At 35.6% G+C, this 50788-nt stretch overlaps 4 protein-coding genes, 1 long non-coding RNA gene and 1 pseudogene across 6 annotated transcripts; 5 read left to right on the forward strand and 1 right to left on the reverse strand.

Moving 5' to 3' along the window:
* Positions 1-3112: 3112 nt before the first annotated feature.
* LOC133871921 (probable carboxylesterase 17) lies at positions 3113-4436 on the forward strand. The gene has a single exon (XM_062309386.1). The coding sequence runs from the start codon at positions 3322-3324 to the stop codon at positions 4267-4269; it is 948 nt and encodes a 315-aa protein (XP_062165370.1). The 5' UTR covers positions 3113-3321; the 3' UTR covers positions 4270-4436.
* Positions 4437-7277: 2841 nt separating this feature from the next.
* LOC133870741 (DEAD-box ATP-dependent RNA helicase 15) lies at positions 7278-14231 on the forward strand. Its single transcript, XM_062307948.1, has 12 exons — positions 7278-7448; positions 7578-7696; positions 8260-8360; positions 9009-9181; positions 9297-9528; positions 9648-9766; positions 10304-10360; positions 10478-10662; positions 11633-11777; positions 11859-11942; positions 12070-12133; positions 13807-14231. Exons 2-12 carry the CDS (start codon positions 7584-7586, stop codon positions 13815-13817), a joined length of 1284 nt encoding a protein of 427 aa, XP_062163932.1. The 5' UTR covers positions 7278-7448; positions 7578-7583; the 3' UTR covers positions 13818-14231.
* Positions 14232-17301: 3070 nt separating this feature from the next.
* On the forward strand, positions 17302-18238 carry LOC133870201 (uncharacterized). The gene has a single exon (XM_062307271.1). It carries the CDS (start codon positions 17302-17304, stop codon positions 18109-18111), a length of 810 nt encoding a protein of 269 aa, XP_062163255.1. The 3' UTR covers positions 18112-18238.
* A 2423-nt stretch (positions 18239-20661) lies between these two features.
* Positions 20662-24206, reverse strand: LOC133871412 (uncharacterized). Of its 2 annotated transcripts, none has more exons than XR_009900856.1 (2): positions 23644-24206; positions 20662-21389 (listed from the first exon to the last, which is right to left on the reverse strand). It is a non-coding gene; the product is annotated as an uncharacterized LOC133871412 (long non-coding RNA). The 2 variants fall into 2 exon arrangements; XR_009900855.1 differs by lacking the exon at positions 23644-24206 and adding an exon at positions 22802-23635.
* Positions 24207-28883: 4677 nt separating this feature from the next.
* LOC133871945 (gibberellin 2-beta-dioxygenase 6-like) lies at positions 28884-30749 on the forward strand. The gene is made up of 3 exons (XM_062309419.1): positions 28884-29344; positions 29902-30223; positions 30347-30749. Exons 1-3 carry the CDS (start codon positions 28899-28901, stop codon positions 30581-30583), a joined length of 1005 nt encoding a protein of 334 aa, XP_062165403.1. The 5' UTR covers positions 28884-28898; the 3' UTR covers positions 30584-30749.
* A 9445-nt stretch (positions 30750-40194) lies between these two features.
* LOC133870648 (gibberellin 2-beta-dioxygenase 6-like) lies at positions 40195-41819 on the forward strand (annotated as a pseudogene).
* Positions 41820-50788: the final 8969 nt, after the last annotated feature.

The following is a 50788-nucleotide window of genomic DNA, read 5'->3' on the forward strand; positions in this document are numbered from 1 at the left end:
CCACAAAAGAAAAGGGGGACAGGAACTCAATTTTTCCCGTCCTTAGACTGTTGGCCAAACAGAAATAGGGGATGGAAATTAACTTATCCTCCACGGTGGTAGTAGACCCGAGTTCCCCCACTTCATTTTCGGTGGGTTCCAGTGACAGCAATTCCTTCTTCTCCTTTGTGGCTTTCGGCTAGTCTATAGATTAGAGAAATAAAACAAACAAACAAAAAAACAAAACAAGAGAGAAGGAATTGGAGGAATAGACTTCCAGAATATCTCTTTTCTCCTTACTTCTCTTTTCTTTGTTTTAAGTACCTCTTTTAAGAAAAAGCTATGACCTGATGACACAAATGTGTGTGTATATATAAATGGCCTCTGCCCTCTAACATATGATATAGGCCTTTTATAGGCAAAAAGAAAAGGAAAACTACAAATATGAACAGTAGTAAATATTCTGCATATCTTTTTTGAACAGTAAAAGTAGCAATAATTTAATATTCCGCATGTCTTCTGAATAGTAAGGCAGCAATAATTCCGAGTCTTCGGCAACAATAATTCCGAGTCTTCTGAGTAGCATTTGTCTTTTGCGTCGGCTGATACAGTAAAGCTGATAATGATTCATAAGTCTTCTTACATTAAAGTCTTCATTTTGTCTTTTGCATCGGCTAGTAGCTGATAATTCATAAAGTCTGATTCATAAAAGTCTTCATATCTTCATAAATGCTTTCTTGTCATCATTAAGTCTGTCGTCTTGTCATAATCAATCTTCACAAAGTTTTCATGTCATAATACGCTTCTTCAAAAAGTCTTGTCATTATTAAGTCTATCATAATGCATCTTCATATAATACCCTTTAATACAATTCTTTCTGTTAATCATCACTATAATAATCATCATATAAATCATAATCATGATCAGTGAAAGTAAGTCGCCATTCATTTTCTAGATAATCACATATAAATGTATCATGCCCCCATTCATTACAGTATGTACAATATTCTAATCGTTCTATACCATCTGATTCTAATGCAATGCTCTTATCTATTATATCTATAAAACTCATGTCTGATTGATTCCCCCATCTCTCATTCAGGTAAATATATTTGTTTTGATGAAGAAGTTTTTCCCAAATTCCTAAATTAGAAATATCTTCTCCAAAAATAATAATTCTATCATTCTTAGCTAAGACTTTTCTAACTGGAGATAATTCTTGGACAGCATTTATCATAGCTTTTTTCTTAAAAATTCTCCATAAGTTCATAATTCCTAATGGATCATGCAATTTAAGAGGAATCCTTTACATTCTTAATTCAGCAACTTGATCACTACTAGAAGGGTTGATTAAGACGCAATGTTGGACTGGTTTGACTTCCATATAATTCTCTGGATCAAATACTGGAACTGTACTCCAAATTCGTAGGACAGTAGATTGATTAATACTCATGCCTGGATGCCGTTTCTGTAAATTCTGTCGTATATTTTTTACAATATTAAGGACTATGGGAGGAAAGTCACGTAATTCTTCATTATGCCTAACATGATAATACGATAAAAATCTTTCTTTAAAAAGTTGTGCTCCTAATTCAGGATTTCTATTTCATAATGTTCACAATCTCCATTCATACTTTGCTTGGATATACCATAATCTTTTTCAGGAATATAAATTAATCCAGGAAAGCTACAATGAGGTTCAAAAACCCTAAGAGACTTTTCACCATAGACTTTCTTATACTCTATATCTTCTCCATTGGCAATTATCATCATTCTTTGAATCCATCTATCAAAATATTCAGTATATGAAGGATCATGGAAAATAAGATTTTGGATCTCGCCAGGAAGGTCAAGAATCCTTTGTCGGGCTTTTTCCATTTCCTTGGGACTAATTCTTTGGATCTGGTAAATCTCAGTGGGAGATCTGGCCCGATTAATAATCTTCACAACTGGTGGATTATTATAAGAAGCAATGGATTGTAACAAAATCTCATTGCAGATTAAATGATTTTGCAATGGATTATTAAATGATTGAAATAGGATTTTGTTTCTGCAAAGATAAGAAAATGTGTACCTGTAGAAAAGAAATAAATACTTTAACAAGAGAAAAAGGAATAATATTAGAACTAATATATCAAATTGAAGATCCAGAAACAAAAATAAAATATTTATCACAAATTAATCAAAAAGAGAAAATTATTACTAATGGCATAAATTATAATTTTATTAATGTTTCTAATAGATTTAAAAAAGAAAAACGTACTATTACAATTCAAGATTTACAATTAGAAATAAATAATATAAAACAAGAAATAAAAGAATTAAAATTTAATTTTAATATTTCTAATGAACAATTAGTACAAGAAATTATAACACTAAAATCAAAAACACAACAAACAAATAAAATCTTGAAGAATGATAGCGAAATTAAAATCGAAGAAATTCAAGGTGATAATAAAGCTAATTCTGATGAAAATAATTTATTCATTAATCTTATAGATAGAATAATCTTTAAAAAATGATTTGTTAAAATAACACTAATAATTAATGCTGAATTCCAAATTACAACTGTAGCTTTGATAGATTCAGGTGTAGATATAAATTGTATCCAAGAATGAATTATACCCACAAAATATTATGAAAAGGCAATTGAAAAATTGCATCAGGCTAGTGGAGCAAGATTAAATATAGAGCATAAAATATCTAATGCTTATGTTTGTAATAATGTAATACGTTTTAAGACTAAATTTATTTTAGTAAAAAATATTACCTCTAAGATAATATTAGGAACTCCATTACTTGACCCTTTTATAAAAACAGAAGAAGGAATTAACACTGAAATTATGGGAAAAAAAATTTTATTCAAATTTATTCTATCTCTTATAACTAGAGATATTAACATGTTAAAAAACATTTCCATATTCCAAGAAATTAATATTATTTCCAGACAAATAAAAGATAGAGAAAATGTACCATCCTTAGAAAAAAAAAAAAAAAATTGAAAAAAAAAAAAAATAATTGGATGTATAGTGGATTTAAAGTCATTAACAAAAATAAAAATAAAAATAAAAATAAATACTATTTTAGATAGAATAGCACTTCCTAATCATACAAGCGCGCGGACAAGTCCCCCCCGGCGGCTCTCATCTATCATTTTTCAAACCTTATCTACCAGTGAGGAAGATCGAAGAACCCTTCTCTACCATGTCTTCCCCAGACTTTTTGCCATCACCACCCCTAACCTTGCATTATAAAAAAGCTTCTTTTTATTTTCCCAAAGAAGCACTGTATATGATTCCCCAATAACTCTTCGAAACTAGACATAGAGAAGAAACCTAAAAGATGTCCATAGTGGAAGAAGCACCAGGATACCTTCAAGTCTTTTCTGATGGATCGGTAAAGCGCTTTGTGCCTGCAGGAATTGCCCCTGCCTCACCAAAACCAAGTAATGGATACAAGTCCAAGGATGTGATCATTGACTCAACAAAGCCGGTAACCGGAAGGCTATTTCTTCCCTGCAGTGATCCAACTACTGGGTTTTCAAGTAAACTTCCTGTTGTGGTTTATTTCCATGGTGGTGGCTTTTGCTGTGGTTCCACTACGTGGACTGGCTACCATAATTTTCTGGGGGATTTCTCTGCCGCATCCCAATCCATTGTTCTCTCTGTCGACTACCGTTTGGCTCCGGAATATCGTCTCCCCATAGCATATGAAGATTGTTATAGCTCACTGGATTGGCTTGGTCACAGTGTAGGATCTGAACCTTGGCTTGAGCAAGCTGACCTTTCCCGTGTGTTTCTGTCGGGAGAGAGTGCTGGAGGAAACATTGTACACCACGTTGCTGTCAAAGCCATTCAGAACAACACTTGTCATGTAAGAATCAATGGTTTGTTGGTGATACATCCCTACTATGGGAGCGAGAAGAGGACCGAGAAAGAGATGGCTGAAGGAGCAGCAGCAGCAGAAACTGTTGCACTGAGCGACATGTTCTGGAGACTAACTATACCAGAAGGCTCAAACCGTGACTATTATGGTTGTAACTTTGAGAAGGCAGAACTTTCTGGAGTTGAATGGAGTCGATTTCCGGCTGTGGTGGTTTTTGTGGCTGGCTTGGATTTCTTGAAGGAAAGGGGAGTTATGTATGCAGAATTTCTGCAGAAGAAAGGGGTTGGAGCGGTGAGGCTGGTGGAGACTGAGGAGGAGTCACATGCATTTCATGTGTTTCATCCTGAATCTGAGGCAACACGCTTGCTCCAGCGACAAATGAGTGAGTTCATCAATAGCTCTTAACAACATCCTAGTTAAATTGAAATGAAAAGAATTGCTAGTCTTCTTGGAATTCAGGGATCATTTATACCCTTTGCTGTTTTGAGTGGTGTAGGGAGTCCTGTTTGTAAGTGTGTTTTCTTCCGTTTGGATGTTTGTTTCCAGTTTTAACCGCCCGGAGTGATGTTTCAGATTGTGTTTGATCATCAAAAAAAAAAAAAAAAAAAACTCAGTTATGATCATATGGACTTTCCAATAAATGAAAAGGCTTTCAAGCAATGCATGGAAATAAAAAATCCAAATCAATTTTTAATCTTTGGATCATCATTTTTTTTACAAATTTGCACTACTCCCAGTGCAGCCTTCAGAATCCTCCGTCTCCTCCCCTAAACAAATAGGCCAATTATGTAATACAGATGACTGAAACAACCCAAATCTACCTTTCAAAGCAATTAAAGTAGGCTAACTTTATTCATCCAAAAAAAAAGAGTAGGCTAACTTTCACAGGGATAGTTGAAAATAGAGAGGCACCCACAAAAGAAGAAGAGGGTTGGAGGGGAACCGTGGCAGGAGGCGGCTGTACTGCCGCATGAAGAAGAGCGAGCGATCGCCTCCGGCGACGGGCTGCGGTGGCGACGGCCATGACTGATTTGTGTGTGCGCGGCTGTGATGCTGAAACAACAGCCAAAAAAAGAAAAAAAACTGAAACAAAAGAGATGAATCGGGTAGGGTCTTTTGTTTCAAAAACCAGAATGGGCATGGCCCATTTTACAAACTTTTATTTTTTTAAAAAGGGAGCCCAAACGGAAATGGACCCATTGAAGCCAGTGGGCTGCCCCAAGCGGGTCAGCTCAAGCAAATGGGTCCGTCCGCAAACTGACCCAAATCGGTCAGCCGAACCCGGTAGGACCTGGTCTATTAAAAGGATTAGATTTTTTTTTTTTAATGCATACTGGTTTTCAGCATATATATTATTGGATTAAAGAGGCATATATTATGCCTAGGTTATTTTGAATAATTTGGAGTATGGTTGAGTTGAATTTATTTTTCTTTCCATACATAATTTTGGGTGAAAATTAAGTTAATAATTTAAGACTTGTGGCGCGAGAGATCATTTGAAAACTCAATAAAGTTTCAACACCTGTTTATAAATTTTTTTATTTAACTTACATGATCTCTTTCAATCTAGAAGTGCTCCTTGAAACCAGAAACTGTACTAACAATATATATATTATTGGATTAAAGAGGCATATATAATTTTGATTAAGTTGATTATGCTTAGATTATTTTAAATTACTTCTTTAAACAAAAAAAAAAATAACAAACATTGTCCAAAATACATTTACAAACAAAACCTAAACTTTTTTATTTGTTCAATTCTTTTCAAATGACACTCTATCCTCTCTCCAATTATTGGACAATATTTAGGAGGAATTTGTTTTCTTAAAATATATAGGAGTTATTTTTGGTAAACTTATAGCCCGTTTGGGATTGGAAAATAGATTTGAGCCCGTTTGGTAACTCACTCTTTTATCCTTTATTTTTTCTCTCAAAAAACTAATTTATTCACGTAGTCAAACAACTTTTCTTATTTCTGACAAAAAATTCAAAAATATTTTAATCTTTTTATCATATCAATCAATTCCTATTTTTCTCTAAAAAAAAGTCAAACTTCTTTATTCACATTACCAAACAATTTTCTTCACTTTTATTTAATAAAAAACAAATCAAAATTATATTCACTTTTATATCGCATTAATAACTTATTATTACTATTTAAAAAATCAAAAATAGATACACACAGAGCTTTTAAAGCCAGGAAAATCCTTTTTTTTTTTTTTTTTTTTTTTTTTTTTTTTTTTAAAAAATATATTATATTTAAGATTTTTTTAAAAGTGTGCTTTGGCTATTTTAAGAGTAACAAAGCCAAGAAATATATTTATTTTTTTAATTTTTTTATCAAACAAACCGGCACAACTTTTAAACTTCTTAACATAATTTCGAACATGCTCTTAAACATTTTAGTTTAAAATAACATAATTATTAATAGAAAAAATTACAATTTAACCCTTCAAAACTGTCAACCGTTTTGCAAGTAGTCTCACGAACTACCAGCGTTTAGACTTTGGCCCTTCAAACTACCAAAAAGTTTCAAAAATACTAATTTTGTTGAAATATGCCTATAATACCCATGCCACGTGTCATTTTTCAATTAAAGAATTAAAAAAAATTAAAAACTAATTTATTTATTTATTTTTTTTTAAAAAAAAGAAGAAAATCGACTATCATCTCCCTTGAGGAGGGGGGTGGCTTGCAGGCTACCTTAGGCCGAAATCCATTTCAGGGTGGCGCGAAAGCCACCCCCAAGACCTGCACGTGAGCCACCCAAGAGGTGGTGTCGGCCACTTTTGAGGGTGGCTGCTTTTTATTTTATTTTCTTTTCTTTTTAAAAGAAAATAAAATTATACATTTTTTTTTGGTTTTTAGTTTTTAATTGAAAAATAATATGTGGTAAGAGTATTATAGGCATATTTGGACAAAATTGACATTTTTGAAACGTTCAGGTAGATTGGAGGGTTAGAGTTTAAGTGTTGGTAGTTCATGGAAGATCGGATCGCGGTTGAGAAATAATGCCACCCCAAACATCCATTTTTTTTTAAAAAAAGAAAAAAAGAAATTAGTTTATTTATTTTTGATTTTTTTTTGAATTTTTGAATTTTTTGAATTTTTTTTTTGAATTAAAAAATGACCCGTGGTAAGAGTATTATGGGGATATTTCACCAAAAAATGCATTTTTCAAAGTTTTGATAGTTTCGGGGGCCAGAGTCTAAGCCTTGGTAGTTTAAGGAATTATCTAAAAAATGATTAGTAGTTTATGAGGTTAAATTGTATTTTTTCTATAAAAATATTCTTATTTTTTTTTTCCTATAATATATATATATATTATATAGGGCTGGAATTAAGGGCAAGCCAGAAGGGTATTCACGGCAATATACGTACATCTCGCTTATATAAGCGGAGTCTCAAAGTCCAAACCCTATCACACACACTTTAGGATCTGTATACTCTGTGTTTTTCGTCGAGGTCTCCGCTCTCTCAAAATCTCTTTCCCCAAATTTATTTTTCAGCTAACCATTTTCCTTTGCAGACTCTAACAAACCCTAAACCTAACCCTAATTTTCAACTTCTTCACAGTCTCACAGGTGATTTCAATCTTCTCCTCTCCAAACCCTAATATCTCACTTTTCCTTCGATTTCATCTTTAAAACCCTAATTTGTATTCATATCGATGTTTCGAAGCCCTAATTACTAATCTTTGTGTATGTGTGTAGATTCAAATGGGAGAAACCAGGGAAACCGATGGGTACGAGGAAGAGCTTGTAGACTACGATGACGAAGAAGCCCAAGCACCGGCCTCGGCGCTTAAAGTTAACGGCGAAGCCGCCAAGAAGTAAGTAGAGTAGTTCCTGCGACTTTGAGATTCGATGTCGAATTTCTGGTTTTGGTTTTGGTTTTGTTAACGAGATAGATTGGAAACGAGGGAAAGTTTGACCCATTCTTTGGTTGCTCGGATAGGACCGCAAAACTTTGAATAAATTCGTTAATGTTTGATTCTAGTATGACCTTATACTTCTGTTTCCATGTCGAGTTTCTGTTATCTGGTTGGTTGATGAGATAGTCTAGGAAATGATGGGAAATCGATCCATTGTTTGGTTGCTTGCGTAAGAAAAGAAAATAAAAAACTTAAGTTTGAATATTTCATTGTTTGGTCTAACCATCTGTTTGCTTACATATTGTTATAGAAAAGTTAAAAAAAATGAGTATTAATCAAACTGTTTTTTTTACGACCCTTGAATACTTAGCCGAACTGTTTGTTTTCGCATGATACCGTGCAACTATTCATTATTTTCCTTGCTTTTAGTTGGTAGTCGTACATACCACGAGAAGCTTCCATTGAAGTATTGTTCTGTGTGTGTTTCTAAATGTGTTTGTTTCATTCTTTATTTTGTGTAGGGGCTATGTAGGAATTCACAGTTCAGGGTTCAGAGACTTCCTTTTGAAGCCAGAGCTTCTTCGAGCTATTGTGGACTCAGGATTTGAGCATCCTTCCGAAGGCAAACTTTCTACTCATTTTCTCAACTATTTTTGTTCGTGAAGCTGTATGATTTGATAACCATTTGCTAAGTTTGAGCAGTTTTTGGATGCCCACGAAAAAAGTTTTAAATATTTTGTGAATGTCTGACATCATGTCTAAATATTCATAGTTTGTTTTAGATATTTCTGTGATCCTGCATTGCTATATGACCTATGCTTTTTTAGACACAGCAAGTCTCCTTATGGGATTTGGCTTGTTTTATGTATTTGTTCATGCCTATTTGCTCAGATGCTTAACAATTCCTCTAATAGCGTGTTTATTAAGTGTTTCAATTTTTTTGTAAGAGAAAAATATGCTGATTTAGTCCCTGCTATTTCATTAAATTCTTCCCTTTAAGATAGTTTTCTAGAGAAATCTGTTTTTTCTAGAGAAATCTGTTATGTTTGTATATATCTGTTCTGGCCTGTGTATAGCAATATTTTTGGTATTTTGGTTTATGCTCCTGTAAATCATTTTGATCTTATGTTTTTCAGGTAATATTCTATTGTCATGAACTTGATTTCGAAGCACTTAGTGGTCTGGTATTCCTTTACGTAAAAGGATCAGAGAGGTTATATTTTACTTACCGATGGTTCCTTCAATCCAATTTTCTTTGGTTCTTCATCAGTGCAACATGAATGTATTCCTCAAGCTATCCTGGGTATGGATGTCATTTGCCAAGCGAAGTCTGGAATGGGTAAAACTGCTGTTTTTGTTCTTTCAACATTGCAGCAGATTGAACCTGTTGCTGGACAAGTTTCTGCAATTGTGCTGTGTCATACAAGGGAGTTAGCTTACCAGGTATATTCACTATCTTCCATTGTTGCAAGGCTGCTAATTTTTTGCATTTGCTTACATTGTTAAGCTTATTGGATTGTGTAGTCCTTTGTATAATTTTTTTCATTCTCTTTTGTAGATTTGTCATGAGTTTGAGAGGTTCAGTACTTACTTAGTTGATCTCAAGGTTGCTGTATTCTATGGCGGTGTCAATATCAAAGTTCACAAGGATTTGCTGAAAAATGAATGCCCCCATATTGTTGTTGGAACTCCTGGAAGAATATTGGCATTGGCAAGAGAGAAGGATCTTTCTTTGAAGAATGTGAGGCATTTCATTCTGGATGAATGTGACAAAATGCTTGAATCACTTGGTATGATTTCATCACTCTTGCCCCTTGAAATGCTTAACTTCTGTTTTGATGTCAAGTTTTTGTCTAGTCTTGGTCATTGGGTTTAACTTTAATCATTGTATGCTTTATGTGTTCTGCAGACATGAGGAAAGATGTGCAGGAGATCTTTAAGATGACTCCTCATGATAAACAAGTTATGATGTTTTCTGCAACGCTCAGCAAAGAAATCCGCCCAGTTTGCAAGAGATTTATGCAAGAAGTAATGTTCCATGGCCAGTACTACTTGAATTTAGAAGTCTGTTTTTCATAATGCCCGCTTTCTCCGAGATCTTAAAATCTGGTTGTTCCATCACTGTTAGCTTGCAATTGCCGTTGTGTTTTCGCAATTTATCCAGTCATTTTATGGGAGGTTGAGTAACCTGGTGGCAATCTTTTAGTCTCCAAAAATTGTCTGGGATTAGTGTCTTGTTGTTCTGTGCTTATTTTTCCTTTTCTTTTGTAGTCTTTTTACTTTATTAGCATGGGTAGGGCGTGTTTTATGACTCAAGTGAAGTTATGAAAACCAGAGAAGGGGGATAGTGGAGAATTGTCATCTACCTGGGTTGTTCTGTCAGTTGTATAGTAAATTTCTGTCGTGTCAATGGTGGTTATGACTAAAAAAATTACCTTCGAGGAGACAGCAGATGGAGCAAGATCTTGATTCAGTGGATGTGCATCCATCATTAATTTCGTTCTGGATTCCATTAGCTTGAGGAAAGGCCCTAATATGATTTACTGTCCCGTTTGTTCCTTTCAGCCAATGGAAATTTATGTCGATGATGAGGCCAAGTTGACCCTGCATGGTCTTGTTCAGGTATTATATCCTTGTATGTTGATTATCGGTTCTGCTCAGAAGAACAAGTGTTGATTATCTGTTTTTTTTTTCCTAGTATTTAATGATGTTACTTACCTTTCATAATTTAAATGATAGCACTACATCAAATTGAGCGAGTCGGAGAAAAACCGCAAGTTGAATGACCTCCTTGATGCGTTGGACTTTAATCAAGTTGTTATCTTTGTCAAAAGTGTCGGTAGAGCAGCTGAGCTGAACAAGTTACTCAAGGAGTGTAATTTCCCCTCTATATGCATCCATTCTGGGATGTCCCAAGAGGAAAGGTTTGTACCAGAGGCTAATCTAAGTCTGTATTGTTCATTTAATGTGATTGTACCGTTTAGGCGTTATGTTGTTGATTATTTTAATAGTTTTATAATTTACACAGATTTTTAATTTAATGGAACATAAGTGTGTATTGTAGATCAGAAGGGATATTCTTTAGAGAGATGTTGTGAAGTTTTTTTTTTAGTATTTTAGTTAAGTTTGCTGTAAGATCTTTTTTTTTTCAAGTTCAAATGATCATTTCTTGTGCTCTACTAAATTAGCTGGTAGTATTGATACTTACCTTGTGTGAGTGTTCATATATTCTAGTTAACTTTTCCATTTATTTGTGGTGCTTTATCATGTTTTCCTTGTGAATAATCCTTGATAGCTCAGTGTTTGGATTTTCTGAATTTCAGACAGTATTTTCCCCTTCAATGCATGTTTCTGGCTTTGTTTGGCAAACCCCTCTCCCCTTTCTCTAAAAAAGTCGAGTTCAAATATTTCATTTTTTATATCCATCAGTCACTTTTTGGCAACTTTTTTCATTTTGTATATAACATCAATTACTTTTTAACAACCTTTTTCTCTTTTCCTTACAAAAGTTTCAGAACTTCTTTCTACTTTATATCACATCAATCACTTATTATTACTATTAAAAAAAAAACTACTACCATAAGGTAACCAAACTCACCTATTTCATTTGTTATTGTCACTGTGGTTCCATTGTCTTATATGTTTCTTATGCTTTTAGAGTTTATATTCTTGGGTTATTGTTTTAGTACCATATGCTGTTCCTTCTGTTCATCTGCCTCTGTCTTTGTTGTGGTTGGAAAATTAGCTCAATCATTTTTGAGTTCAACTGGATTGTCTTTTCATCTTAATGTGGTTCAAGTCCTAGTATTCAGGATGAAATACCGTTGTTGCTTGAACATCACGTGGTTTTCAAAATGTGGATTGCTGAGATTATTCTGAATGGGTCGTTTGTAGGTTGACACGCTATAAGGGTTTCAAGGAGGGGCAGTCGAGGATTCTTGTGGCCACAGATTTGGTTGGTAGGGGGATAGACATTGAGCGTGTTAATATTGTCATTAATTATGACATGCCAGATTCTGCAGACACTTACTTGCACAGGGTAGGTTCAAATTAATTTTGATTATTTAAGTAATTAGGTCCTGTTATTGTCATTCCTGAGATTTCTGACTGCTCCTAACAGGTTGGAAGAGCTGGTCGGTTTGGCACCAAAGGGCTTGCGATTACATTTGTTTCATCTGCTTCTGACTCGGAGGTTCTCAATAATGTATGAGATTCTCTTTTTTAATGAATATAAAAGTTTTCCATTACTTATCGAGGAAAATAAAATTCAATGTTTTGTTGCTCAATTTGTTGCTGGTTTTAATTTTTCTTTTATTGTTGGATGATTGCAGGTTCAGATGAGGTTTGAGGTGGATATAAAAGAACTTCCTGAGCAGATTGATACCTCTACATATAGTAAGTTCTCTGAACTTCACTTGATCGTGATGCCTTTTATTTTTCAACAATTCGACCAGTTATTGTTTTGAGTAGGGGAAATTTGGAGTTACCAGGCTATTTGGGTTTTCATATAATTTAGAATTATGTCTGGTTTGACAGAAGTCTTATCTTCTTGTTTTTGAATTTGCCTGTTTTCTAGCATGAATTTTATTTAAAAACAGTTATTCAAGAGAAATTTTGATGTGGGTGCACTTCTATCGCCATTCATCAAATTATATTTGAATTCTTGAAATCCTGCTTACTAATTAAAAAAGGTTTTGGTAATATTGAGTTGTGTGGTTACTTTTTGGTAGTATATCCAACCTCTTCCTAATCTGGTGCTATTGTTGAGGATAATTTTTCTCCAGTATATCTCGAAGACTACCTCTCATATCTCATACTGATAGGGTCATCTTGTATGAGATGAAGCATAAATGGAGAAAGTTGACATTGTAACTAGTAGAGTTCTTTATTTATAAGTTCGTATGAGATAAATAGGGTGGTAAAGATAGCAAATATTTTGACAAAAATGGTAAAGAATTTTATAAAGGTCACAATTTTTACTTTTCAAGCTCAAGTCCTCCCCACACTTTTGTGAATCTTGTTGCTATCCTCTTATAAATTATAAATGATTTTTTCATTTCTTTTCTTTTCTTTCGGAATCATGCAATTTATTTTAATTATCAAAATAAAGTCTTGGAAAGAGTGATTGAAATTTGAATTTTCTTAAGAGATTGACCCCTCCACACCAGCCCCCCCCCCCCCCCCCCCCAAATAAAAAATCAAAAATCAAATAGCTGTTGTTACTTTTCCAAGGTTAGATCTTTAAGCATATATCTATGCAAATCAATGAAATGTCCTTTATATATAAAAGTCAATCAGATCTTTGTAATTATTATTCAAAAGGGTTTTATTAGGGGATTGAAATTCTTGACGACCTATAATACAAGAGGAAAAAATAGATGTTTTTCTAGAATTAAAATAGTTTACAAGTTATAATGTTCTTAACTGATGCTTATGTCATACGAGGAGAATCATTGTTTTTTTTTTTTAAATGTACTAAATTTATTTCTAGTTTTGTTAGAAATGATTTTATATTTGGAAAGAGGTTCTTAATATGGTATTATTATGTTAATGTCCAAAAAAAATACCCACAGAAATTTGACATCTACAAAACCTTTTGAATCGGTTAGCAGGTTGCCAAGATTTTATATATAGAATGAATGGGCTCTAGATGTGGTGCCGCATTATTCATGATAGTGGGATGTATTAACAAACTTTGTCCTATTATTCAAATCATTCCATAGTAAGGGTGAAAAGCGTAAATCAACGTTGTTTGAAAACCTCAATGTGACCATAACTTTAGGCATCGATGCAACTCTCTGTACCCTTTCCTACTGTCCCAACTTGCTTGCGGCGTCCCAATTGTTTTCTAGTTAGGGAAATAGTGTTATATGAATGAGCTGCCTGCTTTATTGTGGGTTTCCTTTGCTTTTTTATTTTTATTTTTGTAGTACGTTAGCAATTTGACTTGGAGGATGTTTTGCATAATGGCCTCCCTATGGCTTCATACTAGTTAACTTTTTATCTTAGATGTTGCAAAGAACGTTGCTAGGTATATTTTAACCATGTTCCAAATCTGTTTCTTGTAGTGCCATCGTAGGTGGAGGATTACATGTCCACACGGAAGCTTCACTTGGACAATGCAGGTGGGTATATCCCGCAGACCTAATGTGTTCTGTTTCAAACTCAATGTGAAACCACTGGCTTGGGATATGGCGTGGCTTTTTAATCTGGTGTACTCTTCGTTGGAGTTAAATGTAGCTTTTAAACTGTTGCGGGTCGAACAGCATGTGAGGATTTAGGTTTTATGCGATTAGGCACTTTTGCAATAGTCTCTCATTTTGATTTCTGAAATTGTTGATTGCGGGTGTATCATGTATTATTAATCAGAGCTGCTTAATCAAATCATTAGCAAGTGGAACTTGAAATAAAAACCTGTTGTCTTTGGGACTAAGGAAGAGTGTTACTTGCTGTTACAAGTAACAAGCAATCGGAAGCAATCGGTTTTACTTGAGTCAGGTATGTGTTGCTATTTCGCTTGGTGTAGCTTTGTGCCATTTGAAATTGCATGAATTTATTTTGCGTGATTGATCTGAATATTTATTGGGTCTGATTTATAGCTAGGGAACCCCAAGACTTGCATGATAGAGAGTTGGTCTCTACTGGCCTTTCTGCTTTGTAATTGGTTCTCACCTTGGTATCTTCTGTATGGTCTATTCCGTGGTTGAACGGAAATGACTCTCTTCGAATGGCCCTTAGCTCTTCTGTTACCTTACCCGTGCATAATCTTGGAATAAAACTGTTCTAGGCCACATTTTCTTGGAAAAAGCGTAGGGTCCTATTCCATTATTGCCTGTGTTCGAAAAGCCCTCTCTTTTAGCCCTTTTGACTTGACAATCTTGAGTGTATTCTTTCATGTAATAATCTTTACATTCTCTGCCAATAGAAGGGATTTTTGTACCCTCTATTCCGGTGGAATCCAACACAGTTTGTTTGGCGAAATGGCTATTTTATTAAGAATGTCAATAATTTTTATTGACATTCTATTAGAAAAAATAATTTTTTATTAAAAGTTGAAGAATGTAGAATGGAATAGCTTTACAAAAGCTATCTTTTTTATTTCTTTTTTCTTATTTGTCCCCTATGAGAGCATTTCTATAGACTTATGCATATTTCTAATGTAAAACAGCTAATCAAAATTCTGTCATTTTTATTTTTTATTCAGTTTAACTATTCACTTTTCTATACCTCCTTTTAATAACTTATCTAAACTTCTTTTCTACCTTAAGAAAATAATCGTTTTTAAAATATTTTATTCACTTTAATTAAAACCTTATCTCCTTAAAACAAAAACGCATGAAACCAGCAGCTTGCTTTCCAAAATTACCCGATCATTATGGCCAAGGCTTGTATAAAATAAATGGGACGGTTATAGTTACTATGTAATTGCAAACCCCATAATCGCTTTTTAATGTTGTTACTAATTGCTTAAGGCGGAATGCTTAATAATCGTTAATAGCCTATTTTTATATATAAATTATATAAATATTTATATTATATATTTAATATAATATAGTTCATCAAAATAAGACTTAAAATAATAAATAAAAAGAAGAAGAAAATACTTTCTCAATCATAAAAGGAAAAAAAAAAAAATCTGCATCGATTAGTAGATTGTACATCACGAAATTGGTATACCTTTGTATCACAGCTTGTGTTATATTTTGTTTTATTCTTGTCAAGTTGTTCTAAGCTGCTTTTGTTTGTTATAGAACAAAGTCTGCTTGTAATCAAAAGAAAGTTTTTGTTTTATGTTTATTCCTTAATGCCAGATTCGTTCATGAAAAAGTTCTCTTATTTGTTCTTCATGGTATTTTTTTTTTCATTTGTTTCGTTTATTTTATATATATTTTTCTCAAGTTCATAAATCGCTGCTTAATTTAATTTTTTTTAAAAATAAATTAAGCCAAAAAAACTGGCCCAAATTAAAGTCCAAAAGTCAATATATTTAGTAAGTAGTTATCAACAGCCGATTATAGGTTTTAATAATTGCTAACCGCTTAAGCGGAGCGGTTGTAGTTGTTAAAATTTAATAACCGTTTCAGGTGGTTGCAGTTAGCGGTTAGAGCTAATAATCGCTAATCGTAATTGATTGTACATGCCTAATCATAGCAAACAAAACAATAGATGCGATCATCTCATGCTAGGATCACAGAGACAATTACTAACGTGCCCAACAAGAGGATCTAGTGTGATACCATACAAATAAGGGTGAAAATGTGGATGGATAATAATCGTCCGCATTCATTATCTGCACCTAACCACTAACCGCACCTATATATCCGCATATGCGGATATGGATACGTTCCCTTTACATCATATATATATAATTAAATTCACTAAAATGACGTCGTTTTGGATTCGGTAAGTTTAGGATTTTTAAGTTATGTTAGGTTTTTTTTACTATCATCTCAAAGTTATATCTCACTACATTTATTTATTGGAGTAATTCAAATCTAGATTACTCGATGAAACAATGATCATCTATAGCTGATAATCATGAATTGTGTAACAAGTGAAATCTTAATTTATTTAAGCTTGCATATAGTAATAACCGTATTATTTAAGCTTTTTGCACATAAATTTGGATGGTAATTCAAAATAGCCATTATCACATATGCAGATAGAAAATAATAACTGCATTTAATAACCGTAATAAATGAGCGGATACTAATATTTAAAAATGAGAACCACATTATGCAGATGCCGATAACTGCATCCGCATTTTCACCCCTACATGCAATTGTTCTTGAATCGATTGGTTAATAGACCGGGTATCGGGTCTATTGGCCGAACAATTCTTTGTCTCATCCATAAGGTTGATGACTGTGTCCCACCCGCAAATTAAATAGGGCATCCCAACGCTCTCTGCATTTAATTACTGTATGAATTCAAAAAGACAAAATAGTCCTCACATTTAATTCTAAAGTAGACTAATTGATTAGTAGTCAAATGAAAATTAAATGAAAAACAGAAAATAGTGCTCTAAGTTGATTAATACTCTTTCTAGTGTGATGTTGCAGACCATTTCCCCTGAATCGTTATACATTTTTCAAAATAATGAAGTGATATATGAATATATACCAAATATGTGTTAGTCAACAGTCATCTTATACCAAGCTTCAAATAAGATTTTCAGGCCAAAAGAGGCAGTGCAGAGTAAATTTGCCGTTCAAATGAAGTTGAAGTTCATAAATCCTAAAGCATTTAGGATTAGGATATCATTCATAATCAAGGCTTTGAGTGGGTATGTAATTAATTAAGAGAGCATATATATATATATATAGAAGGAAAGTTCATAAAAGCACTTAGGAGTAATATTAATTGTCACTGTAAACTACATCTGGACTTCTGCAGTGGAAGATGCCACTGCACGCCTATGGCTTAAAGCCACGTACAAAAGATTTACATGAAAAGCATGCATGCAAACACTCGTCATATATATCCATCCATGCATCCATAAAAGACTTGCTTAATTCTGCTATTTCTTTCTTCCACATACAATATTGTCATTGATGGCGTCGATGATGATGATCAGCACGGAGGAGCTCCACCGCTACCACAAAATTGATAGAGATATATTCTCTCGTCTTGTTATAAAGTTTAAGCGAGACCCAGCAGAATCCTTGCTTGTCATGGCCGTTTGGCTATGGCTCGAAGACAAGGGCTACCCAAACATCGTAGTAAAAATGGTCGGGCTGTCTGATGCAATTGTGGGCGCATTAGCAAATGAAGCTGTTTTATGTTTCAAGTCATGTCTCGAATCCAACGCTCCTCGCGTGGCAGCCGGTGGCGGTGGCATTCCCCTAACTTCAGTACTCATGGAAAGAGACATATCTTTGCAAATGTTCAGCCAAAACAGATTCACTGCAATTAGTGGGATAAAGAGTTTTCTCAACAACGTTTGCTGTCATGTTTTTTCCGATATTCTACAACGTGTTCTTGATCCAGGCGCTTCACAAGCAAACTTGAACCACCCATTATTTGGTGCTATGATCACCACGAATAGTAGTGGTTTTCTAACAGGAGGGATATGGGACTGGCAACCGGCTGATCATGGTGTTTCGGAGGACGACAGGACAATGTTTCTGACATTTTCGCGAGGTTTTCCCGTGTTGGAAGAAGAAGTGAAGGGGGTTTTTACAGAACTTTACGGGGATTGTGTGGAAAGTTTCCAAATGGAGACTGTCCCTTCCGGTGAACAGCCCTTGTATGCTAGAATGGTTTTGCGTTGTGTCACAATTGTTGATCGGATTTTGAACGGGAAACGCATATCAAAATTTCGGGTCAACGGGAAACACATATGGGCTCGGAAGTATGAACGCCGAGAGTAGATCGATCATTCAAAACTTGTCAATGTTCCCCTTTCTTTCTTTCCTGATCATGTGGTTAATTAATTGTTATTTGGGCCTCATTACCACTACATAAAATTAAACCACGGATGTAACATTGTTGAACGTTATCAATGCATGGATGGATGTTTCCCTTCTGAGTTCTAGCTGAGCCTCGTTATCAAGCAAATGTTTGCTGCTGCATGTTGTGTGTTACCTTTGGAGGGAAAAAAATGGTAGAAGATATTTAGGGATCACAAGATTTAGTTTCAGGATTCTAACATTTTATTTTATTTCATGTGGTGTATATGAGGCATCATGTACAATACTGTTCGATAAAACAAAATAGAATTCTGACTAAGAAATGGCTTATCTTCATTTTAAGTGAAATGGGGAGAATCATGTTCTAGTTGTTTGAGGGTCTACGGAGCTGAAATAGAATCCTCTAAATTTCAAGTGAAATGAAGAAAATTCATTTTACGGTTAAGATTTTGTTTTGTTGTATCTAACGGTATATATTTGATTATCGTTTAAAATTTTAAATGACATGTCAATATATTTGCAAGACCTCGATCCCACAATGGGTACATAATGCATATATTTCTTTTAGAGTAATGTTTTTTGCACAACTTTCGTACAATTTTTGTACAACTCTAAAAACATTTTTAAAGATCAACCATTAGATATTTAGGACCCACATGTAGGAAAACAGATCCAATGATTGATTATAAAAAAAAGGTTGTTAGAGTTGTACAAAAGTTATACAACAATCATTTCTCTTTCTCTATATAATATTTCCATAAATATTTTTCTTTAAAACTTCCTACAAGTTAACAAGAGCATCTATATTCTTTAAGATGTTCTATAAATCATCTCGTAATCATCCAAGAATTCTCTATTCACCTTATAAAATTATACAACATTTAAACATGGTATTTCAAAATCTTTCAACCATTCACTACAATTTACCATAATAATATTGACCACTTCTTATTGTTCACACTATTAAAGTACCTCAAGTTAAGTAGATATAAATTCAATATCAATACATCATAATCGAACCACATAAGATTTTCCCAAAACTAACGTTTTACCAAAAAGATACTTAACACGATAAACAATCTCTTGCTAAACTCCAAGATTCTCGAATTTTTCCCGGTGTGGCTAACATTAAGTGTCTGTGATACCTCTGAAAAGGTGTAAAATAAAATATAATGAGCAACTTCAATAAGTAGGAACAATTAAACAAGTGAGTGATGTCGAGCCATTTACCAGTTGAAATTATGCACATAACTTAATAGAACAATTCTCAATATTTTTAAAACAAGACATGAAATATTACTTTTTGTATCGTTCAATAACCATGAAAATGAATTGTAAACATGAGTAACCATTCTTCCTGTGAGCAATAAAATAAGCAATGATTCAAATATATTAAAACCATCTCACAAATGTCATACACTCATTGTAAAACGTTTTTGTCCTGTCTAACTCGGTTGTGCGGTCCCCGTATTGGGACTGAGACTTCTTTTCGGGCAACAAGAAACGACCCTCCTAGGAGTCTCTAGCCAAGGGTCTACGCCCATATAATGAGGAATTTACCCATGATCGATTACCATGTTGCCTCCCCTCCAAAGCACACAGGGTTGCATGATCCCTAAATTTGAGATCCAACGCTCAACGCCTTTATACATGGACTAGCTTTGGTACCGAGCTTATAAATCTCACTATGCCACATGAAGTTTTCAAATCATAATCAAAGTGCTCATAGATAATTGAATCATTCAAAAAAGAGTAATGCTAGACATCCAAACATTTTTTTCCAGAATTTGGTTCCAACATGATGTGTTACAATCCCATGAAATCTATCATTTTAAAAAATTTGCCACATTCTTATAGGATTGTAACACATCAGGTTGGAACCAAATTTTAGAAAAAAGTGTTGGGATGTCAAGCATTTCTCTTCAAAAAATTATACATAAGGTGTTGATTTTCACTTTCTGAAAACACAATGTCATATCTCATCATAAAATTCTCATCTGCCACAATGTCTTTCTAGATCAATCAATGCAATTAACATTTATAAAATTCCACATATAAATTTTACAATGGCACCAATATATCAAATATAATATTATGCATCATTAGTATCAAAATATAGCTCGACTCACTATTTGCATGAATTATTTAAAAAAATTCATTTAATTTGATAATCAATGATAATAAGACATGCACATGTATATACACCCAAATACATTATATTTTGAAAATATTTATTTTTGGGCATATTATTTTCATAAAATCCTTTATTAATAAGTTCTACTTACCCTAAGCTTCTGTACTACCACCATGGGGATTTACCATGCCTCAGCCTGTGTCACTCGTTCCTAAACTAAAAATAATTAAATATCACTACCTAAAATAATGATACATATTCTTTTAAGGAATAAAATTCCTAAAAATCAATTTCCTACTTTTTTCTCTCCTCTATCTTTTTATTTCATTCCTGTCTACCTTGCACGCAAACCATAGCAAAATAAAGACACCATCATCTCTCTCCCTTTTTTTTTTTGAAGGGAAAATGTAATCATTTCATTAATACACCCAAAGGGTAACACAGTTATAGCCAAACTGAGTCAAAATCAGACCATTACAAGGAATCAGAACAATACAAGTACCCCACTTCAGTTATCCCAGAACTCAGATCATACCGACAGTTGCTACAAATAAATTTAGCCAACATAAAGGTGCATCTGCATTAACATATGAACCTCTACTTGCACTATGGAGTCAGTCACAAACAATTTGTGCTAAGAAGTAATGACCATGCTAAATCTAACACAGAGCAAATTGTCAAATACAAGAAAACACCCAAAATATAAGCTGTCGTTGGAAGAAAACACCACCGGAGATGGCTTGTGTAGCACACGCGCCGCTACCGAAAGATCCCTTGTAGCAGTCGAACACCATAAACCCCCGGGCGCCACAAGACACGGCAAAAGAGACGGAACGTGGCTCTCACGTGGGGCCCAAGGTGTGAAGAACACCCTGGCTCGTGATGACCACATGCCGATCACCGGTGAGCCTTTCAACCGTAGCAAGTAGTGGCTGAACCAGAGGACGGTGGCGAGCAAAGCTGGGGGGTGCGTGTCGACTAGAGGGCGGCGGAACAGCGCAAATCTGGCCTCAAAGAATGATAAAAAACTGAAGCACACCAAGTCTTTCTGCCGGCGACATGAGCGGCGGACTCTCCCCCTCCATAACCTCTCTGGAGTGTTTTCCTGCAAAAAATAAAAGGAAACCTAAAAAAACTAAAAAACCACACAAACCTCCATAGTCCAAAAGGACTAGGAGGACAAAAACCACCACCAGAACAAGTCCGGGGGGACTCAAAACTCCATAGCCCTAGTGGCTGGGAGACTCTAGCCTCCACTGGAACAGCCTAGGGAGGAACAAAAACCTCTCTAGCCCTAAAAGGGCTAAGAAAGGAAGCAAAAACCGAGAGGAGGGAGGTTTGGAACCTCCCTTCCTCGGCAACCGACGACGCTATTTAGTAGAAGAGTTTTCTGTAGAAGAGAGAGAGAGAGAGAGAAAATGCCGAAAATATCATCTCTCTTTTACATTAAACTCAATTCCCTTCTTTCACACTTGTGTCTTTTTATTCAATACTTTTGTTTTTCTTTCTATGTTTCATTTTCTCTTTCTCTCCCATTCCTTCAAAACTGCTTCCTTCCTATATCAATTTCTCTCTGAATCGCCACCAGCTCGCTCTTCCACTGTTTCTCAATATTTTAAACTCTACACATCTCTGGTTCTCCACCTGCTATACTCTATTTTCTCTCTTCCACACTCTGTCTCTCACCCCAATCAATAACCCAAAGTCATCCCTCCATTTTTGGCCATCTACAACAAGAACCCAGTAAAATAACTTCCAATTATCCCTTCGGTCAACAACCAAAATCGAACCCATAATCAATACATAGAAAACGAAATCAAAACTCAGTGAAATTTCAAACACCCATGACCCATCATTTCTCCATAATCCAAGACACCGAATCAAACTTAAATTTCTTTCTAAAAACACTAAAATCATCAACTAAATTAAAGACAAGGAAATTTTCACCTTGGAAGAGGAAACTTCTACCTCAACTGGTTACCTTCAAACCTCTCTCTCTCTCTCTCTCTCTCTCTCTCTCTCTCTCTCTCTCTCTCTCTCTCTCTCTCTCTCTCTCTCTCTTCTTCCTCTTCTACGTTTCTCTAGTTATTTATTCCTTCATTCGTTTTTCTCTCTTATTCTCTATTTTTTGTTATTTGCGGATGGCATGAGTAGTTGCAAGCAAAGTAAGGACTAACCTTACTTTGTATATGTCACAAGTAGTAGCGGCAAACAAAATAACGATAAGGACAAATGTTTATATAAAGCTAATATGTATAAAAACACCGTACTTTGTAGATGTTACAAGTACTAGCGGCGAACAAAATAAGGATAAGGACAAATGTTTATATAAAGCTAATATGTATAAAATGAATACGCTTGCAAATAGAATGATCACAATAATTGTTTTAAGAGAAATGTTTCTAAAAGGTTAATCTTGAAAGAGAATGTGGCATTCAAATACTTTTACCTGTATAATTAAATGTTCACAGTGATACACTAGCAACGCCTTATTTGCTTACTAAGTCGTGGACTTACCCCTTATTTTTCTCCACCAAGGAAACATTTCAGTGTTGTACAAAGGAGCGCACTAGGGTTGAGTAGAAAGGATATTGAGGCAGATGCGACCATTCGACATAAGATGTTACTCGGGCTATCACTTAAGGACACATTGCAGAATCTCAGAGGTTGCACATGGTAACTAGTACTTCTGGGTGACACTATAGATTTGATGGTTAGGGTTGTTTTTGTATAATTAAGGTTTAGTATATGATGTGAATTTTAATTATACTCGCAAGTGTACGAATCGTTTGCAATAAAGGGTTTTGCAAGTGTGAGGTTGATCCCACAGGGAATTGTGTTTTTGAAAAACAAATTTATGTCTAAACTAATTAAATCTTAACCTAGTTCCAAAAAAGGTTTGATTTTTGATAAAAAGAAAAAGAAAAAAACATAAATAAAATAAAACCAAAATAAAACAAAAGAAAAGGTACTAAGGTTTTGGAATCCACACTCACCAAATCATAGCAACATATTCTCATATTCATCAATATACATCCGAAGTTCTCACCATACAAATCTTATGTATGTTCTACTATGCTTCAAAAAATCTTTAAATCATTCAATGAATCCGTTCTTTGCACAAATCACAAAAGATATCCGGTTTTAACCAAATCATCAAATGTATCCGTAGAACGAAACACAATGAATATCCAACGTTTTGATAAATAAAAACCCAAGCAATCAATTATGTGAAATTATCTCAAATGATCAAATGTATCCTTGAATCACAAAAGATATCCAAGAATCATTCCACACATTGAAAAGAAGTAAAACATAGGAAAAATTAAACCAAATAAAATCGGATAGTATAAACTTACATGAAAATATTGTTGCTCTTCAATGGTGAGGCTTCATCCTCAACCTTAGTTGAAAAATTAGCTACACATGGCTATTGAAAATAAAACCTAGCCTAAAGAAAAACTAAAAAGAAGAAAATATATTTGAACTCTAGCTTCACCCTTTTCTCTCTCTCTTTGTTGAGGCTTAGAGGTCTATTTATAGGGAGAAAACAAATCCTAGAAGCCCTATAATTCCTAGAAAAATCGGAGGTTAATCTCCTAGTTTGAGTAGGAGACTCAAAACACAATCCGAGAAGGAGAAGGATTCCAAATCCGTCCAAATTTGCGGTATTTTATTGCGAGACACTTTTGGCATATCAGACGTCCAAATTAGGAAAATCCTATTTCACAAGGATTTGTAGAACATTAAGTTAGCTTTCCAACGCCACTTGATTCACTTCAATCGGACGCTTGAACTGAAAGTTATTGCCAAAATACTATGACATATGCAAAATCTAAAATTTAGTCAAATCCGATTTTGACTCCAATTAGAGAAATTTCGATTTAGTCAACTCCTTGATTTGGTTGAACAAAACCACATCTTCTAGGTCTTCTTAAAGTGTGCTTTCTTTCACCTTAAAGCTATTGTTTTCTCTCAATGACCTGCAAAATATTAAAATACCAAAACTAACCAAAAACATTAGAAAATAACAAAACTAAAAGTTTAGTAAATGCAAATTAAGGGGTCCACATATGCAATATTTGACACTCATCAGTATAAAATATCTTATACAGATGCGTATATTGTAAGGATTTCAGTTAATGTAATGATTTTTAGTAAATGCTCTGATTATAATTAGTAATGTTGGTAGATATGTCATGTATTTTTACTGCGTAGTATCCTTTTTTGAGGAGTAGAGATTTTTGAATCTTACTCCTTAGGGGAATTTGACTGAGAAGAGAATTTGAGACGGTCAACGCTAACAGATGGGCTTAATTACAACAAAATAGAAGTGACTCAGGACGAAAGAGATTTTTCACAAAATAGATAAAGAATAACATAAAATAAAGATAGTTCTTACGTTAATTCAAAGTCTCACCAAAATAACAATAAGAAATGGTTGAACTAGAGTCTCACCACCAAAATAAAAGGGGAATCATGCATCCAAGAAACAAACATCCATTTTCATTAATCATAATTTGTATCGTAGTTTGAATCATAGGGTTACAAAAGACTGTTTAAATGGACAATGACAGAAACCCCAACCCTAAATTGATTGACTTTTTGGCCAAGCCCATTATTGCATACCAACTCTTAAAACATAAATTAAATAATAATAACTATTACAAAATAACATCGACTTTTAAAATATAAATTAAATACTAATAAATTTAACGAATGAATATTCTTTCCTTTTTTTTTGTTTGCATCAAGTAATTTGATGTATCTAAGTGTTATACTTGCCAGCTCATGGGCTAAATCAAAAACCATTGTCAGTTGAGGGGGCAATTATATGTATCTAAGTGCCAATAAAAATACAAAAGCTAGTATTGTATTGGACCGTTCCTACTCTGTTTTTTTTATTCCTTTTTGAGAAGGTGCCAATAACAGTTTTAAAAATGTAAATTAATCTAGAGGTATCTTGACGATTCATTTGATAAATAACTAGCAATAGATTAATCTAGATTTTGCAGTGGATTAGTAATGGACTGATATTATTATTATATTTTGAATTGGCCTTTGCATATATATATATATATATATTGATCGTTTTGACAAAGTTGGCAACAACTAGCCGGTCAGTGACTGATCAGTAGTAGGCTCTAGAGTTTTCAAAGTTGAATATCGTTTTGTGCCAATAAAATCATCAAAAGTTTAATATCTTTTCTCAGTGAGTAGAATACTCATATAGGCTGCTTGATACTTGGCTATGAAGAAATCCTCCTTGTAAGCTATGCAATGTATCACTGTATAATACATTGTGATGACATATTAATACTTACAAATAATATTTTCTAACTTTAAATTCTCACTTAGCTCTTGAATTGCTCAAGAACTAAGACTCATGGGAAACAAATAAATTTCTAAGGCTCCATTTGAAAACCCATTAACTAATAATACTAACCCATAAGATTATCTTTGAGTTAGACACAAAATTCATTAATTTACAACACTTACACAAATACTAGAGTTTTGGGTCTTACCTTGATTTCTCACCAAAATGCAACCCAATGCTCGAAATTCATTTGGAACACTCCAAACTACACAATACACAAAATCTAGAAGAACTAGGATTTTCAAATTTATCTCAAACAAATCGGTGAAAACATAGATCTTGCAATGAGGATCACGTTTTCAGAATCAGATTTGAGTTTGGAAGCTTAAAAATACCAAGATCTAAGGTTTTGTCCCAAAACCTTAAGAAAAAGAGAGATAAATCGCATGGGAGAGAGAAAAAAATGAGAGAAATGAGGCGAAAATCATCATCCATCAACTTCAATACAATCTCATCCCGACAGGCAAGTGGGCTGTCCGGACACGCGTGTGCGAGGTGCCACTCTCAGCTAAAGCTGTCCGAACACATAAATTGTCCATATGGACACACTCAAGAACTGGGACTCTCGGGAAGTTCTGTCTGTAGGCCATTCGTACAAGGCAGCAGACAGGGACCTACTGACTAACCCGTCCAGACACAGAATTGGTCCGTTCGGACGCGGAACTCAGAAACTCAATTCTAAATGTTTTATAAGTGTTCTTCTTGCACACTTTACCTAATTATTCACTTAATTAGTCTAATTCATGTTTTTAAGTTACTCAAAAGGTGCCCTTATTAGAGGTTTTAGAATTTTGAGTGCAATCCTCGATCATTAATGGCAACAAAAAAGGTGTAACGTCATTTTAAAATTTTAAAAAAAATTCAAAATATATACATCATTAGTCTAACAAATCTAATCTGAATCATGAAATGAATCTCCTTTTATTTTATGTGAAATGGAGAAAATCCTAGTAACGTAGCCAAAGTGTTACGTTTACAACTGTTATTATTCCTTTCATAAAAGATCATCATTATGCATGTGTAAATCATCACTACGAAAAAAAAGTTAATTCTGGACGGTTTTAAACCGTCCAGAAATGCAAAAAAACCGTCTAGAATATGATGTCGCTAAATAAATTTATGGACGGTTTGAACAAAACCGTTTGCAATTACAGACGGTTTTGCTCAAACCGTCCAAAACAGTTTCTGGACGGTTTGGGCAAAACCGTCTAGAATTTATTATTATTTTTTAATTATAATAATTATAATTTTTTTTTTGGTCCACCGAAAATTAGCTTCCGTCACCACTGAAATTAGCTCCGGTCACCACTGAAATTAGCTCCGGTCACCACCGAAAATCAGCTCCGGTTACCACCATCCACAATCTAGCCTTTCAGCCGCACCAAACCCCCCATCGAAACCCCGAAACCTAGAAACACGAAACAACCCAAAAGCATCGAAACAACCCAGAAACACCGAAACCCACCCCAATTACCAACCCATTAGCTCCAACCCCAAACGACCCAGAGCCGGTTTCGGCTGGATCCGGCTAGAAATCCCGACTTCCTCGCCAGATACCCCGAAAATCCACACACTTTTAAACACAACCTAGAATCACCGAAACCCACCCCAATTACCAACCCGTTAGCTCTAACCCCGAACGACCCAGAGCCGATTTCGGCCGGAAATCCCAACGTCCTCGCCAAATCTGCCGGAAACCCACGCACACCTGCATGGGTTTCACAGATTCGGCCCTCCATCTCCAGCACTCTCTCCCGCCGTTCCGTTCCAGTCGTCCCGATCCCGCGGTTCCGTCCAGATCCCGTCGCTCGACTTCAGTCGCCAGCCGGATTGAGAAGAAGAAGATCAACGAGACTTGCACGCCCTGCCTCTTGGGAATCCTTGGCCAAGTTTGTGAATAAAGTAATGTGGATTGTGGGGTGGTATTATATGAGTCGTTGATAATTTTGAAAGAGACGGCTGAGATGTGGGGTGTTATTTTGTGGTGCGGATCGATGACATGGAATTAATAGGGATGAGTTTTAGTTATTAAAATTGCAGACGGTCTCAAGAAACCTTCTGGAAATATATTTTTTTTAGACGGTTCATCTAAACCGTCGTAATTTATTTTTTTACGGACGGTTTTCAAAAAACCGTCTGTAAAAATTTAATTTTAGACGGTTTTTAAAACTGTCTAGAAAAAAACCGTCCAAAATTTGCGTTTTTTTTGTAGTGCATATCACATCATTTGAATTTTTTGAATGGTGTACCAACGTATTTATCACATAGCATTACGTATACCGTTAAATACAATAAAATTAACTCATAACCATAAAATGACGACAAAATATATATAATAAAAAGATAAAAAAAAATTGTTGGAGGCGACAAAATATAAAAATTCTCATTTTGTTTTGTAAAATCTGCGTGTCTTTTAAATGGATTCAATGTATTTGCAAACATATTTAAACAGTGTGATGTCTAGATTGATTAAGAAGAATATAAAATTTTAAGAGTTTAATTTAAGTAAACGTGACTCCATATCACATCAAACAAATTATTTTTATAATTTTATCTATCGCTATCATTTTTTTATGTGATTTGGTATTTATAATAATATACTTTATTTAACATAAATCTAATTCCAGTCACAGCGGAAAATAATTGCAAGATAGGAGTAGCATATTCAAAATGTCGGTGCCTGTCCATTTTCGATTATTAAGAAAAAGAAAAACCCAGAATTAATTAATATTGAATCAACACGAAAAGAAACAGTCCTCGGCGTAGTGCATGGTACCTGTCTGGCTGTCTATTTTCAGTCAACGATGTCTTTGCTGCCCCTTATTTTCCGCGAAAATGTTTTACAGCTTCCTTTTAAATTATTATTATTATTATTATATAACAAAAAAAGAAAAGAAAAGAAAAGGTATTATCCTATAGTGCATGGTGTCGCTCTCACATGGTCTATTCCGTATTATTTTATGAAAAAAAAAAAATCAAATTTAATTAGTTTTGTTATGAAGTTTAATTGATTACCTCTTGAACAAACCCATCAAAGCAAAAACTTGTCTAACCGAGAAGTTTAAAAGTCTTCTCCATTTTTCAAACTTCACCTAACTATTCCCATTTTCAATTATGATATTGTATGTAGTTATTACCCTAATTATATGTAAGATGGTACACGGGGGTAAAGTGTCACAACTTGTGTAGCATCCATTAGCCTATATATATATATATATATATTTACCCTTTGCAAACATGTCTGAATCTGAAATATCAATGGACTTGGAGAGCTACCCTCCTATTTTTCGCTTGCCAAACATCCAAACTCAGATATTCATTGACTCACCGGTCAAAGAATCGGAGCCTATTCCTGTCATAGATCTTCATTGCTTGAACCCTAGTGAGCTTGGGAAGGCATGCAGAGATTGGGGGCTATTTCGTTTGGTCAACCATGGTGTTCCTTCAACCCTTTTGAGCCAACTTCATAAGCATGCCAAAAGGCTTTTTTCTCTTTCCTTTGAATCCAAACAAGCAATATTCACCAACCCTTTGTATTACCTTTGGGGTACAACTGCTATTACCACTTCTGGCACAGCCTTAATGATAGGTCTCCAAAATATCCATTGGGTTGAAGGCTTCCATTTTCCTCTCGGTCAACTCTCGCAATTTCAACCTGAAGATCCTATTCTTGCTTCTCTCAGGTACCTACACTTTTCTTTCCTTTCCCTTGTCTCCTTTTTACAGGTGGATTGTGGGGAGCTATTGTTGAGTACTTGCACAAATTGAACTGGGCAAAAAACCCCATTTTTGGATCGAACAGTCATATTATAACGATCCATAATATTGCCCGTTTTTTCTCATCCGAACTATACTTTTCAGAAGTTTATCCATTCTGGTACTACTCTCGCATAAATACGCTTAATTGTGAAGTTCTGATAGGTTCATTGTTATCTCGGTTTTAAAACGCGTTGTGTCATGAAGGGTGCGAATATGCAGTGTAGGACATCACAAATAGTCATTGGACTATCTAGATTTTTGTGAAGTTCTTAGAAAAATTAAATAAAATGTCATTAGATATAATCCTTTTAAATATTATTAGATCATAAGTATAATTCGATTAATTTGGTGCAACATATAGTAGAACGAGTGGAAAAATTGATGATACTCATTGAGAGATATCATGAAAAACAAAAGGCTGAGAGATAAAGCAAAATTACTTCTAATTTTATATTTTGTATGCTTCAATCTTCATTACAAGACTTGTACTAGAAGAATATGGAGAGCACCTATGTAGACTTGCCACAACCCTATTTAAAGCTATGGCGGTGGAGCTCATTCTAGATCCAAAAGAATCCAAGTCCCATTTGGCGGAGTCTACTGGATTTGTACGTGTTTACCGCTATCCATTATGCTCTATGGCAAACTCTCCATGGGGCATAGACATACACACAGACAGCTCGGTTATGACCATCTTGAACCAGTACGAGGTGGGTGGACTTGAAGTCCTCAAAGACAACGAATGGCTCCAAGTTAAACCAATTCCGGACACATTAATTGTCAACCTTGGAGATATGATGCAGGTCCGGTTAAATTAAGATAATTAGCATGCATTAACGTGTGTGTGTGTGTATATAAAACAAGTTACAATATTAGTTGTTCAGTTAATTTTTATTTATCCATTTGGTTTCTTTTGAGTATTTTAGGCGATAAGCAACGACAAGTACAAGAGTGTGAAACACAGAGTCAGGTTAAACAAACATACCGAGCGAATCTCTGTCGGCTACTTTGTGTTCCCAGAGGAAGGCAGTGTTATTCGGAGCTCCAAGTACAGGCCGTTTACTTATGGTGATTTCCGAGCACAAGTTCAACAAGACATCAAGACACTTGGGTTTAAGGTTGGCCTTGACAAGTTTAAGCATACCCTGGCCTCTTCACCATAATGGGGGCTCCAGTCTGCTTTGTCTTAGCTTTGTGTTTTCCTTTTTCTCTTCTTTTTTATTTTTATTTTTTTGTTTGGTGTCATTAGTGGATAGATATTCTTAAAAATTATGTTGACCGGATTGTTAGTAATTCAAGTAGTAAATGTAAGAAAACGTTTATGAGGCCCACATGCCCAAGCAGATAGGTCCTACAGAGACTCTCTCACGTTTATTGTTCAAATTGTTAGCAATTCGAACAGTAAATTGTTAGGGATATATCCAGATCCGCAACGACTAGTTGGTTGTGGTGGTATTAGTGTTTGTATAGTTTATCTTGGATTAATTTGCTTATAATGTGATAAGATAAAGAGTTATAACTTATAGTAGAGGTGTGTAGATTATAGGGATTTTTTAATCTTTTTAGGAGAAATTTCATTTAACTCATCTCAACTTACATCACTTTTGTAATATCCTTTTCATAAAGTTCAAAAACTTTTAATTTAGTTTATCCAACTTCAAAAAATCTGTAACCTTACCCTTCACATATGGATTTGGGGTTAAATCCACATTACTTGCATAAGTGAAAAAAAAAAAAAAAAAAAAAAAATGTAGTAGAGACAAAACAAAGAGGTCAACCTTCGTACGTTTCTTAATTTTTATCATGGAAACCTCAAAAAGTTACATTAAATAAAATCATAAAATAAATAAATAAACACAAATTATGAACTTCAAAAGTCATGGGATTAAAAAGTTAATTTTTCAGGCCTTTCAACACAATATTAATTTTCTCTGCCAAGGAAATTAAAGGCTCGATACAAAGCGCATTACTGATTAATAGACTTTAAAATAAATATCTTTATTATAAGTTTCGCTTTTCCTTTAACAAAAACTTATTTGACCTCTTTGTTTTTGTGTATATATAGACAAATAATTTTTTTAAGTCAACAACCTTTGGCTAACGCAAGAGCCAATAGGTGTCCTGATGAGAGGTTTTAGAATTTTGAGTGCAATCCTCAGTCATTAATGTCTGGGCAGCAAATATGGTGTAACGTCTTTTTAAAATTTTAAATTACATGAATATATATATATGTTATTAGTCTAAAAGATTTAAGGTAAATGTATTGACACTTTTTAAGTCTAAGTTGACGCGTGATTTAAAAATGATTTTTTGCTTTTTAAAAATTAATATTAACTTTTTTACTTTTTCGTTTATTTTTAGATCCACGTTAACTTTTTTGTCATATCACTTTAAAATATTATTTTTTTAATTAATTTTATTTAAAAAGGATATTTTTTTTTTCAAAAAAAAAAAAGAATTGCCGCCACCCCCTTGGAAGGGGCCACCTCTGAGGTGGCTCACGCCCTCCCCCATGGCCCGGGGGTGGTGCGGCCACCACTCCATCACCCATTCTTGATCATCGCCCAAAACACCCCAGAGCAACAAGCCACCATCGTCCGCTGCCAGCCCCCCACTGCACACTTTTTTTTTTTAAAATTTTTTTTTAAAATTTTTGTTTTTCCTCTTCATGAACCAAACAACAAAGAAGCTTATTTGTCTCCTCATGTTGGTGAGCCATAACTTGGGTCCGAACAACATCCACCAATCCACCCATCGGAGCCCACACAACCTAGAGCCACGAACCACCGCCGATAGTTGCAACCCACCCCATCACCCACCTACGACCGCTACACATCATCAACCTGGACAGATTCCTTCTTAAGAGGACACTAAATAAACCTCACGATCTTGCTAGCCGGGCACAGTCTTTCAAGATTCAATCTTTCACCGAGCACTCCATTTGCTAAAGAGATGCAGAAAACCTATTGACTAATTTGGGGCTTAGGGTTTGTAAAGTTGTAAAGTTCTTTCATCATGCCTTCCAGTTTGTCGGCAAGTGTCCGGCCACTTGACTTTGGGGGTAGTTCGGCTCTTGAATATTAGAATCTCCACGTACGGAGTCAAGAACGACGAGTTCTATTTTGATCGAGTGATGGAGGACCACCTGAACTTTCTCGCCGAAGCCGCGGACCCCTAACCCTGCTTTTTTTTTTTCTTCTTCTTTTAAATTTTTTTTTTACAAAAATAAAATTATTAAAAAAATAAAATTTTAAGGTGACGTGGTAAAAAGGCTGACGTGACACTAACGGAAGTTGCGAAAATTGATGGAAAAGTGAGGGAGAGACTAGTTTCAAATTCGCGAAAAAGTGAAAGAGTTAATATTGATTTTTAGAAAGTGAGGGACCATTTTCAAATCGCGTGCCAACTCAGGAAGTGCTGATACATTTACCCAAAAATTTATCTGAATCATGAAATCCAGAAGCCGAAGTGTTACTTTTACATCTTTTTTTTTTTTTTTTTTTTTTTTTTTTTTTTTTTTGTTTTTGACCAAAGTAGTTGATCTTATTGATAAAGAATAGAACAAGATGATTCAAATTAAGATATAGGGATAGCAAGTTCCTTAGTTATAATACCACAGATGCTATTTGGGATGTCTTTCAATCAGACAGAATTTATTACACTGGTGGCTGTAGCATTTGTCAAGGTATTTGCTTCCCTCCGCACTTGAATAAAAGCAGCTGATCTGAAATTACCCAATTCTTGTCTCACTCCTTCTATGAAATGACCAAAAATATGCAGGGAGGATTTGGCCATATTAAGCTCATTACTCTTATTATTCCTTTCACAAAAGATCATCATTATGATTTATGCACCTAAAATTAGTACGATTTAATGGTGTAAATGATATCACATCATTTAATTTTTTTAAATAGTTTACCAGCATATATATATATATATATAACAAGTGTTGTTGGAGGCAACACAATATAAAAATTCTCATTTTGTTTTGTAAGATCTAGGTCTTTTATATGGATTCAATGCATAGATAATGACATGCAAACATATTTAAACAGTGTGATGTCAAGATTGATTATATAATATCACATCAAACAAATTATTTTTATCTATCGCTATCATTTTTTTTTTTTATGTGATTTGGTAGATGCAAATAGGACAAGGCCTTGATAGACTCCATGCATATAATATATGATGTACGTACTATATTTTTTTCAATATTTTAAGTAAATTGAAAAAAAAAATTAAAAAAAATACTTATTTAACATAAATCTAAGTCCACTTGCAGCGGAAAATAATTGCAAGATAGGAGTAGTATATTCCAAAAGTCGGTGCCTGTACATTTTCGATTATTAAGAAAATGAAAAAACCCAGAATTAATTGATATTGAATCAACACGAAAGAAACAGTTCTCGGCGTAGTGCAAGGTACCAGACTATTTTCGGTCAACAACGCGGTTGTTGCCGGGCAGAAATTTTTTACAAATCAGCTTGTAAGAAATTTTTTACAATTTACATATAAAAATGACATGTATCCCTTGACATGTGAGAAACACATGTTGTTTTAATAGTATGTGTTTCTCACATGTTTTTTTTTAAAGGTATTAATAAAAAAATGTGTGATTCTCACATGCTTAAACGACATATGTCACTCTTATATGTAGATTGTAGGAAATTTCCTACAAACCGATTTGTAGAAACTTTCTGTCTGTTGCTACCTCTTATTTTGAATTTAAAGTTATTATTATTATTATATAAAAAAAGGAGGTATTATCCTATAGTGCATGGGTGTCGCTCTTACATGGTATATTCCGTATTATTTTATGAAAAAATCAAATTTAGTTTTGTTATGAAGTTTAATTGATTATCTCTTGAACAATAAACCCATCAAATTTGATGGGTTATTAATATTCCCCATTTCAAACTTCACCTAACTATCCCCATTTTAAATTATGAAATTATAGGTAGTTATTAATATTCTTCACGTAAAGATCAGTATTCAGTGCATTGGCAGGATATATACTCGATCCATCCGACCTAAGACGGTGTTGGAGGAACCAAGAGGACAAGTGTCATAATATAGCCTAAAGTGGTCATCTTCTCTATACAACTTCTTTTTATATATGTAAGACAGTGCAAGAGGGACCAAGAAGACATTTTCCACAATATAGCCTAAAGTGGTCCTCTTCTCTTCACAACTTCTCTTTATATGTATTAAGTAATGCCTTTTGTAGCATCGATCAACATATATATATATATATATATATATATAGAGACTTAACGGTTTCATTAGCTTTGCAATCCTAATGATAGCGTACACTGGAAAGTCTACAACTGTTTCAACAATAAAATCAGATTCCGTAGGAGAGGCATTTCCTTCCTGGGATTCTTCATCTTCTAGTTGTGTGTCAGCTGTATAACATGGGTGACTCACTTGGGAGGTTGTTTGGACTCCCTTTAACTTAAGTTTTCTCAATTCTTTTTCTAATTCTAGATCTCTTCGCTTTAGTTCTTCCGTTGAGGTAGAACCAGCAAACGAATGCCTAACTGGAGTCTTATCCTTAGGTTGTCTAGATGATCTAGACCTTGGCACTTCAGATCTAGATGCACTAGATCTTGCAACTTCTTCTATGAGAAGATTTGACTTTGGGGTCGACTGAGAACCTCGGTCGAAACTGATCTTAACAGTTCCATCCAAGTACTGCTGGATATAATCTAGATCTCCTAGATTATGTCTTATGAGTTCAGGCTTAAAACTTTCATTGGTTAGCATCCATTCTTTGGGTAACTCAATGTCAGTCCAATTAATTGTTCGAGGAACGTGAATACTCGCGTTACTCTGGCTACTTTGAATCAACTTTTCCTTCTTATAGAAATCATTCGGCTCAAAGCTTCTTTTCTTGAATCTTTTAAACCGTTTCTTATGCTTTCTATATTCTTCATGCTTACGAGACTTCTTATGCTTCTTTGATGGTGCTACCGAAGGTAGACCATACTGCTACTCTTGTAATCTTACCTGAACCTCTCAAAAGCCAAACACTTGTAATGTTTCATTCCAGTGTTTCTAAGCCTAAGCTTGTAATCGCCAGTTGCATTCTGGCCTAAGTTCATTTGTAAGTTTTCATTCAAGTTATTTTGAATCTAAGCATTACTTTTAAGTTTTTCATGATCTTTGAATACTCTCTTATTTTGTATTCAGATTTTGATATGCAAGTTATTACGCACATTACTATGTTCATCTATGCTAGCCATCACTCTGTCCACACTACTCTCACCACACTCTACTTCTAAACCCCCTATTCTCTGCTTCCACACCCCTTTTGGTATCAGAGCCGTAAGTGTTGAGTTGATTCCTGCTTAATCTGTACATCCGCCCAAGTGGTTGGTTATTTGTCTTAAACTGCTATTGTTTCAGTCTGTTTGTTGTACCACTCTCTGTTAAGATTCTAGGCTATTAGGAAGATGACACTGCCGTCAATGTGCCGTCAGCGCAGCTAAGAGCCGAGGGAAGGGCCAAGTAAGTCAGGAGAATACACGGATAGGACACAGAGGTCTGACCTTGGATACCTAGTTGGAGAACAGAGGTGAAGTGCGATAGAGAGATTTCTTGCGGTAGAGGGATCGAAACAGTATACGTTTGAGTCAGGTACCCTTAAACTTGCAAAGATGAATAGATTGTTCAGATCTAACTCATCAGTAAGCTCTAGATCCACTAGGATCCCTGAGATTCCAGAGGTAGTCAACGAAGAACACGTTGAGTACCATGATGAGGATTCTTTCATTGATATCAATGATTGGAACATACCCAAAGTCCCTAGTAAAGAAATTTACAGGAAGAAGTGGTCCATGACATCGTTCAAGACTGAACAACATGTCAAGACTGTAGAGCAAGTTTATGCTCTCAATAAGGAATATGAGTTATGTCAGCTTTTTAGTCCAGAAGCTTTAAAGAGACATAGAAGAGAAGGCCACAACTTTATCCACATAGGATTAGTTCAGGTCGCTATTAAGCCCCTAACAAGAAAAGGTCTTAAAGCCTCTGTTATGCTAGGATTAAGAGATGCCCGCTTCACAGACTGGTAGGATAGTCTCCTCGGAGTCATTGAAGCAACTATGCATGATGGACCAGTCTATTTTGATTGTTTTCCTGATTTCATCGTAAGTCTAAGTGATCCCCATATCCTAAAGGTTTTAACCCTAAGTATCAGAACTCAAGGATTCAAAGTCCTTGAAGGAGTTCAACCTTTAGCTTTAATTTACAGGATCTACCATAAGTGCACTGGAACTAACATGAACTTCCAGGCAATCAATAGAAGCCCAAGGAATCAAACCATGTTGATTCAAAGTAGCCAGAGTAACGCGAGTATTCACGTTCCTCGAACTATTAATTGGACTGACATTGAGTTACCCAAAGAATGGATGCTAACCAATGAAAGTTGTAAGCCTGAACTCATAAGACATAATCTAGGAGATCTAGATTATATCCAGCAGTACTTGGATGGTACTGTTAAGATTAGTTTCGACCGAGGTTCCCAGTCGACCCCTAAGTCAAATCTTCTCATAGAAGAAGTTGCAAGATCTAGTGCCTCTAGATCTGAAGTACCAAGGTCTAGATCATCTAGACAACCTAAGGATAAGACTCCAGCTAGGCATTCGTTTGCTAGTTCTACCTCAACGGAAGAACTAAAGCGAAGAGATCTAGAATTGGAAAAAGAATTGAGAAAACTTAAGTTAAAAGGAGTCCACACAACCTCCCAAGTGAGTCATCCATGTTATATAGCTGACACACAACTAGAAGATGAAGAATCCCAGGAAGGAAATGCCTCTCCTACGGAATCTGATTTTATAGTTGAAACAGTTGTAGACCCCAACTATGCACCCTAAGAAAACCTTTTGAGATAGATTTCAAGATCCTTGAAAAAGATTTTGACTCTGAAGCAAATCTTGAAAGAAGAAAAGCCTATAAGGAAAGGTTCAACCTTGAACAAAAGAAAGAAATTTTAAGCCGTTTTAAGAAACACATATGTGAAATAGAGATGAACATCTCTTATTTCGACTTTGTTGATGAGTTTTACCCTGTAGAAAAAAAGGTTCAAACCATCTCTAAGGAAAAGTGGGTAAAAGAAGATAACACAGTTGTTTCTTCAAGTCACCCTCCACTAGAAACCATAGTGTTCCAGCAAACCACTACGGTTAAGGCCTCACCCTTTAAAGTTGCATCTGAAAACACAGATGTTAAGAAAGTCATTGAGCAAGCCAATTACACCAACCAATACCTAAACTCTATAGGAAACCAGTTGGATAAGATTGAAGAAAAGCTCGATAATAAGCCTCTTCCAAAAGAGAAACATAAGCCTTTTAAGCAAGAGAAACCAATAATCAAGTTTCCAGAACTAAAACAGGGAACTAGTTTAAAGGTTAACAAGAATAAGCCCTTTGTTGAAAAAATAGAGGAAATGCTTAAGGATTTGGTCACGACTAAACAAGAACAACCCAGTAGTTCTAACACTATGTCTGTTGTTAAGATCCCCGAGTCTTCTGAGAATTCATCAGAGACAGAGTCCTCTTTGGAATCTGATTCAGATGAAAATATCAGAAAAATCGAAAAAGCCCTTTCAGCCCTAGAGCTGAATCGGATTCACAAGCCTAAGTTTTCCCCAACAAGTTTCATCAAGAATTGGTATCCCAAACCTACCCCTCCGGATATCCAATTTGAGGAAAGAAGTTTCCAAAGTCAATTTGCAGTTTCTGCTGATAAACTATACGAATGGAATATCGATGGTTTAGTAGAACAGCAAATTCTTGATAAGTTAACCCATTGACCATAGTTTCTAGCAGTTATGTTATGAACCATGATTTAAGCCAACCAGAGGTTGTTGACCTCTTAGTTGCAGGTTTCACAGGAACCCTTCAATCCTAGTGGGAAAAGCATCTCACCGATGAGTCAAGAGCCAGCATAAGAAGTGCTGTCAAAACCAAGGAGGAAGGAATTCCTATATTCAATGAAAAAATTGGATTAGGAGATTCTGATGCTGTCAACACTTTGTTCTATACTATTGTAGAACATTTTATTGGCACGCCAAGCCACCTTGCGTCTAGAGTCCTTGACCAACTAAGTAACCTTAGATGTCCTACCCTAAACGACTTTAGATGGTACAAAGATGTATTCCTCTCTAGAGTCATGCTAAGATATGATAGCAACCAACCGTTTTGGAAAGAAAAATTCATAAACGGTTTGCCTCACCTCTTTGCCCATAAGATCAAAGAAGAACAATGTGATAGAGTATGATAATCTTACTTACGGGAATATCATAAGTGCTATCCAAAAAGAAGGTCTTAAGATGTGTATCGATATGAAAATATCTAACCACGCCAATAAGGATAAGAAAAAGGCTAATACGCCAATAAGGATAAGAAAAAGGCTAAGTATGAAATGGGTAATTTCTGTGAGCAGTATGGTCTGCCTTCGGTAGCACCATCAAAGAAGCATAAGAAGTTTCGTAAGCATGACGAATATAGAAAGTATAAGAAACGGTTTAAAAGATTCAAGAAAAGAAGCTTTGAGCCGAATGATTTCTATAAGAAGGAAAAGAGGAAACCTAAGAAAAGATTTAAAAGATTTAAAAGATCTAAGACCAACAAAGATAGTTGTTATAAGTGTGGTAAGCCAGGTCACTTTGTAAAGGATTGCAAAGCTAAGGAAACCATTAAGTCTCTAAAAGTCTCTAACGAAGAAAAAGAAAATTTAATAAGAATGTTAGAGATAAAAGACACTGAGTCCAGTGATAATGAGTCTGAACTAAGTATTAGTTCAAGTGATAATAGCTATTGCTCCTACAGTAGCAATAAGTTTGAGTCAGGTCCAGACATAAGTTTCGGTTGTAACGACACTTGTTGCAAAACAATTGGTGTTATAACCAAAGAAGAAGAGCAAGAAGAATTGCTTCTTGATCTTATTAGTAAAATAGAGAATCCTGAGTTAAAAAGACAATATTTAGAAAAGTTAAGAAAACTTCTCACTTAATGCCAAGTCTCCAAAATATCCAATGGGTTTAGGGGTGGGCAAAACCCTACCGAACCCGCAAAATCTGCCCCGCCCACCTCGCCCGGCCTGAAATGGACGGATTGCATATTCACAAAGTCATTCACGGGCCTTAACATGAAGGACCTGTGTGTTATGAGGCGGTTTGCGGAATTGATATTTTTTCAACCCGCCCCGCCCCAAGTATAGGTATAAGTATACATACGAAAGTTTTCCTAACCCTAATCTGATTTAGAATTCTTCACTCTTGTCATTCTCTCCTTTCAAAAAAGAGAAGCATAAATGGTCATCATGTGAAGCTGAAGCATAGGCCATAAAGCAATTTCTGGCTGAACGCTCAGCTCTTTCTTGTCTTCTTGATTCAATAGTGTTTTCTCTTTCGTTTCTTCTTCTTGTTGAATAAAAAAAGCATAGAGAGCTCTTCTAATTTTGAGACATGTGTTGTTGTCATGTTGTGCATAACTTCAACGACAAAAAAAGGAATCGAAGACGATGATGAAATTTTATTATCTTGTGTCCCTGTTGTATGACCTCAACTGGCAGAAGGCACTGGCCCCTTCCTTCATTCTTATACGGTTATAAGATGGGTTTTCTGAATATTCACTCTTCAAGATTTCAACCGGCCGGCACAACCTTTGTCTCAGATTTTCAGTCTCCGGTTGTGTTTGGGTAATACCCGAACTGACTCTACCCCGCCCCGCCCCGTGAAACCCGATACCCGGTGGTAAGCATAGTTATGGTGCGGGTAACGGGGTTGAATTTCTCAATCCGAAGACCCCGGGTTGGGTTCAAGAAAACCCCTAAACCTACCCCACCCCGACCCTTGCACACCCCTAAATGGGTTGAAGGCTTCCATTTTCCTCTCGATCAACTCTCGCAATTTCAACTTGAAGATCCTATTCTTGCTTCTCTCAAGTACCTACACTTTTCTTTCCTTTCCCTTGTCTCCTTTTTATTGGTGGATTGTGGGGAGCTATTTTTGAGTACTTGCACAAATTGAACTGGGCAAAAAATCCTATATATGGATCGAACAGTCATATTGTAACGATCCATAATATTGTCCATTTTTTCTCATCCGAACAATACTTTTAAGGAGTTTATCAATTCTGGTACTACTTTCGTATAAACATGCTTAATTGTGGAGTTCTGATAGGTTCATTGTTATTACGACTGTAAAACACGTTGTGTCAAGAAGGGTGTGAATATACAGTGTAGGATGTCACAAATACTCATTGGACTATCTAGATTTTTGTGAAGTTCTTAGAAAGATTACATAAAATGTCATTAGATATAATCCTTTTAAACATTATCAAATCATAAGTATAATTTAATTAATTTGGTGCAATATATAATAGTACAGGTGGAAAAATTGATGATACTCACTGAGAGATATCATGAAAAACAATAGGATGAGAGATAAAGCAAAATTACTTCTAATTTTATATTTTGTATGCTTCAATCTGCATCACAAGACTAGTACTAGAATAATATGAAGAGCACCTATATAGACTTGCCATAACCCTATTTAAAGCTATGGTGGTGGAGCTCATTCTGGATCCAAAAGAATCCAATTCCCATATGGTGGAGTCTATAAGAATTGTATGTGTTTACCGCTATCCATTACGCTCTATGGCAACCTCTCCATGGGGCATAGACGTACACACAGACAACTCGGTTATTTTCATCTTGAACTAGTACGAGGTGGGTGGACTTGAAGTCCACAAAGACAATGAATGGCTCCAAGTTAAACTAATTCCCGACACATTAATTGTCAACCTCGGAGATATGATATAGGTCCGTTTAAATTAACATAATTAGCATGCATTAATGTGTGTGTGTGTGTGTGTGTGTGTGTGTGTATAACAAGTTACAATATTAGTTGTTCAATTAATTAATTTTTATTTATTTATTTGGTTTCTTTTCAGTATTTTAGGTGATAAGCGACGATAAGTACAAGAGTGTGAAACATAGATTTTGGTTAAACAAACATACCGAGCGGATCTCTGTCAGCTACTTTGTTTTCCTAGATGAAGGCAATATGATTCGAAGCTCCAAGTACAGGCCATTTACCTATGGTGATTTCCGAGCACAAGTACAACAAGACATCAAGACACTTGGGTTTAAGATTTGGCTTGACAAGTTTAAGCTTACCCAGGTCTTTTCACCATAATGGGGCTCCTGTCTACTTTGTCTTGTTTTTGGGTTTTCCATTTTCTTTTTTTGTTTTTTTTTTTGTTTATTCGGTGTCATTAGTGGGAAGATATTTCTAACAATTCTGTTGACCGGATTGCTAGTAATTCAGGCAGCAAATGTGAGAAAACCTTTATAAGCCTCACATGCCCAAGCAAGTGGGTTCCATAGAGACTGTCACACATTTATTGCTCAAATTGCTAACATTTCGGAAAATAAATTGTTAGGGACATATCCAGATCCGCAACTAGTAGGTTGTGGTTGTTGGCGTGAGCTGTAAATATGCTAGAATGGAAAGTAAATATTCTAGAATGGAAAGTCTACTAGTATGGAAGGAGATTAGCGTGGTGTGATTATAGCTTGATATTAGGCATGATATTTGTATAGACCAAAAATAGGATGAACGTGCTTCTATTTAATTGTGTTGATTCAATGGAAATAATATGAAGTGAGATTATTCCCTAACTGTTAACATGGTATCAGAGCAAGGAATTTGATCCTCGCTCCTAGAAAAAACCCTAGCCGTTCTTGCCTAACCCATACCGTTCAGCCATGGCCGACCTTGTCACCAATTCCCGTGATGACCCACCACCGACCACCTCCATCCTTACAAATCTCACCAACCAAATGACAATAGTCCTATCTAAAGTTCAGACCCAAACCCATTCCACCGAAAGTTCCACTACCCTAATTGGTATCAATTTGGATAGTTCCAACTACTGCCTTTGGTCCCAGGTTGTCGAGATGTATATCTCCAGCAAAGACAAACTGGGATTTATCAACGGTGACTATCTGACACCTTTAACGACAGACCCATCCTTTCAAAAATGGCGAACCGATAACGCCATCGTCAAAGGATGGTTGATCAATTCAATGGACCCGACACTCATCGAAAATTTCATCCGATTTCCCACTGCTAAAGCAGTTTGGGATGCTACATTCTTTTATGGAAGTGATAGCTCTCAAGTCTATGAACTCCGGCAACGTGTTGCCTGCCTGATACAAGCCGGCGGCCCCCTTGAGAAGTTCTACACCGATCTATAAGGTCTCTGGAGCGAGATCGACTTCCGACAGCCGAATCCGAAGGAGTGCCCCGCCAACATCCACCACTACAATTCCCTGCTCCAACAAGACCGCGTCTACACCTTCCTCGACGGGATCGACGACCGGCTCGACCGCATCTAGAGTGATGTGCTCCAAATGCAGCCCTTCCCTTCCATCAAGCAAGCCTACGCCTATGTTCACTGAGAGGCTCTTCGGCAGGCCGTCATGAGTGCTAACAACTCCCACACCGCCTCTGGCGCGGTTCTAGCCACCAAGGGGCTGCGGTTGCAGCCGACCCACTGTGCGGGTTCCAGCCCTGGCTTCCAACCTGCACTCGGGCAAGTCTTTTGTGACCTCTAGGTCAAGTAATGTCGAAAATGCCCCTGACGGGGGTAAATGCTCCCACTGTGGAAAACAAAATCACATGAATGCTACATGTTTTTTTTAAAAAATGGGTATCCTGAATGGTGGTATGAATTGCAAGCAAAGAAAAAAAAGAATTATGTTGGTGCAGATACAAACATCGGCACTGTGGCTGTCATGTCATTTGAACCTCATCTTTTTCTGGTTCCTCAAATCAAGTCCCTAGATGCGGACCCGGTCTCAGATATAGGTAAGATTGGCTCTGGCTTAGCCACCTCCTTCAGTGATGGCAACCGTAATGCTTGGCTCCTTGACTCCGCAGCCACAGATCACATGACCTTCGATGATACTGATTTTACTATGAGATCTACCCCGCGACGCACTTGTGTTGAAAATGCTAATGGGGTAGTCTCCCAGGTTACAGGGGCTGGCACCGTGTCCCTGTCCCCTTCTTTACAACTATCGCATACAGTACTTATCCCATCGCTCTCACATAAGTTACCGTCTGTTGGCCAAGTTACTGAAGAATTAAATTGTGTTATCTGAATTTACTCTCATTTTTGTCTTCTTCAGGATATTCTCAACAAGGAGATAATTAGGCATGGTACTAAAAGGGGGGGCCTTTATTATGTGGATGACGTTAGCACGGGTCATTTTTTCACGTACGCAGTGATGGACGGGAACGACAAATCCGGTTATGGCATCAACGATTGGGGCATCCAAATTTTGGTTATTTGAAGCATGTACTTCCTGAACTTTTTTCTAATATGGTGGTCTCTGAATTGAAATGCCCTACTTGTATTGTAGCCAAAAGTCACCGTACTACTTATTTGCCAAGTTTGAATAAAAGCATTGTTCCGTTTGCACTTGTTCACTTTGATGTGTGGGGTCCTTCCCCAATTTCTATTGTCTCGGGAGTTCATTGGTTCGCCATCTTTGTTGATGACTGTACCCACATGACATGGCTCTACTTGATGAAACATAAAGACGAGGTGTTCTCGATCTTTCAATCGTTCCCTGCGATGATCCAAACTCAGTTTTCAGCCAAACTCCGAGTTATCCGCTCTGACAATGGAGGCGAATTTGTTAATCAGCGTTTCCACACCTATTTCGACCACTATGGACTCATTCATGAGACGTCGTGTCCTCAAACAGCACAGCAAAATGGTGTGGTTGAGTGGAAGAACTGTCATATTCTTGAGACTGCCCGAGCTCTACTACATGGAAATCATGTGTCGACCCAATACTGGCCCGATGCGGTATCCACCGCTGTCCACCTCTTTAATAGACTTCCCTCCAAAGTCTTGGGTCCAGTTTGGTGTGTTGGTTCTTGTGAAGGTGCACATAAGCCATGCACCCAAATATTCGGGGAGGGAGCATGAGGGTCGTGGGTAGGGAGACATGGGACACTAGGACTGGTAGGGCTACCGATGCTATGATCCCTCTACCAGTCAACTCTATGTGACTATGGATGTCACCTTCTTGGAATCTGAACCTTTCTTCTCCGTCCCCAATTCTGCCTTTTAGGGGGAGACACATGATGAAGAACAAAATTGGGTGCACTTTGACTGGCCGAACAGTAATACAGTGACGGGTGAAGAACCACATGGTGAGGAAGAAGAACCACACTCAGGGTTAGTTGAACAGGTAGAACCAAATACATCATCAGAACATGACACACCTCCGGAAAATGCAAGCCTCCCCTCTTTCGCAATACTTGCAGGCCTTTCTCTTGAGAATATCCCTTAGGTAAGCACACTTGACACACATTTAGATAACAATAACTTGAATCCTCCTGCTGGATATGTACTACCTTTCAGGACAAATCGTGGCAAGCCACAGAAAAGATACTCCTCTGATGATGAAGAGCGAAGATCAAAGTATTCAATTGCCAACTACATGTCAACCAAGAGATTATTTGAACCCCTCAAAGGATTTGTGCACGTACTTCCTCAATTCAAGTCCCAGCTAGAATTCAAGAAGCCTTGTATAATCCAAAATGGACATAGGCAATAAGAAAGAAATGGAGGCACTACTAAAGAATGACACATGGACCTTAGTTCCACTACCTGAAGGGAAGAAGGCAGTAGGATGCAAATGAGTATTCTCCATCAAACACAAGGCAGATGGATCAGCAGAAAGATACAAAGCAAGATTGGTGGCAAAAGGCTATACATAAACATATGGGGTCAACTACCAAGAGACTTTCTCACTAGTGGCGAAACTCAGCACTGTAAGAATTTTGTTATCTCTTGCAGCCAACCTTGATTGGCCCCTACATCAGTTTGATGTAAAGAATGCCTTCTTACTTGGCGAACTTGAAGAAGAAGTTTACATGGACCTTCCCCCGAGGTACACGGCCTCCACGGATACCAAAGTTGTGTACAAACTGCAACGAGCCCTATATGGTCTGAAACAATCACCTCGAGCGTGGTTTGGGCGATTTAGTATGGCAATGCGGAAATATGGGTTCAAGCAAAGCAACTCAGATCATACACTGTTCATAAAGCATAAAGGGAATAAGGTAACTATGTTAATAGTCTATGTGGGTGTCATGATTATCATAGGTGACGATGAAGAAGAGATATCGAGACTACAAAAGGCACTGACTACCGATTTTTAAATAAAGAACTTGGGAGGACTCAAGTACTTTCTGGGAATTGAAGTTGCCTAGTCTAGGGAAGGAATATTCCTCTCCCAAAGGAAATATGTACTAGATGTATTAACAGAGGTAGGAATGTTGGAGTGCAAGCCAGCAGATATTCCAATTGTTCAAAATCACAGACTTGGAGAATACCCAGACCAAGCTCCAACGAACAAAGGAAGATACCAAAGGTTAGTTGGGAAACTAATATAACTCTCACACACTCGTCTAGACATTACTTATGCTGTGAGTGTAGTCAGTCAATTTATGCATAATCCTAGTGAAGATCTCATGGATGTTGTAATCTGGACACTAAGATACTTGAAGGCGTTGCCTGGAAAGGGGCTCATGTTCTCAAAGAATAGTCATTTAAAAATTAATGGAAAGTCTGATGCAGATTGGGTTGGATGTATCTCAGACAGAAAATCTACCTCGGGTTATTTAATGTTTGTAGGCGGGAACCTAGTCACTTGGAGAAGCAAGAAACAAAAAATAGTAGCACTCTCCAGTGCTGAAGCTGAATTTCGTGGAATGGCAAAGGGATTGTGTGAACTACTATGGATCAGAAGACTTCTTACTGAACTCGGGTTTACTACTACTTCAGAAATGGAGTTCTTCTGTGACAATAAATCTACCATTGGGATATCTCACGATCTAGTCCAACATGACCGTACAAAGCATGTGGAAGTGGATCGACATTTCAACAAGGAAAATTTGGAAGAAAAAATAAGGACTAACCTTACTTTGTAGATGTCACAAGTAGAGCGGCAAACAAAATAAGGATAAGGACAAATGTTTATATAAAGCTAATATGTATAAAATGAATACACTTGCGAATAGAATGATCACAGTAAATGTTTTAAGAGAAATGTTTCTAAAAGGTTAGTTTTGAAAGAGAACATGGCATTCCAATACTTTTACCTATATAATTAAATGTTCGCAGTGACACACTAGCAATGGCTTATTTGCTTACAAAGTCGTGAACTTACCCCTTATTTTTCTCCACCAAGGAAACATTTCAGTGTTTTACAGAGGAGCGCAATAGGGTTGAGTAGGAAGGATATTGAGGCAGATGCGACCGTTCGACATAAGATATTACTCGGGCTATCACTTGAGGACACATTGCAGAATCTCAAAGGTTGCTCATGGTAACCAGTACTTCTGGGTGACACTATAGATTTGATGGTTAGGGTTGTATTTGTATAATTAAGGTTTAGTATAAAATATCTTATACAGATGTGTATATTGTAAGGATTTTAGTTAATGTAACGATTTCTAGTAAATGTTCTGATTATAATTAGTAATGTTGGTATATATGTCATGTGTTTTTGTTGCGTAGTATCATTTTTGAAGAGTAGAGATTTCTGAGTCTTATTTCTTAGGGGAATTTGACTGAGAAGAGAATCGTTAAGTTAATTACCAAGTAAATAATTTTTCGATGCATTACACTCGCGAGCAACCCCCATTACCTTCTTTTTTAAAAATAAAAATCTTTTTTATTGATTAATAATGATAAATGAGTAAATTTGGTTTTTTAAGTGTTTAAATTAGGGTATTTTCGGAAGACTTTGGTCAAATATGATTTTTCCATCCAAACAGACGGTCAATGCTAACATAGGGGTTTAATTACAACAAAATAGAAGTGACGCAGGACGAAAGGAATTTTTCACAAAATAGATAAAGAACAACATAAAATAAAGATAGTTCTTATGTCAACTCAAAGTCTCACCAAAATAACGATAAGAAATGGTTGAACTAGAGTCTCACCAACAAAGGAAAAGGGGAATCATGCATCCCAAATATTCGTTTCCATTAATCATAATTTGTATCATAGATTGAATCATAGGGGTACAAAAGACTGTTTAAATGGACTATGATTGAAACCCCAACCCTAAATTGATTGACTTTTTGGCCAAGCCCATTATTGCATACCAACTCTTAAAACATAAATTAAATAATAATAACAATTACAAAATAACAATAACTTTTAAAATATAAATTAAATACTGATTAATTTAAAGACTAAATATTCTTTCCTTTTTCTGCATCAAGTAGTTTGATGTTCATGTATCTTAGTGTTACACCTGTCAATTCATGGGGCTTAATCAAAAACCATTGTTAGTTGAGGGGGCAATTATAGGTATCTAAGTGCCAATAAAAATACAAAAGATAGTATTATATTTGACCATTCCCACTTTATTTTTTTATTCTTTTTTGGGATGGTGCCAATAATCGTCTAAAAATGGAAATTAATCTAGAAGTATCTTGATGATTCATTTGATAAATAACTAGCAATAGATTAATCTAGATTTTGTAGTGGATTGATATTATTATTATTTTGAATTGGCCTTTGCCTATATATATATATATATATATATATATATATTAAATAATTTTAATTTTAAATCTTTCTTTTTGCTTTTTGCCTTTATTTTTATTTTTTCCAAACGACTTGTAAAATCCATCTTTGTTATGAGACATTTAATTTATACATATGTCATATTTTGTGTAGAGTTACATATAATTATTTGTATGTAGAATTTAATTTGCGCAAAACGAAATTTACTTTATTCTAAAAATTATTTTAATAAGCAAACTTAGTCAATATGTTGATTTTAAGTTCATGTGAAATTATGAGTTAGTAATGTTTTAAGGTGCAATTAATGTAATTTTTTATTTTTCTTTCATTTCCTCAATATCTTGGAATTCAATTATCTGTATATATTTTTTACCCTAATTGAGGCCTTAATTAAAAAGCACTGAATAATTTTTTTGTTAAAATATTATTTTTGGGATAATTACACTTAACCCCCATGATTTATCCACGGTGTGGCGATTTACCCCCCAATGTACCAAAATTGGTACATGACCCCCCCAAACTTGTCAACGTGTGGCAAAATCAACCTTCCGTCCAATCGACCGTTCGTTTGGACGGAAAGTCGGTCACGTGCAAGTCACGTGACTTGGGGAGGGTCTCTGTCTTAAACGGTCACGTGACTTGCACGTGACCGATTTTTCGTCCAAACGAACGGTCGATTGGACGGAAGGTTGATTTTGCCACACGTTGGCAAGTTCGGGGGGGTCATGTACCAATTTTGGTACATTGGGGGGTAAATCGCCACACCGTGGATAAATCAGGGGGGTTAAGTGTAATTATCCCTATTATTTTTTTTTTACTATAATTGGGTCCTTAAATAACGAGCATCGACTAATTATAATTTTTTTTTTTGGTTATAAATGGGCTTTATTTTATTATTATTATTATTTATAAATGAAAAATTAATTATACTCTCTTTATTTGGGGCTTTAGGCGACTGCCTAATTTGCCTACGCATTAAGCCTGCACTAGTCGGTAGTAGGCTCTAGAGTTTTTAAAGTTGAATGTATTTCTTTCAATTTATGTTTGTAGAAATTTCAAAAATTAAACCAATTAGGCGATGTGCCAAATAGTTGAGATCAATAATAGACTAATAATAGATCATATAGGTTTCTTGAAAATCCTGAAAAGGAGTCTTTGCTATGTAAATAAACTAGAATCTGTTCTCTCATGAAATTTGAAAGTCAAAGCATGCTAGCTAAACAACATACATATGGACATCTATCTCCCACTACATGCCACTATATTATATAAAGATCGAAAATCTTTATGGCTGAGAGTGCTCCAAGGAAAATCATGGTTAAAACTTGTCAATTTGTTTGCTTCTCCACAATCCTTATAATTATCATTCTTCATATGAATGTGGGTAGGTGATTTTACACTACTTTCATATAAGTCTATTACCTATATATAGATCGAATATGGGCATTCTGATCATGTATATTGACATCTTTCTTGTTTTTTACAATTTGTTTATATAATAATGAGATAGCAAGTGCGCAAGAAGAATGCCACTATGTTTTAAGTAGAACTTGGCACGGGAGATGCATCTTCTCAGTCAATTGTGCTTCCCATTGCACGAGGAAGGAGGGTGTAGAAGCTGGAGGATCATGTTTTGGGTATTGGCATTCAAAATGCTACTGCTTCAAATGTCCATATAATTAACCAAATCGGGTTTTGTAAAGGATGGTTGTCCTCGCTGCTCATTTGCTTTTTCAACGGATATCAGAGGAATTTATAGAATTACTCATACTGAGGTTGCTTTGGAACAATTGTTTGCTGTTAATTTCATACTGTCCTTTTTTTGTAGGAAAAAAAAATTCTGGATAAATAAATGTTTGCTTGCTAACTTTCCATGCATAATATTTAGCGAATTTTGTTATGGTTGCCCTATCTTCTATGCTATGTTAACATAGTTTTTTGTTTGTTTTTGTTTTTTAGAATAAAATTTCATTGACATAAACTATTCAATATTAAGGTCTCACATTTATATAACTATAAGGGAAAACTACACTTTACACCCCCAATGTTTCACTCCTTTTTCAATCTTGCCTCAAAAGTGAAAAAATTTGCAATGGACCCCAACAAAGTTTCATAATTTTGCAATATAGCAATTCTGTTAGATGATTTCGTCTTTCCAGACGGAAATTGCCGCACGTGTGATTTTTGCTCTCGACTTCACCAAAATTCCCTCATGTTTCACTTGTTGAAATTTATGTCAATTTCTGTTATAGAACTTTCCCATTTCAAACTCTATCAGATAAATGAACCTTTTTTGTTAACTATTCCTCCGACCTTACTAAGTGTTGTGTCACTTATGTTTGTGGGTTTATTACTCTATTTTACCATTTGTCCTTTTGAAAGAAAAATGGGAGTAATTTTTATTTTGGGACCGGATATATCTTGTTACACAAGTTATTTGTTTTTCTCCCAGAATGGCCAAAGGGGGAGTTTGTTGGTTTTATTGGCTACATTCTGGTAGACAAAAACACTTTCTTTTCTGGACACTAACTTTTCAAGGACACCGTAATTCAGAGTCTATTTCAAATATTATTGCAGAATTTTTATTTTGGCATGGAAAGAATTATATAAGGCAAGATCTGCAATATACTGCTCAAGAAAGGAAAGATTTTAAGATAAGGAAGATTCTGACAACTTTACAGATGTCAAGGTCGGTTTTCCCTTGTGACCCTCTAGATGGCGCAAAGGAAG

Source organism: Alnus glutinosa, chromosome 6, assembly GCF_958979055.1.
Source record: "Alnus glutinosa chromosome 6, dhAlnGlut1.1, whole genome shotgun sequence".
Lineage (NCBI taxonomy): Eukaryota > Viridiplantae > Streptophyta > Magnoliopsida > Fagales > Betulaceae > Alnus > Alnus glutinosa.

Bases quoted from the DNA above. Each gene is read 5' to 3' on its own strand.
- LOC133871921 (XM_062309386.1), top strand. From the start codon at position 3,322: ATGTCCATAGTGGAAGAAGCACCAGGATACCTTCAAGTCTTTTCTGAT.
- LOC133870741 (XM_062307948.1), top strand. From the start codon at position 7,584: ATGGGAGAAACCAGGGAAACCGATGGGTACGAGGAAGAGCTTGTAGAC. The intron at 9,182-9,296 runs GTATATTCACTA...TCTCTTTTGTAG, and splicing joins CAAGGGAGTTAGCTTACCAG to ATTTGTCATGAGTTTGAGAG. The intron at 9,767-10,303 runs GTAATGTTCCAT...TGTTCCTTTCAG, and splicing joins GCAAGAGATTTATGCAAGAA to CCAATGGAAATTTATGTCGA.
- LOC133871945 (XM_062309419.1), top strand. From the start codon at position 28,899: ATGTCTGAATCTGAAATATCAATGGACTTGGAGAGCTACCCTCCTATT. The intron at 29,345-29,901 runs GTACCTACACTT...CTTCATTACAAG, and splicing joins CCTATTCTTGCTTCTCTCAG to ACTTGTACTAGAAGAATATG. The intron at 30,224-30,346 runs GTCCGGTTAAAT...TGAGTATTTTAG, and splicing joins ACCTTGGAGATATGATGCAG to GCGATAAGCAACGACAAGTA.
- LOC133870201 (XM_062307271.1), top strand. From the start codon at position 17,302: ATGATGATGATCAGCACGGAGGAGCTCCACCGCTACCACAAAATTGAT.